This window comes from Dasypus novemcinctus, chromosome 23 (genome assembly GCF_030445035.2).
Source record: "Dasypus novemcinctus isolate mDasNov1 chromosome 23, mDasNov1.1.hap2, whole genome shotgun sequence".
Lineage (NCBI taxonomy): Eukaryota > Metazoa > Chordata > Mammalia > Cingulata > Dasypodidae > Dasypus > Dasypus novemcinctus.
In genome coordinates this window covers 42,211,324-42,282,815 of record NC_080695.1, presented here as the reverse complement: position 1 = coordinate 42,282,815, position 71,492 = coordinate 42,211,324, and the positions used below count along the sequence as shown (strand labels likewise).

Below are 71,492 nucleotides of genomic sequence, written 5' to 3'. Positions count from 1 at the left end.
TTCGGTCAATTGGCATTTACATACCTAGACTCCCATTTTCGGCCACATCCCCATTTATAAACTAGCTGTTACTATGTGCTACCATCCACTCTACACATTACCACACTTTTACAGTAGAGCTAATTAAAACTTTTACATACATTAAACATCAGTAGTCCATCTCAGTCCTCCTCTCAACTCCTTTAGGAATCCACCACCTTTCACCAGGTCTTGAAGCTATTTTCCTATACTTTCTTCCAGAAGCTTTATGGTTATCACGTTTAAGTTTAGATTTTTTGATCCATTTTGAGATAATTTTTGGATAAGGTGTGAGATAGGGGTCATCTTTGCTTCTTTTGACTGTGGATATCCAGGTCTTGCAGCACCAATTGTTGAATGGAGTGTTCTGCCCGAGCTGTGTGGGTTTGACCGGCTAGTCAAAATTCACTTGACCGTACATGTGAGGGTCTGTTTCTGAAACAACAATTTGTTTTCTTTGGTCTATGTGTCCGTCTTTATGCCAGTACCATGCTGTTTTTTACCACTATAGCTAGGTAATTTAAAATCTGGAGAGGAGAGGTTGCTTTCCATTTTATGATGTTTCTGGCTATTCAGGACCACTTACCCTTTCAAATAAATTTGATAATCATGTTTTCAATTATAAAAAATACTGGTGGAGTTTTTATTGGTATTGCACAGAATCTTTTTGTCATTTTGAGTAGAATGAATATCATCTTAATGATATTTAGTCTTCCTCTCCATGAACATGGAGTGTATTCTGGTTATTTAGGTCTTTTTGGATTGCTTTTCACATTGAGCTGTAGTTTTCTGAATACAAGTGCTTTACATCTTTGGTTAAGTTTTTCTTGACTGTTTGAGTTTTATCTGTCATAATTTATCTTCATCATTTTTGAACACCTTTAGTTACTTTTATTGATGTAATATTCATTTTCAGACTCTCTTCTAGACCTCTATCTCCTTCTTTTATTTTCAGACTCTAGTCCACCCTTTAGAATTTCCTGAAAATCTCATCTCTTGTTTAGAAATTCTCTCAGTTTCTGTATATCTGTGAATATTCGAAACTCGTCCTCATTTATAAAAGACCATCTTGCTGGATATAAGATACTTGACTGGCAGTTTTTCTCTTGTAGTTTCTTAAAAATATCACACATCGGTCTTGCATCCATAGTTTTTGGTGAGAAATCAGCATTTAGTCTTATTCGGTATCCCTTATACGTTATTCATTGCTTTTCTCTTGCTCTTCTCAGAATTCTCACTTTGCCTTTAGCATCTGATATTCTGATTAGTATGTGTCTTGGAGTTTGTCTATTCAGATTTCTCAGATGCAATTTCGCTGTGCTTCTTGGACATGGATATCTATGTCCTTCAATAGAGTTGGGAAATTTTCTACCATTAATTTTTCAAATATTCCTTCTGAACCTTTTCCCTTCTCTTCTCCTTCTGGGACACCCAGGACACCTATGTTTGCATGTCTGTTCCTGTCATTTAGTTCCCCGAGACCTTGTTCAATTTTTTTCCAATCTTTTCTTCATCTGTTCTTTTGTATGTTCACTTTCAGAGGTCATTTCTTCAAGCTCACCAATCATTTCTACTGCCTCTTCAAATTGGCTATTATAGGCATCCAATTTTTTTTAATTTCACTTATTGCATCTTTCATTCCCATAAGTTGTGCTATTTTTCTATGTATACTTTCAAATTCTTCTTTGTGCTCATCCAATGTCTTCTTAATATGTTTAATCTCTTTACCCATGTCATTGAATTTACTAAGGAGATTTGTGTGAACATCTGTAATTAGTTGTCTCAACTTCTTTTTGACATCTGGAGGCTTATCTTCTTTCTTTAACTGGGCCATATCTTCCCATTTCTTGGTGTGGCTTGTAATTTTTTGTTGGTGTCTTGGCATCTGGCTTATAAGAGTATTTATTCTGGGTGTAGTTTTGCCCTTTAGTTTAGGGCTTCCTGCCCTTTCTCCCTTGCTGGTTGTGTTGTAGGACCCAAGGCTGTAGTTGGTGCTACAAGCTCTGGAGGATCAAGCCATCCTCATTATCGCATGGGCCGATGAAGCTTCTCCCAACTCTCTACTCTGCCAGGGGTAGGGACAGAGTCACAGCTGTGTGGAATAATCAGAGTTGTGCAGGCCTGGACTCTAATTGCCCAGAGAGACTGATGAAGCTTCATTTCCCTTTCACCCCTACCTGGGGTGGGGATGGAGTTGCAGATGTGGGCAGCAATCTATGCAGTGCAGGTCACAGCTGATCACAGTTGCTCCAATAGACTTTTGATTATTCAGTCTTTGCCAGCCAAATATACCTGCAGTTAATCTGGATAGACTGGTGCAGGGCCCACCGTCCATCCCCCTGCCAGAGGTGGGGATGAGGCCTAGGCTGGGACTTCAGGCCAATCTGGGTGAATGAAAATGGTTCCTACCATCACTGTGATTTTTGGACAGCCTGGCTTCCCCTCAGCCTGGGGGCAGAGTCAAAACGACAGCCATGAGCCTCTTTCCCACTTGGACAGATTCACACCCCAGCTGTTCCCAGGGTCCTATCTTAGCCAGCCAAATCCTCCAATTAATAGCTGAAATTGGTGGGCAACTGTCCGCTCCTCCCCTGTTTTTGGGAAATGGAACTTCCAATTCCAGGCACAGACAGCTTCTGGGGCGGCTTACACTGCCACAGTAGAATGATCACCAGCCTCAATGGCTTGGCTGGTATTTTCCCAGAGAGGCTGGCACATGTTTCCCTAGCTTATTCCCTATGGGAGGTGGGGCTGGGGCTTAGGAAAGAGCTGCAATCTAATCTGGATGGAAAGAAACCTTTCCCTAAGAGCACTGGGATTTTCAGTGCGCCCCGTTTCCCCTCGTACCAGGTGCGGAGTTAAAATGGCAGCCACTGGCCTTTCTGACTTGGACAGGCTCAAACTTTAGCTGTTTTTAAGATTATACTCTGGCCCATCCGTCATTAGCTGAAGTTTTGACCAAGTGTCTCTTCCTCCTTTTGGGAGAAAGTGGAACTTCATCCTTTTTGGGAAGTGGAACTTTCAATTCCAGCCTCAGAACCCCTCCTGAGGCATCTCACGCCTCCAGTGGAGGATGGGCACCGGCCACCCTGGTGTGGATTGGTCTACTTTGAGTCTTCTCTGCAGATGGGCAGTCTCCTCCTTCCATTCCTTCAAGGATATGGCCTCCTGGAGCCCCCAAACAGGTGCATCAGCTAGCTCCAGAGAGCTCTGGGTGTTACTAAGTGCCCTGTGGCAGAAGGTGGCTCTAGGAGCACCTTACTCTGTCTTCATTTTGGTGGTTGTCCTCCAAGTCTTTCTTTTTTGAACATTATTTTTAGAGAATTTCAGATTCACATTTACAGAAAAATTACACTGAAAGTATAAGGTATTCCCGTATAATCCCCCATCCCACATCCACACACCTAATTATCTCTATTATTGACCTCCTATATTATTATGGTACATTTGTTACAATTGATGAACCAATATTGAAAAAGTTGCATTTATATTATGATTTACACTTTGTGCTTTACAGTTTCATAGGCCTTGACAAATGTATAATGTCTTCTGTCATTGCAGTATTATGCAAAACAGTCTCACTGCCCCAAATATGCCCTGTTCTACCTATTTATTCCCAGACTCCCTTCTGAACCCCTGAAACTCCTATCTTTACATATTACAAGTTCTTCCTCCCACAAAAAAGAAACAACCACAATAGCAACTTACCATCATTTTATAGGTTGCACCCCTTCAGTAAGCTCTATGTGGGAATATGTGAAAATCTATTTTCTAATATAACATAGTTGTACTAATTTATAATTCCTCTACTCATGATTCTTCTACTCCCTTCATTTCAACCTATAATTTTCAATGTGCCAGTTAAGTATATTTCACAGAGATTTAAATCTTTAGCTGTTCAAATGTAGATGGAAGCCTGAATCTCAGTAGAAGAGTGATCAACTCTTACTCTTACTCTTCTTCATGCTTGCCCTGAGTTTAACCCTTTATGCACAAGATCAGGTTACCTACTTGAAAAGTTGCTCTTTTTGCACACGATTTTAGTTTCTTAAGTTTCATTGACTTTTTAGTTCACAGGATAAACACTAACCAGAAGGGGTTTTTTTGTTTATTGTTTTTGTTGTTGTTGTTGTTACGTATGCATTGGTGTTTCAGTGGTAGAAAATGTCTAAAAAACATACCAAAAGAGAAAATTAACTTATGGCAACAGAGTCCATTAATCCAATCCTGGTCTTGAAATTTTAAAAAGTAGATCTGAAATCTGTAACGTTCCACATAGTTAAATCTTAATAGTGCTGTTTCATTTCTGCAAATGTCAAAGTGCTTCAATAATTGTAGATACTAAATTCACTGAAACCTAACACCTCTTGGAAGATTAGAAGCTGGTGCATACAGAAGAAATATTTTTGACAAATCTTTCTCTCTGTATTCTCAAAAGTAATACATATTTTCTAAGAAATATGGCTGGAGCAATAGACAATGAAAGAGAAAATAGACATAAATCTCACACCTTGTGCAAAAATCCACTCAAAATGGGTCATGGACCTAAGTACAAAAGATAAAATTATAAACCTTTTTAAAAAAACAGAAGAAAATATTTGGGATCTAGGACTTGGTAAATCATTTTTAGATATGATACATAAAATGAAATACTGACAAATTAGACTTCATAAAACTTTAAAACATTTGCTCTGCAGAAACTCTTTTAGGAGGGGAAAACACCAGTTATAAACTGGGGGAAAATATTTGTAAGTCAAATGTCTAATAAATAACTAATATCTCTGAGATATAAAGAACATGATTACTACTGTGAATAGATGCTTAGAAAATGATTTTGGGGGTTAAGGGTTCAAGTTTTTTTGTTTGATTTTGGTTTCAGGTATAATGAAATGAAAATTTCTTTTATTACCTGAGTCTAGTATCCTTCAGTTTCATGAGGATATACAAAACAAACTTTTGCAGTGCATTCAAAGTTTATATTAGATTAAACTTTGATTCTATTCAAGTGGTTTAAAAATAACTTTAAATAATATATCATTAAAATTTGAAGATCAAATACTGTTTTTATCCACAGATATATTTATTTGACATAATGAAAGGAAAATTACTTATTAGTACTTCTGTCTAAGAGCACTTGTATTTCCTTTATAAAAAAGGAAATTGTTAGTTCACAAAATAGTCTTAAGCTCTTAATTAAAATAAATCATTTAAGTATTTCTAAGAGTTTGATATTATTGATGAATTCCCAAAAGAAATAATGGATTATGTTTGTAAACTGGTCTTTTCCTTTGGGCATATGAGATTATATGGGATTCAGAGGTTTATTGATTAAGTAACTTAATCAAGCAAACCTCTTGTGTCAGTAGGGCATGGAGTCCTCATCCTTTGGTGGTTTTGGATTCACAGAAAAAAGGCATGGCAAAAGACAGAGGTGGGGGATTTTGATGTTGGAGTTTGATGCTGGAGCCTTAAGCTGGAGCCCAGGAAGTAAGGTCTTAAAAGAAAGAGAAGGGAGGAACTCTGAACCCAGAGAGAAGGAAGACCCTGGAAGGGAGGAACCCCGGAAGACTGAACCATCTTGCTCCAACAAGTGAAAATAGAGTTTGGTGAGGGAAGTAACTTATGTTTTATGGCCTGGTATCTGAAAGCTTGTACCCCAAATAAATACCATGTATAAAAACCAACCAATTTCTGGTATTTTGCATTAGGACCCCTTTGGCTGACTAATACAGTATGGTTGTGAATTAAGCTCTTATATTTTATGTATTTAATTTTTTTCCTAAGTGCGTTCTTTTATACAGTCTAACTTGAACTAAACAATACATATCTCTCAAAAATAGAGTTTCATACATAAAATAAAAATACCAAAATCTTTGTTTGCAAGAAATAGAAAAATAATTTGTCCTGTTGTTATTACCTAAGTTGGACATTTACTATAAATTGCCTTTATTTCCTTTCCAGAAATTGATTATGAGGCTCTTTCAATTACTTTGAGATATACAAGCATCCAATGCTTGTATATATAATTAAGCAAATTAGAACCCAACAATAAAACTTGAGTTAGCAGGAGAAAGATCACAAGTACAATTATTTTAAAAAGTAAGTGACACTTGAATTCAAGGATGAAAATTGGGGGTTGAGGGAGGTGATTTCTTGCCTAGTTTGATAGCTATTATGTCAATGGCAGTCCTTCAGTTATTATATTTTGATTACATTAGCATGAAACATTTTCCTAAAATTCAGGCTGGGTTTGGCTCATAATGAAATTCACATTCCCTTATTGTGTAAAATCAAAGTGATTGATTTATTTTTGTTGCATGTTGAAACTTTTAAAAATGAATGTGTAATTCAATTTAGACTTATAGTCCTACATTATGACATGCTTTCATAAATATTAAGTACTTATTAAATATAACCATAAAAGCAAATTTTCTGTTTTGAAATATTATTACAAAGAATTCTTGAGGGGCAGATCATAAAAGGTATTTCATGTTTTCTTATAATAATGTCAGTATTTCTGTTTACACATCTGTTTTAATACCTGCATAAACAAAATAAAATTTCGCATGTTTTCAAAGGTTTGACAAGTCTGTCCAGGGAATCCTTGTACTTCCATTGAAAAAAAAAAACACTCTCTTTTGGTCACAGTAACAGCATTAACAGAGCCTCCTGGGTGAATATTAACTGTTCTAACTGGAAAGGACTTAGGTTTTTTCGTCCAAGAGTAATGATCACTATGCACAGCGATAGGTGATGGTGACAGTGAATCATGTGGAACTTCCAATTTGCCAATATTTACCAAGAGTTTTACCATTGTGAAATCCATATCTCTTTTTGACATGAACATAGTGTACAAGCACAGGATTTCTCTGTTGATTCTTAAGGATTCTTTAATACCTTTGTCATTTTCAGCTAAGCATGTATATATACATACGTTCATATAGTGAAGAGAATTTTAGAGAAAATGGTATGCATTTATTATATATATTCAAGTGACTATTGCATTTCAATATATGTAATTTATTTAAATTAAATGTTTTAACTTGAGATAACATGCAGTTGTAAGAAATAATATAGAGAGATCCTCACCAGTGTTTGATATTGTTGATTTATTTTATAATTTTTGCTGTACTTATCTTTATATTGCAATTTCTCTGGAGTTTTAATTTGCATTTATTCAGTGGCTACTGATTGTGAACATGTTTTTATGTGCTTATTTGCCATCTGTATATTTTCTTCAGTGGAATGTTTCTTCATGCCTAGATAAGGAAAAGAAAAGCAATGGCATGGATACCTCAAAAGAGCAAAGAATGTCCAGAAAGTGAGGAAGTGGTGATGGAAAGACAAGGAGATGCAGTGAAAGATTGACATGTTAACATTTAAATGAGGGGAAGCATGACCCAAAGTATGTCTATGAAGCTGGTTGACAAGTAAAGTAGAAACGAATGGCTACAAAGCCAGTAAGTGAGAATCACAGAGTCAGCTGGGTCATCCACCTGAATGTAAAAGATTTTGGAAGAGTTTGCAGTGGAACTAGACCAAAGGCCTTAATATATGGGGTAGGTAATTAGGCAGACAATAAATAGCAGACAGAGAGAGATTGAGATCTTCTTAGGGAATGGCATAAGTTTTAAGGGAGCCCCAAGAAGTTAAACCCCCCAACCCATGCAAATCTGTGAGCATTCAGCATGTCAAACACATAGAGAGTCATCTTTGAGCCACTTCTCCTTTCAACATTCAGAGAAAGCCCTGACTGCCACGTGTTTGCTTAACTCTATTCCCAAAACACACTCTTCTGGGCTCAGATCCCTAAGAAAATTGATCCTGTGCTACATGTTTGAGATATTTGATAAATAAAGGTATTCATAATATTAGTCTGAAATCAACATTTCAATTTCTACTCGAGGTTAGCTTGGGTATATTTAATTAAACTGAACTAAGAAGGCCCTAGTGCTTTGCTGAACAAGTTTTCCTTAAGTTGCAAGCTCCTGTTTACACTTCCAGATCCAAAGTACAGATTCTTAAAGATGAGATTCTCACCCAAAGTTCTTTAGATGTTTTTCACAATGGAATGAGATGAAAGATCCATAACCTGAAAATGCCTCCAAAAATGGGGTCAATTTCATCACAAATAGGCTGAGTGTGGTTTCACTCAGATCTATTCTTGCAAGAGACCTGGAAGCACAGATGCCATTCTTCAGGCAGATAGCTTTCAGGGTCTGGTGAAAACCTTGGTTTCCTTTATTCCTTTACTTTTTTCAAATTTCCTCAGTGCTCAATAAAGAAGCAGTCAGTATTACTATGTGGTCTTCTTTTGCCTGGTCTAAAGTCACAGGTGTGAAAAAGAAAACACAGCTCATTAAATACCTGAGTTTGAAATAAGGGGAAGGGCATGAAAACTTTGGGTACATTTGTATAACAAAGCGAGTCTGGCCAGTTTTCCAAAAGAGTGAAGGGCCATAAAATTCAGATATATATACACAATTAAAAACAGAAAGAAGTTAATGCCAATCACAAGAATGTAATTACACTGTGGTTAACTTCACATTTCATACAATGGCATCTAAACCACGAAACAGGAACATCTTTCATTCTTCTTCACTGACCTTTTAGGTAAAATCTTAGGGACTTCAGGGTGACCGCCCACAGATACAGGTCAAGAGGCCATCTGGATTTCATCCCTCTACTGCCCAGTCTCTTAGAGCACAGCTGAACTGCCTCACTGACCCTGGCTCTTGGCCTAGAACTGTCACTACTATTCTATTTTACTGTCTAGGGGCTGGGTTCTTGGTCTACAGTTGTGGCAAGATGTCCTGAGCCTGACCGGTCATGGCTGCAATTATTCTGAGGCCAAATGAGCAGTCTCAGTGGCTTTGACACACTCAGTTGACAATTAAATAAAAAATTATCCCATTTTCTACTAGGAATCCACACATTAATAATTGAAATTGCACAGCCTTACTTCTTTTCCAGAAGCAGAGTCCCTGCTCTTTCCTCCCAGTTGCTCCTTTATGAGCTGCCACACAGCACTGAGAGTGGCATCTACACTGGTTTCACCAGTTCTGCCACCTACAAGGATACAAAGGGCTGTCGGGTGAACTGTGGGTGGCCATGTATGGATCCCACCTTCTGCATGTAGCCTATGGACACTACCCCAAAGACGCTGTACCTGCACATATTTATTTGTCAGCTTCACCTCATGTGCAGTGATCTCTGATAACACAAGTATATTCTAATAGACCATACATCCTCCTCAGAATGCCTTTGCACTATACTTTACACTTGGAAAACCCACTCCTCTTCTTCAGTTTTAATTAGTGTCAACAAGAACTTCCCATTCATCTGTAGATACCACCTACCAATAAGAATAATCCAAATGTTCACTGATCATAAATGTATACACATATAAACAAAAAGCTTATTATCAGTTAGGAAGATAGTAAATTTTTACATTCACGGTATCAAACAAGGAAAACAGAAGGTATTATTTCTATGAAACAGTGGGCAGAAAAGACTAGAAAAAGTGGAATATAAAATTGCATTTAAACCAAGAAAGGAGAAGGCAATTCAGGCCTTTTTTCCAGAAGTCATGGAAGTCACATTGGAGCACATTTAGGTAGAGGCTGGAGTCTGAAGGTAACCCAAACAGAGTTTCAGTGTAACCAATAGGCTATGTGGAGTCTCTTAGGATTTTGGAACAGAGTGAAATATAGAGTTTTGAAAGCAACAGAGTCCAGGGTGAATAGGAAGAGGATCTTTCAAAGGAAAGATCTTAAGCTACTGCATAAGTGATCATGAGGAGAGCAGAATAAGGACTTGAGATTCATCAGCTGTAGTATGATTGTAGAAGGACGGTTACAACAAATTGCTGAAAATGAGGGAACCTAAACAAAATTAAGAAACTTTCAATTTGTATATTCTGAGGAAAATGATTATAGCCAACCACTGAACAAATGGGTATGTTTTTACACTAAATGTCCTCTGGACATTATAAGACAGTTCATACCATATCTAGAATAGCAACATTTTAAAAACTGCACAAATGTCCACCAGATACTAAATTCAAAAGGAGATCATGAAGTCACTAAAAATGATGAAAATATTCATAGGATATAGAGTGGGGGGAATGGACTAGGATATAAAATAGTATGAAGTATGAAATATAATATATGTAAAATACATTTATTAAAATGCTTATCTGCTCTTAATAACTCCTCCAAATGCATCAACAAAAAAGTTCCTATCACCTGTTAATATAATTTCCATTGACTTACTTGGAATTTCTTTTTCCTATCATCATGTTTGGATATTTAGAAACTTGTCATATGTGTGCATGGTACGAAATGTTTAAAGTATAAGGGGCATATTGTAAAATATCTTTCTTCCTCCCTTCCTGGAACCCCAGCCACCAAATCCTCCCCCCCATGTTTTCATGTATCCTTTCAGTTACACACATGGGGTGTATTTTCTGTTTGCACAAATGAAAATATACTCTCTACAATACTCTGTTCCCTTCCCATACTCCCTGAACAATATACCTTAAAGATCTTCATGTATTACATATAAAACTCCTTCATTTTTAAAAACTGCTGTGGCCATCTCATTAGGCTCTCACTGGCTGCCACAGTAAACAATGCCTGAAGCAAGTGGGCTCCTGAGGGCTCTACAGACATCTAGACACCACAGGCAGGGCAGGCAATCTCAGCAACTCGGCACCTGTCAGTATGATTTACCTTGGAATATTTGCTTCCCAATGTAACAGAGTTAGGCTCAATAATAATTTCCCTACACATGACTCTTGCCCTTTTTATTATTATTATTATTATTTTTTAAAGATTTATTTATTTATTTAATTTCCCCCCTCCCCTGGTTGTCTGTTCTTGGTGTCTATTTGCTGCATCTTGTTTCTTTGTCCGCTTCTGTTGTCATCAGCGGCAAGGGAAGTGTGGGCGGCGCCATTCCTGGGCAGGCTGCACTTTCTTTTCACGCTGGGTGGCTTTCCTCACGGGTGCACTCCTTGCGCGTGGGGCTCCCCCACGCGGGGGACACCCTTGCGTGGCACGGCACTCCTTGTGCGCATCAGCACTGCACATGGCCAGCTCCACACGGGTCAAGGAGGCCCGGGGTTTGAACCGTGGACCTCCCATATGGTAGACGGGCGCCCTAACCACTGAGCCAAAGTCCATTTCCCTCTTGCCCTTTTTAGATGAACCAATGTTTAGCACTATACTCATTAAGTATATGTCCCAGAGACTTCAATTTTTGTTCTCTTCATATGCCGCTTGAACCCTGAATCTCAGCAGAGTTGCAACACCTACTCTCCAGTACTTTGGACTTGCCCAGGACAACTAACAAAAGAATATGATGGACAACATCCATTCCCAATAAACACAGAGTATCTACAATGGCAAGCAAGCCTGCTTCATCCCATCTGCACCATGTCTCTAAGCCCCTTCTTAATCAGAAACAGAGTGTCCATCACCATCCCAATATCCTCAAGATTGAGAATGAACAAACATAAGTGGGAGAAGCAATTTTGGACTAATGTAGAAATCATGTTTCCAGCAATGGAAGAACTTGTAACATTGTCATAAAGGCAGTGGCAACCAGAGATTCTAAGGCAAAGGATAGGGTGGAATTGGTGCAACACGGGCATTTCTGGGACAATGGAATTGTCCTGCATCGCATAGCAATGACAGACACAGATCATTTTATTTTCTGTCAAAACCTATAAAATTCTGCAGTGAAAAGTATCAACTATAATGTAAATTATACACTATGGCTAGTACAATGCCTCAATATGTGTTCATCAATTGTGACAAATATACTATAATAATGCAAGATGTTAATTGGGAAAAGTAAGGGAGGGATAGGGATGGACTTATGGAAATTGCCCCACATTTTTTTCTCTCTTTATTTTTCTTTTTAATGTTACATTAAAAAATATGAGATGTCCATATAATGCCCACCCCCCACACACACCACTCTTCCCATATCAATAACCTCTTCCATCATTGTGGGACATTCATTACATTTGGTGAATACATTTTGGAACACTGATGCACCACATGGATAGTGGTTTACACTGCAGTCTACACTCTCCTCCAGTCCACCCAGAGGGCCATGGCAGGACATACAATGTCCAGCATCTGTCCTTGCAGTACCACCCAGGACAACTTGCGCCGCCGGCACAGATGTTGGTTTCGCTTCTCCGCCGCCGTGGCTGCTGGAAGCCGTCCTTGCACCGCCTTCATGAGCCACGGGGGCTGTCGACACACCTCACCAGCCGTGCGCCGGGGCCTGCTGGCCGGGGCTGCTAGTCAGCGAAGGGGGACCGCGCTACAAACTCACTCAAGCCACTGGCCAGGAGAAGTAGACAGCTTTATGGGCAATAGTGGGGGAGCCAGGGCGTGCCGGCTTATGAGCGATCTGCGAGTAAGTCCGGGGAAGGGGTAGTAGATGGGAGTTATATAGGGTGAATGCAGAAACATTATCTGATTGGTTGGGACAACAATATGTCTATATATGGTAACTATAGATTTACTAAACCAAACGGTGGAAGGAGATGAAATGGCAGCACAGCGCATGCGCACTGTCCTCGCCCCCTAACTCAGCACTTTGAAGACCATCCCTGAGTTTACTCAAGGGCGTGTGGGGGCTAGAGTTTACTCATAGTCCTGTGTCTTGTAGCACAAGTCTCATGGCTTGGACGGCTGAACGGTTGGGCCTTCCCTCAAACTCGAAGTCCTGAAAATGCCCCCACATCATATCTCTTCTTCCCTCTCCCTACCCTCAGCAGCTACCATGGACACTTTCCGCACATCAATGCTACAATTTCTTCCATTACTAACCACAATAATTCCATAGTAGAAAAACATTAAGGGCACTCTAATCCATACTCTATTCCTCCATCCCGTGCACCCTGGGATGTTTATGTCCACTCCACCTCTATCTTGAGAGGGAGCTTAGATTCCACATGGATGATGGATGTAATTCTCCTGCTTGCACTTGTAGGCATTCATGGCTCCCTGGTGTGGTGGTTGACGTTCTTTACCTCCCTGTTGGCTGGCCAGGGTAAGAAAAGAAGCTCTGAATAGCTAAAGACATACTGAAAAAGAAAAATGAAATTGGAGGAATCACACTTCCTGACTTCCCCTACATTTTTGATGTAGCATTTATGTAATTTAAAGCTTCTTTCAAAATAAAATTTAAAAATAAAGATTGTGGCCCCTAAATGTTTGTGATTGTTTATATTACAAACATGGCTCAAGATGAATATCCTTGAATATATGACCCTTTGCCATCTATGAGACTATGTGCAGAAAATATTCATAGAATTGAATGGAACTAAGACAAAAATTATGTATACTCTTAATTTCAGTAGTTTCGAATCAACATCACAAAAATGCCCTGCAAACAGTGTAGTAATAATTTACATAAGCAATATAATAGAATACATATTTCCCCATTCTCACTAAAATAAAATAAAAAAATTCAGCCCTGTGCAGCTACTGTGGAAACCAGTTCTTCAAAACGTGACCTGGAAATTCCATTCCAGGTATATTCCAAAAGAACTGGAAACTGGGACTCAGATACCTGTACACCAATGTTTAGAGCAGCATTATTCACAATAGTTAAAAGACAGGGGTAAAACCCATGTGTTCTCCAATGGAAAATGGATAAGCAAAATGTGGTATATATATAACAGAATATTGTTACTCAGCCCTAAAAAGGAATGAAGTTCTAACACTTGCTACAATGTGGATGAATAGTGAACACATCATGTGGAGTGGAATAAGTGAGACAGAAAAGGACAAATGCTGTATGATTCTACTAAAGTGAAGTATCTAGATTAAGCAAATTCAGAGACAGAAAGTAGATCAGAGGTTGCCAGGATCTATGGGTAAGAAGAATGGGGAGTTAATGCTTTAATGGGTAGTTTCTGTTTTGGGAAATGGAAAAGCTTTGTAATGGATGGTGGTGATGGTAGTACATTGTACATGTAACTAATGCCACTGCATTGTATACTTTAAAATGGCAACTTTTGTTACATCTACGTTACCACAATAAAGGTAAACCACTCATTTATAGTAAATTAAGGATTACCCTAATTCAGTTTGGCCTCATTTTAACCAGTCACATCTTCAAAGACCCTATTTTCAAATAGATCCCACATTCAGAGACTAGGAGTTGTATATGAACCTGCCTTGTTAGGGTCATAATTCAGCCCATAATTTCTGTCATAAACAATCTTCAGAGTTCAAAGGCAAACTCTAATAAGAGCTCTTTAGAAAACTTCATCTTCATTGTTTAAAGTTTTCTAGTCCAACTGCCCATAAAAAGATAAAAATGTTTTGGAATTCTTCAGACCTGAAATAATAAAGAAAATATATTACAGCAACACACAGACTATGCTCAGAGAGTCTCAACTAGGGAGGCAGTGAAAGATGATCAAGTATGTCACTTCCACAATATAGCAGGCTAAGACCTCAACATAAAAGCAGCCTTCTGCTCCTGATCTACTTTAACACCTTCTCTAGTATCTTCTGAACTAATGCCCCTTAACCCAACTTTTATGTGAACATGTACCAAATCATGAAATATTCTAAAATAAACAAGATAAAGAAGTTCTTTCCACTGTAAGCAAGGGTTCAGCAAGATGTTTTTGTAAAGGATCATATTAGTAAATATTTTCAGTCCCATGGGCCACACTGTCTGTTGCAACTATTCAATTCTCTGTTTCATCATGAAAGAAACCAGACAACAAGCAGGCATGGCCATATTCCAAAAATCTCATGTACAAACAAGGGCAGTGGGCCAAATGCCGATCACTCAATTTTTATTAATTGACAAAACTATAATGTATTATTTTTCCAGAGCAGAAAAGATGCTTACTTAGAAAAATGAAAGAAATTGACCATTCCATAGAAATTAAAACCTGGGGATTCTGGAAGAAGGGATGTGTCTAAAGTTTTAGTTCCAAGAATTTTGACCCAGGTTTAGAGATGTACAAAATACACTGATAATTACCAAGTATTTATTACATGCTGTGACAATTTGAGATTATTTATGAACCCCAAAAAGAGAACGGTTATGTTTGTAAACTTATGTGTTCCTTGGGTGTGATACCTTTGATAAGATTACTACTTAAGATTGCTTTCAGGGCTTTCTTTGATTGGACCACTGTCAGTATGGTGTGACTTGGATTGAGTTCCCCCCTTGCTGGGTTTGATATAAAAGAAAACACACTTGGAAGACACACAAGAGAGAACTTTGTCATTTTGATCTTGCCATGTGACAGAAAGAAGTCTCAAAGTTAAAACTGGTTTTATAGACCAGCGATATTGACCAGACTTTGAATAAAGTTCCAATTGAGAGCTTTATTAGCCACATGGCAACTGCCTCATCCTACACAGAGGAGAGAGCAGCCCCGGGTTGCAGGGGAAGTTTGCTTATATAGGCCTTTAGGTTGGGGGGGGGCAATAGCTCAGCAAGCAAGCACATACAGAAGGAGATGTTTGCAGTTAATTAAGTGCTGGGGATTCTATCAGGTGAGACAAGCAGTTGGGGAGTTTTTGTTATTTAAAAGGGTCTGGGTCAGGTTGGTCTTTTGGCAGGGGCTGACAAGACTTTCTACAGGAGGAGGATTTGAGATAAGGTTTTAGAGTTGAGCAAGCTTGTTACAGAAGCAAGATATATGCGGTTAGGGGGCTGTGGAATTTTCCTCTTGGGTGGGGGTTGTCACAGGCTCCTACTTCTCCACACTGGGGGTAGACCATTTGCCTCATGGCTTACAGTTGACCATGGGAAGAGAGCCTGCTATTGGAAGCCCAGAGGGGAAGGCTGAACCCTCACAGAGATTGCCCACCATTTTGCCTCAACACCGTGGCAGCGAAGTTTGGTGAGGAAGCACCTCTTATGATACCTTGTGTTGGAGTTTCCACAGCCTTAGGACTATAAGCTTTTACCCCAATAAATGCTCTTTATGAAATCCAACAGTTTTCTGGTACTTTGCATCTGCACTCTTTTGACAAACTAATTCACAAGGTAACATATAATATTTTTCTCTGAACCTGTTTCTTATCTGTAAAATGGGGATGTGAAAAACAGGTTCAAGGAGGTTAGATTCTTCTCAGTTACAAATCCAGAGTGTGGGGAAGCTTAGCAGTTAAACACAGGCTGGGCTCTCTTCAAAGTTCACAGCCCATAGATTTTGCACTCCCTTGGGTTTCTCTTTACTGTTCTGACAGTGTTTGTTTATTTTTCTTCTATTGCCTGGACACAATGTAAAACACCAAATACAGATGATACAATAACTCTTTGTTTAGCTGTGATGCAGATTTCCCAACCCCCAAAGTTATACTTCACAGAGCAAATCTAAGATGTTAGAGTATTTTCATCCACTAATATATCCCATGCAACAAACTATTTTACATTAAATATTAATACAATTTTCTGTTTGAGATCCCTTAAATTAAACCACAGGACTATTCTATAAAAGAACAGTGTGACTGAAATTACACTTAGTCTTGAATTCTATTCTATTTTTACTTATCTCAGTTGACTCATAACAGATATTCATAATTTATCTATGCACACAACAAGGAGGATTGATGTTACCAACTTGTTATCAATTGTTTAGGAGACTAGCCGTTTTAATATGTTTACAAGGCATAAAAATTCAAGGACAGAATATTCTATAGTAATATTGATAGAAAGTTTAAATGAGGAAATTTAGGCAGAAATTTAACCTCTTTTAAGAATTTGGTGGGAATTCCCTTAGGGAAAATGAAACAAGAGTCTAAATTCTTTCTAGCTCACCTAGTCTCTGCACAGGAATAGCAGCAAACAGTTACATCTTATTTACTAGCTGACATGTCTGTACAGGTGTTAATCATTGCAACCCTAGAGAGGACTATTGCCAACCCCATTGTACTGATGAAGAGAGGCTGGCCCTGGGGGTTAGTAACTGGCTAGTGAATGAGGGTGGAGGCGCCTTAGGCTGCAAACCCAGGCAAACTGTATTGGGGTTAACGACTGTGCCTTGCAGGTGGCCCCAGCAAGCTGGGAGAAAGACAGATCCTCCACCTTTGCTCACCGTCATGGCTAAGGCAAATCAATTGACAATTCATCTGAGTTTGGGTTTAAATTCATTTCTTTTAAAGTTTAATCACAGAAAAGGGCTCCTGCTCATGCAAGATAAGCTTTTGGAAGGCGCTGTGCTGTGCCCCTTTTAAGAAACTACACGTTCTTATTTCAGGGCCAGATTCCAATTTGTCTGCTTTTCTCGAAGGAGCAAAGATCCCCGTGCCTTCAGGGGGGCCCTGGGCACATGGAGAGGCAGAGTACGAGCCCCAAGGGCCAGGCCTGGCCCAGGAGTTTGAGGGCCTTTGCCCCCCTGGCCTTGCACCACCACTCCCGCCTCGTGGGATGCCTGGCGTGGGGCCGGGGTCGGGGGTGCCCCCACCCAGCCCACCTGACTCCAGGTGAGGTCCCACCTGTGCGGGGCCTGGAAGGGAAGCCTCATGATCAGCCCGGGGTCTCCTCGCCTTACCCCATTCCCCACTCTGACCCTGCAGGAGTCTGGCCTTCCTGCCCCAGCCTGCCCCTTGCCTGTGGAGGAGAGGGGTGGTGGGGCAGGGGAAGGAGGGACTGGGCAGGGCTAGGGGCAGTGCCCTCTTCTTCCAGGGTCCCCTCTCCACACCCCTGCAGTTTGTCCTGGGTTTTTGGAACTGGCTCTATTTCACCACACACGCCCCTGTTGGAGTCCAGTAATTGGTTTCACTTTCTTTCAGTTCCTCCTCTCTATTTTATGCTCTTGTTCCCATGTGCCCCTTTCCAGCCATTGCTCATGCTTGGGCTTTCCCCACCTGTCCCCTGGCCCCGGCCTCCCAAACCTCTTTGGGGAGAAGACCTTACTTTGGGCCCTCAAGGTCTCTAGGACCTTCTTGAATGACATGTTAATTTCTCTTATTCCCTGGCAGGTATTCAGTCAAAAACCCACTTGCAAAGTACATAGGATATGCCACATAATCTGACAAGTGTTCATTTGTAGAATTACATTAGGAGTTCCTGTGTCCACGGCATCATCAGTCTGCAAAGTCTTTTACAGAGAGGACCTCATTCTCTGCAGAATCCTGAGGGGCTTCAGTGTTCCTCACTTACTGGGGTCCCTTTGTCACCCTAGGAGGGGCACTAGCATTGCTTTTGTACAGTCCTGTATTTTGTAAAACTGGCAAATCTAAAATAAAATTTTAAGCACACAGGTTAAGGCTGCTGTATCTTTCCAGTTTGATTTTTCTTCCTATGCTTGGAGAGGACTTGGGATTTTGCTTTGGTATTAATAAATTCTCTGTGGTGCTTAATGCATCCAAGAGCTCTGGCTAGAGATTTGTGGGGCCAGGGAGGTCCAGGAGTGGTGGTGGCTTGCAGGTCTTCTGAGGAAATGGCTCTAGAACCGAGTTTGAAAGATTTCTCAAGCAAATAAAGAGAAGTTCATTCCAGGCCTCCCAGCCCAAGGGAACAAAGTGGCCTTAACAAAGGGAGTGATGGAGGCAGAATGGGGTGAAGCCACCAGATCAATCCTGTGTGGCTGGAGCCCAGGGGTGAGGCTGACAGCACATGGCTCCTAATGCTTGTGTGGCCTGGGGAGACCCTCACGGCTTAGCTAGGCTGTCCTGGAGAAGCCCTCATTTCTGATACTGTAAGATCCCTTTGGGTTTTTTGATGCTGATGTAAAATCTAGCTGCTAGGGCAGCTGAGCCTAGAGAGAAACAAGCCCTGGGAGAGAGACAAGATGTCCCAGCCTATGGCTGAGATTGGAAGCAGCTGGGACCATGGAGCTTTGGGAGGAGGAAGACTGAGCCCTTGTGGACATCGTCCACCATCTTGAAATGACACATGGCAATAGATTCAGGCTGAGAACGTACCTCTTGTGGCACCTTGAGTTGGACACTTCAGGGCCTGGTCACTGTAAGCTTCTACCCCAAATAAATATGCTTTATAAAAACCAACCAATTTCTGGTATTTTGCATCACAAATCATTTGGCTGGTTAATACAGAGGATGGAAAAATCTTAACTATTACAGGACCACAGTATATAAACTGATAACAAGTATATCTGTGGTATTAAAGTGGACTTACCATGGTGAGCTGACAGGGAGGTGAAGAGGGTCAACCACCACACCAGGGAGCTAAGATTGCCTACAGCTGCAAACAGGAGAATCGCATCCATCATCCATGTGGAATCTAAGCCCCCTCTTGATATAGAGGGGAACTGGACATAACCATTCTAGGGTCCACAGGATGGAGGAATAGAGTATAGATTACACTGAACTTACCGGTGTTCTGATGGGGAACTATTGTGGTTAGTAAGAGAAGAAATTTTAGTAGTGAACTGGAGTGAGTGGCCACAGTGGCTGCTGATGGAAGGAAGATGGAAGAAGAGATATGGTGTGGGGGCATTTTCAGGATTTGGAGTTGTCCTAGGTGGTGCTGCAGGGATGGATGCTGGATGTTGTGTTTCCTGCCATGGCCCACTGGGTGGACTGGGGGAGAGTGTGTACTACAACATAGACCACTGTCCATATCATGCAGAGGTGCTCCAGAAGGTATTCGCCAGGTGCAGTGGATATTCCACAATGATGGCAGAAGTTGTTGATGTGGGAGGGTGGGGTGGATGTGGTGGGAGGTATATGGGATGGCATTTTTAAAAATGTATCATTTAAAAGAAAATAAACAAGAAAAATAAGTTTAATGAGGGAGAGGTTAATTAGGAAGAGAAATGTCTAAAAGGGCCCCTTATGGGAACAATAATGAAAAAGTTTGAAAAATGCTATACTAGAATAGTGCTGTCCAATAGAAATACAATGGGAGTCACATATATAATTTAAAATTTTCTAGGAGATGAATTAAAGTGAAAAGAACAGGTGAAAATGCAAAGAATATATTTTCTTTGATCCAAAATATCAAAAACATCCTTGCAACATGTAATAAACCTAAAATGATTAATAAATGTGGCATTGGTGTGGGAAGGGTGGCCATGGTGGCTGCTGGGTGCAGGGAATGGGAGGAAGAGATGAGATGGGGAAGCATTTTCGGGACTTGGAGTTGTCCTGGGTGGTGCTTCACAGACAACAACAGGACATTGTAGATCCCCCAAGGGCCCACTGGATGGGACGTGGGAGAGTGTGGGCTATGATGTGGACCATTGACTATGGGGTGCAGTGATGCCCAGAGATGCACTTACCAGGTGCAATGGATGTGTCATGATGATGGGAGAGAGTGTTGCTGTGGGGGGAGTGGGGGGTGAGGGTGGTGGGGTTGAATGGGACTTCATATTTTTTTAATGTAATATTTTTTTAAATGAATAAAAAATTAAAAAAAAAAGAAATTTTACCTTCTGTTTTTCCACTCTATTTGAATCAAGTGAGTATGCTACACTTACAGCACATCTCAATTAAAACTGGTCACATTTCAATTGGTCAATAGCCATAAGTAGCTAGTGGCTACTCTACTGGACAGCACAGTTCTTGACCTTCCTTGGAGTCGTCCAGTCATCCACTGAGTTTGGATTCTGAAGAGCAGCTAGAGAACAAGGACAGCCTTGGTTGGTTTATGGCCAAGCTTGGAAGTGCCAAACCTCACTTCCATCCATATTCCTTTGCCCAGAAACAAGTCATGTGGCCCTATCCTAATTGCACAGTGTTGGGTGTTGGAACTGGGAAATATAGTCTACCTCTGTGCCCGGCAAGAAGTAGGATTGGTTAGAATCAAGGCAATCTCTGCTGCAGCCCACCCCATGCTCTCCAAATATCCATAATAGAGCCCAGATTCAAGGGGAAGGGATATAGACCATACCTTTCAAAGGGAAGAAAGTCAAAGAATTTCAGGACTATGTATAAATGAGCCACAAGAAATTTAGGGACCATTGTTTAAAATAGCCTTCAGATATCTATTTTATTAGAGAAATTGGTCAGTTTTTCACAGATTGGAATGCCATTTCCCCACCTTTCTACTGTCAAAAGACTGCCCATTCTTTAAAGATTTTAAAGTGATTTTCCTTCTATTTCCTCTCAGTTACAATTAATCCTGGCCTCTTCTACTCTTCTGTAGCCTAGCTTACCTAGCCTTGCTTCCTCTGTTTCCACCATTGCACTGTAAACCACTGGACAGTAAAATTTAGAGTTAATCAATTTTCAGTCTTCATAGGGCCTGACAGATTGCACCATACATAGCAAGTGCTCAGTACATGAATGACAAATAAAGGATTGATAATTGGGCAGCTGGAAAGGGCAGAAAGAAGAGAAAGAGGGATCAGAGCAGGCAAGAGTCCCATTTTCTGTTTGAGGCCTCAGGCTATATGGTTGGACATTGCCTCCTCTTAAATAATAACCAGGTGAATTTATGATAACCAAACATCTAGAAAGAGGAAGTATTGTTAGAAAATGCATCACTTTCCCCTCTGTTGGGTCATAAGTATTTCTGTGGGTTCAAAGGTTCTAGCTCAGGGCAATAATGAATGATTTTTTATGTAATACAGCAAACAGATAACTCGACATATATTCCTTATGTGGGAGTCTTTCCTAAGAGAGGCATTTTTAATAATAATAATAATAATAATAATAATACCTCCAACCTCTTGTTATTTAAAAAGTCAAATAGTAGGTAGGCCCAGGTACTGTCTCACTCACATTTGATTATAAATTCTCTCCTAGCTTTATATTCCTAAACAGTTTGCAAGGCACAATTTACTAAGCACAGCCCAAAAATGTGGCAGCAGTTCCAAAAGTGAGATCTGAGTTTGATTCATTAATAAATGAGATCTGAGTTTGATTCATTAATAAATGTTGCCACTCCATCAGTCTCAGAAGACAAGCAGTGATCAAAGCTTCTTGAGAAGAGAGAGTGTTTTATTTTTCTGAATCTCCTTCAAAGCCTTATTTACAGCTGAATCCCTAACACAGACAGTGAAAAACTTTTATCCCCACTTAGGGCCAATCTTTTGTCTTGGGTGGACTTGTACCAGTTTAGCCTGGGACTAGATCATGATGTGTAATATGCTGTGACCCATTTCTCCAGAAATAGACATGGTCTGTTAAAATCACCTTGCCCAGGTTTTCTTGTGTTTCAGAGGGTAAAGACTTGATACTAAACCAAAGGGACAAAACCAAGAGTTCAACCTAATTCATATCAGCTAGACTAACAGCCACACACTGGTTATCCCCTCTTCTCCACCCCAACCATCACTGCCTTCATTATTTCTCACTTGGACTACAGCAGCAGTCTCCTTGCCCTTTGCCATGTCTCTAGTCTCTCTCTGCCGCCAATTCATGGTCTGCAGTCTGCCAGGATGTTATTTCTCTCTCTTTTTTTAAAGATTTATTTATATATTTATTTCTCTCCCTTTCCCGCCTCCACCCCAGTTGTCTGTTCTCTGTGTCTATTGGCTGCGCCTTCTTCTTTGTCCACCTCTGTTGTCAGCATCATGGGAATCTCTGTATCTTTTTGTCGTGTTGTCTCTCTGTGTCAGCTCTCTGTGTGTGCGGCACCATTCCTGGACAGGCTGCACTTTCTTTTGTGCTGGTCGGCTCTCCTTACAGGGCACACTCCTTGCATGTGGGGCTCCCCTATGTGGGGCATATCCCTGCATGGCAGGGCACTCCTTGCATGTATCAGTGCTGCACATGGGCCAGCTCTACGCAGGCCAATGAGGCCCAGGGTTTGAACCATGGACCTCCTATGTGGTAGACAGATGCCCTAACCACTGGGCCCAAGTCCGCCACCAGGATGTTATTTCTAAGGCTCACCTTCCTTTCCTTAAAACTTTGTAATAACTGCTCATTCTGAAATAACTTCAGAATAAAGTGGCAGAAGGTTAGGAAGAAGGTAAGAAATTGTTACTCAGTACTGAATGTGTGCCAAACACTTTTCCATCTGCTTAATCAGTACCACCATCCACCCAGTTGCTGAAGCCAAAATTCAACTTCTTTTTCCATCACCAACTCCTGACATTCCTCTGCAAGTTCTGATACTCTCACTCCAAAACATGTTAAACATCTATCAATGTTTTTTAAAATCTCCCCACAACCACACCCACCCTAGGTCCAGTAGCTTCCTAGAGCAGTGCATGCTGGGGTGGGCCCTCTGACTCCCCCTTCAGGATGGAACCACTCATTCATCCAGTTGCTGGGAAAGTTTGCTGCTGTTGTATCTTAGCTGAGAAACTCCATGGCTGAAAAGACCTGCCTTACCCAAGGTTATGTCCCCTCCCTGCGGTCAGCCCTCATGCAATGATTGCTTAATGTGGAGACACAAAGGACTGGTCTCTTTGCCCAAATTTGGGATAATTCTGAAGGGCCATCCCAGCTTCAAGAACCCCAGGTTTCAATGGAGTCCCTTGAAGCAACTGCGTCATGATTGAATTTCTCTGTCTGCCCAACCTTATTTTTCTCACTGCCCCATGGGTGTGTTGCCTAGAGGACATGCCAGTGAACTTCCTGTGGGCAAATATCCCTCTCAGAATCTCCTTCCCAAGGGGCTTGACCTATTACACCTATCTAGTGTCTATTCTACCCCCTGTGTTGTAGGGCAACCATACAATTTGGATGGGATCAACCACACTCTTGGCTCTGGGATGGAATCTTACTAGCTTACAGCTGTCAGCAGAACTCTTTCTCCCTTGCAGCAGTTATTGGCTCAGGATGTTGAGGAATAAAAAGCATAACCTTGCAAAATATCTAACAAGTCAGTCCTGCCCCCACTTCTGTGGATCAACCTGTGAGGGCATCACCTTGCAGGAGAGTATCAAATACACAACTTCTGCCCCTGTTTCTGTAGATCAGCCTGTGGAAACATGGTCTAGTAGAAAGATATCAAATGCGTGACTTCACCCCTTACTTCTGTAAATCAACCTGCAAAATTGCAGCTACATTCTGCCTCTGCAACCCCACTGCTTACAAAATTTCACCTAGTATTGCATTAGCCAATCAACAAAAGTTGTGTTGATCCCACCAGAAATCCTATAAAAACCTATGAGAACTGAAAAATTGGGCTCAGAATTTGGAGATTGACTCTCCTCTGGGCCCACACATAAGAAAATTATCCATCCACCTTTCTGGCATGCTGGTTGTGAGTTTCTATGGTTCAGAACTTCTGGCTTTGCTGTAACATTTGATTCCCTGACCAGGAAACCCAACAGAGTTGACCCTTTGAGCCTGCAGTTTGGGGCTGGTGGGCATGGCCTGTGGAGAGATCTCCACACGAACAAGGCAGCAACAACTGTCCTCTTAATGGGGCCTGATTCAGGGAAAGGATCCCTGTGGGCCGCCTCATCCATCCTGGTCTGACTCAGTGGAGAGGTAGATTGAACATCAGGAATCATCAGAAATGTAAAGCCCCTGGGTTCTGTGTCCCAGTCTGGCCCATCTCTAGACGGAAGTGGAGATTGATCACCTTCCAACATCTTGAGGTTTGAAATTCCAGATAGGACAGTCCCTTGGGTGGGACTGCATAACCTCTGAGTGATTGAGTGAATGAATGGGGACTGCAGAGGCTTGCCTCACTGATCCAGTTTGTGGCTCCACGGCATGCGCTACGGAGTGTGAGTGGCCCCAACCTGCATTCCGCGGCCATGTCATATGGTGTAACAGCTAATCCGGACTCTACAGAGACACCCTAGCTAAGATGAGCCACAGGTCTCATGAGAGATGTGGATAGGCAGGCATCTGAGTGGCCTCATGAAGGGCCCCCCTCCTTTGTCCTGTGACACCAGTTCAGGGATGGGATCATCACAGTCCAAACACACAGTCTTAGAGGATATGATATAAAAAAAAATTCAAGAAAGGTTTTCCCAGGGATTGTGGTATCCCTATGTCCCCCGGAACTCTCTGGACCTTGTGTGAGTTGGAGTGACCCACCTTTGGTGTAGACTGGCCCTCAGAAGGAGCCCTAGATGTAACCAAGGTTCATGCAGTTTGGCAGGCAGACACTGAAGCCCCTGGCCACCCTGATCAGTTTCCCTACATCAATTCCTGGTTAAAAATTGCCCAAACCCTGCCCCCTTAGGTTCAATTCTGTGTTGAAAGGAAGGGTCAGAGCAGGGTCTTAGTAGCTCAGGTGGCCCATCCTCAAAAGCCTATTATTCTACAAGGACCTCAGGAGGAAGACGCGTTACCCTGCCATATGTTTCAGTCATTCCAGGGCATCTCCCTGCCCTAGAGCCTCCAAGGCAGATCTCCCAGAGACTCCTCCACCTTCAGTCTTCCTGGGCCCATAGGCCTCCCAGAAGGGGGGATCCTGAGTCCTCTTTGGCAAGAAAACTTCAATCTGCACAGCCTGCCCTTCAGATGCCCCTACATGTGACACAGAGCTTAGCCCAGATCAGTGCAGATGTGACTGTCCAACCCGGGAGACCAATCCTGTTTTGTCAGCCTTTCACAACTATAGCTCTTTTAAACTGGAAGCACCACACCCCTTCATATTCAGAAAAGCCTCAGGCTCTTATCGACCTCATGGAGTTCATTTTCCAAACCCACCACCCCCCTTGGGATGATTGCCACCAACTCTTCCCAACTCTGGTCAATATGGAGGAGACACAGACACAGGATCCACGGGGACTAGAAAGTGGTTGGAGAACAGGCCCCGCAGGTGTCTTGGAGCCACAGGAATGGGCCCAAGAGGTGGCACCGGAAGCCCAACAGGCCTGGGACTTTCACACAGATAGGGGGGGCTGCCCTTCAGCGGGATCAAGAAGCCTCCACAGAGAGTTACGGGAAGGAGTGAGGCAGCCACAAACATGTCCAAGATGGCCTCTGTCACTCAAAAGCCTGAAGAACCTCCAGAAAGATTTTATAAGCTACTTTACAAAGCCTTCAAGACTTACACCCCCTTTGACGCAGAAGCCCCAGAAAGCCAGAGAATGGTCAACACAGCTTGTGTCAAACTGGCGGTACTGGACACCAAAAAAAAAAAAAAATTACAAAACTGCTGAGGGGAAAACAAAAAGCAAATGAAACAGGAGGTCTCCTTGTTAGTTGCAGCCTTAAAAATCCAGACCCAACAAATCGAAAAAGCCCACCAAAAAGGGGTGGGGAACACTCACCCCGAAACTCCCCACTGCTGCCAGTACCACCTGGGGCCACCAGGTTTATGTGTCCAGATTTAAAGGACTCAATTAACTTGGACTCAGGTCCCACAAAACTTAAAACAAACAAACAAAACTCCCCCACCACTTTTCCTATATCCTGACACTTTCCTGCTGATGGAAAGAGGAACTCCTGGGTGCAACTGTGCAAAAGTGACAAGAAGGTGTGTACCAGCCTCCCCAACCTCCAGCACAGGCCATTTCCTAGCCCAGATCAAACCCTGTTCACAAAGGGCAGTGGTTTTGTCAGAAATGAGGAGAGGCTTACTAAGGTGCAGTCGCCACAGCTAAGTAAGCAGTGAGGGCGGCTCCCCTGCCTGGGGGGTGGTCTGCACAGCAAGCGAACCCTGGGCACTGATTCAATCCCTACAACTGGCCACTGGGAAAACGGGGAACACTTGCACTAACTCTGAATATGCCTTCACCGCTGTACATGTCCATGGAGCAATTTACAAGGAGAAGGGACTTCTAACTGCAGGGGAGGAAAAAAAAAGGAAAATCCTTCAATTGATGAAGGTGGTCTGGGGGCCAGGCAATGTTGCTGTCATGCGTTGTCAGGAGCATCAGAGGAAAACAGATTCTGTTGCTGGGGAAAATGCACTGGCCAATGGGGTGGCTTGGCAAGCAACCAAGGCAGCCCTCAAGCTGCAACTCCACCACTGCTGCCCCACCTGTCCCGTTTAAAACAATGCATTGAAAGGCTGAAATGTCCCAGGGGAAGCAGTAGTGGGCAAGGAAGGCAGGGACACTTGTACAGCAAAGCCAGAAGTTCTGGACCATAGAAACTCACAACTGGCACTCCAGAAAGGTGGATGAACAGATGTATTATGTGCAGGCCCAGAGAAGTTAATCTCCAAATTCTGAGCCCTGTTTTTTAGTGGTCATAGGTTTATATAGGATTTCAGGTGGAATCAGCATAAGTTCTGTTCATTGGCTAACGCGTTGCTAGGTGAAATTTGCAAGCAGGGGTTATAGAGGCAGAATGCAGCTGCAAGTTTCCGGGCTGATTTACAGAAGCAGGTGGTGAAGTCACTCTTTTGATATCTTTCTCCTGGGCCATGTTTTCACAGGCTGATTTACAGAAACAGGGGTAGGAGTTATTTGATATTTTCCTGCAAGGCCATGCCCTCACAGGTGGATCCACAGAAGTGGGGGCAGGAGGGGCTTGTTAGATATTCTGCAAGGTTATGCTTTTTATTCCTCAACACCAGACCCCCGAGGGCGGCTGGCTACTCCCAGATGGCCAGGCCTTCATCCCAGAGTGGGCCGCCTACATCCTTGTTCAACAATACCACCAGCTCACCCACTTAAAATATAAAAACTGCTTTAAAGGCCCTGCTCAGAAAAGATTTCTACATTGCCAGGATGACCTAGCTCTGCACCACTGTTGGCAGCTGGTGCCAAACCTGCGCTGAGAGCAACCCCTCCCAGGTTCCCCAGCCCTGGCCAGCATCCAACACATGGAAACTGCCTCTTTTCAAAACTTAACAATGGACTTTGCAGAAGTAAAACCAGGTCAAAAGTATAGGTGCTTCTTAGTAATAATGTGCACCTCCTCTGGCTGGGTCAAGACTTTTACCACCATACTGAAAAACAAAATGTAGCTAAAGCTTTGCTCTGAGAAATAGTTTTCCAGCACAGGATACCTTTATCCATAAGCAGCAACAATGGCCCAGCTCTCCTGTCAGCTGTAGTTCAAGAGCTGGCAAAATGTTAGGAATTAAATAAAAACTCCACACAGCATATAGGCCCCACAGCTCAGGGAAAGTAAAACTCCTAAGTCAAACCCTCAAAACCACCCTACCCAAGGTCTATAAAAATAAAAGATAAATAAATTAAAAACTGGCTGCCCATGAGTAAATCTACTCCCATTAACCATCCTTAAAGTCAGACTACAACTCTGGACCCTCAGGCTTTTGAACTTTTGAAGTTCTGTTTAAATAACCACCTCCCAATTTTTCAAACCTTCAAGAAAAATCTCAGGCTCCTAGGAAAAACTGACCAGGATTCTATCCTCCAGCAGTTGAAAAAACCCTTGTCCAAATACACAAAACTGTCCCATCTTGGGATCCCATCCCATTAGGAAACCTAAATTGAGTTTAAAAAACAACAACAACAACAACAAAAAAAAAAAAAAACAGAATTAATAATAATAACAAAATTTAATTTTATAACAAGGAAGCTTTTTGGCAGCCCGCCTCCCCTGCCAACTTGTTTCTAAAAGACTGTTTCTAGTATTACATGACAATAGGTATTTAAAATAAAAAGTTTTATTTGCATATAACCTCACTGAATTATTATTTTGACAAGTTTAGTTAGTGTTGATTGTAATTGTATGTTGTAAGAGTTTTGTTTTGAGACAGTTTCCAAAATCATTTTGATAATTCATGTATGTAGGGTATATAGAATGTGTTTGTATTATTAGGGAAACAGAAAGTAATTTTGTCCTAAGATAAAATGATTTGTTATTAAGAAAGAGTAAAATGTGGAACAAAACCTGAATGAATTCAGAAAGTGCAGAAGGTTTGTAAAAAAGGAATTTTTATGTTTAAAGTTAAGTAAGATTTAATGGGCCTATCTAAAAAATTCTAAAATCTTTAGTATCAAATAGTTACTAATGCAAAGTTAAAATTTTGTTCTTTCTCTGTTAGTGTGACAAAGTTTCTCAAGTCATTAGTCTGTTTTAGTAAAAGTTAATGGAGTTTTTCTCCTGAATAATCAGTATACAAAAAGTGTCGGTTTTATCAAAATAGCTTCTTGTATTTTATCCTTATCATTTCCTTGGTTTTCTGAGAAGAAAAAAGTCTCTTCTCTTTTTAAGGAACAAAATGTTCAAACCTGCTTTCTCAAAATGAGATCCTGAAAAATATCTTTTTATTTCAAACTATTGCAAAAGATTTGTTTTTTTTTCCTTTAATATATTATAAATTGAATGGAAAGGAAATATATTTCCTTTAATATATTATAAATTGAATATAATATATTCAATTTATAATATATTATAAATTGAATGGAAATTTATAATATATTATAAATTGAATGGAAATTTTAATATATTATAAATTGAATGGAAAGACTCAAGAGTGTACTTGAGTCTTATAGGATGCTTTACTACCTGAAGTTGTTTTTCCATGTAGCAAAAGTGACGCCTTATAAAACAAATAAAGATTGTTTGGCACTCTGTTAATTAAGTTTGTATAAGTAGGGGGCTCCTATGAATACTTAAAGAGTATACAAAATTCCCAGAAATCTACCCGTGTGTCAGCATAGTGTTAGACAGAGGTACAATATTGTTCATCGTGGTTATAATTATTTAATAGTATATGTCACAAAACCTGAAAAAGAGCCCCTCCAACCTACCTGGATGAGCCCACATACTGTTATCCCTGTAACCCCTCTGCTCTCAGAGTTTCAAGTATTGGTCCTTGGGGTCATCATACTAGAGTTAGAAAGCCACACTCCAAGAAGAAACAAAACAATAGGACAACTCACCCTGTACCTGACTGTCCCTTGAAAATCAGAATTGCCTGGAGCCACCGAGAATCGCCATCACCTGACTAGATGGGCTCCTATTCTTTTGGTTCCTAGTCCTCTTAGGACTGCTCAGCTTGCTGTTTGGAACTGGACTGGTAGATACAGCTCTCAGAGACTGAAGTGTAGCTGAAAGGACACTAATCTTAAGAGTGTACTTGAGTCTTATAGGATGCTTTACTACCTGAAGTTGTTTTTCCATGTAGCAAAAGTGACGCCTTATAAAAAGTGATTAGGGGCATCAGAGGGGTGATTGTTGAGGAACAAAAAGCATAACCTTGCAAAATATCTAACAAGTCACTCCTGCTCCCACTTCTGTGGATGGGCCTGTGGGGGTATGACCTTGCAGGAGAGTATCAAATGTCTGAATTCATGCCCTAATTCTGTAAATCAGCCTGCAAACTTGCAGCTGCATTCTGCCTCTATAAACCCACATGTTTATAAAATTTTACCTAGCAACCCATCAGCCAATGAATAAAAATTATGCTGATGCCATCTGAAATCCTATATAAACCTAGGAAAACTGAAAAATGGGGCTCAGAATTTGAAGATTGACTCTCCTCTGGGCCCACGCATAATAAAACTGTTCATCCACCTTTCTGGGGTGCCAGTTGTGAGTTTCTATGGTTCAGAACTCCGGCTTTGCTGTAACAAGGAATGTCTTGTTGAAGCCAGCTAGTAAGATAGGGAATCAATAGATGGATCTGGAACCTGGCAGAGTCTATGTGGACTTCAAAAACCTCCAAAATGGCTACAGAAGAACCTCCCTAAGATTCTGCCACTGAGAAGATGACTTCCTCCAGAAGCCAGGAGAAGCCCTGGATATTCCCCAAGGACTTTATCTTTGGGCCCTCCTGGGAGATTGATGGGAGAAATAAGCAATCAAAACAGAGAACAGCTGGAACTCCTCCCCTGCCATTAGCAAAGGGGTGGAATAAGGAACAATTCAAAAGGCAGGCCCCAAGTCCAAGCTCTCCCTCATGTGCTCTCTTGTCTGTGGACCCCTGTCCTGCCCTCTGCACACTATTCTCACCATTTTTCCTGTGGCATGTGGCCACACAATTAAAACTTGGGTATTTATAACCTATAATGAGGACTTGTAGTCTGTAAATCAACCCTCTTTATCACTTTTCAGCCCCTTCCTCTCTACTTGGACCTCTGGCCTGTTATTTTCTCCCATTTTTCATACCTGAATAAATTAATGTCCTAACTCACCCAATGTGTTCCTGAAATTAATTTCTGCAGCATAGTCAAGAAACTAGACAAAATCTGGTAACTTCGTTATCACTACCCACAGCTAAGACAATTGTCAATGACATTCCCATGCCACAGTGATTGTTTTAAAGGTAAGAATGTGACCTAATTTGGACTAAGGAGAGTGTTCTATGGCTTGGCGAAGAGAGCAGTTTCTCTCCTGGAAGCCTATAGCCCTGGTTGCTCCTAGAAGCCACCCTGCAACGTAACAGAAATCCAAGTGAGGATGAAGCTGACGCAAGGTAGAGGGTAAGGGCTAAGAACATTTTAGAGAAATGTTGAGAGGGGCTGGGTGGTCCTTGGTTCGGTTCATTTGCTTGGTGTGGAAGAAGAGAAAGACACACAAAAGTAGGTTAGGAAGGAAAGGAGGGTTTATTAGGCCTCATCCATCTGCAGAAATTGCAGTATTTTATAATTGGGGTGCTAATGAGTAGTTGAGGCAGAGCTTGACAAAGGTTCCTTTGTTAATAAACATTAAGGAGCTGAACATGATGGGGTGGGTACCAAACCAGTGAGAGTTACAAAGTTACAACCATTATCAGAGATCAAGGTTCTGGGAGAGGAAATTACAGAATAGAGGTCAGGCACAAGGTTTTCCATGTGGCTGTGAAACAGGAGGGTGGAGGGTTACTAGCACAATGGCAAGTACACACAAAGTGAGCCTAGCGCTGAAATAACCACAAACAATGGTAAATTCATTCTTGAATTATCATCACAATAGTAAATATATACAGGGGAGAGGCTAAGTCTAGAGAACCAGCCACAGGAGTGGGATCTGTTTAGAATGACCATCGTAATAGCAGGATTAGGCTAAATCTGGCCAGTTTCAGCAATTTCAGATATTGACCTTTTGCTATTTTATATAATATAAATATAAACTTTGTTTCACAATTATTTCTTAATTCTTAACTCTCAGTTACAGTTTTATAAAAAGCATTTTTGAGATATATTCATATACCATATTATTATCGAAACTGTATAATCAATGGCTTTCATTATAATCACAGTGTTTTGCATTCATCACCACAAAAAATTTAGAACAATTTCATTACTCCAAAAAGAAAAACTCCACAACCCATAGTAGTCACCTCTTGATCCCTCTCTCTTTCCCCAGCCCTACATAACCACTAATGTAATTTCCTCTTTATAAATTGATTTATATTTACACTTTATATAAGTGGAATCATACAGTACATGGTCCTTTTGATTCAGGTTAGTATGGAGAAAGGGGGAGGCAGCTGAGGCCCTGCTGACCACATGGCCATGAGACCCCACCCAGAAACCTCCTGAGGGATACCTCAGACCCTGGCCATGAGAACCCCATTTGGAGTGAGAATCACATTTGGGGTCATGGGAGAGAACTGGATACCCTCAAAAGTACTCACCATTGGCCCCCTGGGAACTGACTGTGGGGGCAACCAATCAGAACAGGAAACACCTGGGGCACCCCCAACATTAAGAAGGGGGAGGAGGAAATGCTTTAAAAAGCCTGACCTGGGGCCACAGGTGCGCATCTCACTCTGCAGCACACCCGTGGCCCATGCCTCAGACTATGCACTTTCCCTCAAGCCCCTGCTGAAACAATGCCCTAGCACTAACTTCTTCCTTCCTGCGATTCCTTTACTTAGAGTCAACATGGTTTAGTTTCACCCTGAACACTTCAAGTCACGGGTGAATTTGCTAGGCCGTGGAGTGAGAATTAGACTTGACGTCAAACAGATTTGATTGACTCTGCGATCCCACAAGGCTAACTAGGAGCAGGACACTGCCGTGCACCCGCTCAGCCTTCCCCTTGACCCTGGGGCTAGGACCACCACATTGCCCAACGCCAGGGCCCCCATTCCCATTGTAGCCTATGTTTTGTGTTGTGAAACCTACTTGCCTAGTTGCTCTCCAACACCTAGCCCACCTCTGCAAAACCTCTGCAAACAGCTATGGAGGTTGCAAAGAATAAACCCCACTGGCCACGCTGCCTGGGCAGAAGGGACCCAGTCCCTTCATGAGTGTAAGTCTCTACAGGCATTGCGGGTATGCAGCCCCTCAGCTTGTAGCTGCCATTGAGCTGATGAACATTCTGGCATCTATGGGAGTTGTTTGAGAACAGAATCCCTCAAAGTGGTTATTATTATTTATGGAAGTTTGAGAGAATTTTCTGAATTCCAGAAAAAGGAAAGATTATGTTATTTTTAACAAATAAATTTTATTGATGCATTTTGAAAAGCATAAATCCACACCAAGTATACAATCAGTAATATCTGGTATGGTCACATAGTTGTGCATTCATCTCTTCATTCATTATTAGAGTATTTTCGTATTCCAATAAAAATAATAATAATAAAAAAATCAATCAGACAAACAAAAGCTCATCACTTCTCAATCTGTCAGTTCTTCCCCTGCCATACATAGCTGCTACTGTGTCCATCTCTCTAGCTTATTTGTGTTGATATTTTGTAAAACAGTCTGATATATGCAATATCACTCATATTTGTCAAAATAATTCCAATTATGTGCACTGCATTAATGAATGGATACTGAAATGAAAGGATTACAAGAGCCCTGTGCCCAAAGGCAATAGAAAACTCTCCTCTGGCACCAGCACACCCACTGAGACCTCAAGACAATTTGGGAGAATTGACTAAATTAGGATAGTTCCTGCTGAACATTGGTCTTTACCAAAGCTACCCCAAACGTTGCTTGGCCTCAGCCAGAGAGCGATGGTAGCAAGTGGCTCTGCCTGCTGAACATTGGCTTGTTTGTGGATGCCCTAATGCAGGGCATCCCTCCTCCAAGGAATGCCCCATCCCCCCAGGGCTGGAAGGCAGCCTCGAGCATCACATCATAGCCAGGGCCAGCCTCAGCTGCACCCATGGCTGAGATCCCAGCTATTCAGAGAAGGTCTTCCCAGGGCCACCTCAGCTACTGTGCTGAAAGTAGGGGTATGTGGCATGGTTTGCCCTGAGTTCTTCATTAGATCTGGGAATGAGACTCCCATGGTCAGGGAGACCCCAGCCTTGAGCCCAGGGAGCTGTCACACATAATCTAGAATCTCCATATCCATCCCTTTTTCAGTCCTGTCCAAGGGATTGAGAGTCTCTCCCTCCTCTTCATCCTCCCCTACTCATCTTCCCAATAATCATACATCAGCTGCCCTTGCCCACCATCCACCTTGGCTGGGCTAGAGAAGAGAGCTGGAGCCAGAAGGACACAAGGCCTTGCATGTCCTCAGGGAAGGCTTTCTGATTGGTCCCCTGGTGCACTAAACCATGTCCACAGGTCACCTGGAGAACCTGTGTAAAATGACAGGTGTCAGGGATCAAGCCCTCAAGAAGCTGCTTTGAGAAATATGGGGTGGAACCTGGGAATCTGTGGTTTTAATATAGGGACAAAAATCAAAATAGACAGGTTAGAAATCCATTTACCCAAAAAGCCTTGGGCAGGCTTCATGGTCACCTGAAGATAGTACAAGCCATTTTGTATAACTGCACTTTCCTGGTGCAAGCATCTGTTGGGCAATGAATCTCGGACTCCAGAAGAAATCAGCATTCCTATGGTGTGATCCCATTTACTAACAGGACATTTGAAGGTCCTAATATTATATAAGGTGTGGAATCATTTGTGAGTAGGATCTTGAAGACCTTACAAACAAAGGAACTTGGACATAGAGCCACAAGCCAAAAACCAGGAGAAGCCAGAGAGATGGGGGGGGGGAGATAAGGAGAAAGAGGGAGGGTGAAAGGGAGAGAGAGAGAGAGAAAGAGAGAGAGAGAGAGAGAAAGAGAGAGAGAGAGAGAGATTGTCATGTGATAGAGATAGAAATGCATCTACAAACCACAGCAGAATATTACAGACTCTCAGAGAAAACAAGCACAGCCAGTGCCTTGGTTTTGGACTTCTAGTCTCCAAAACTTTGAGCCAATAAATTTCTGTAATTTAAGCCAACAAGTGCTGTTGAGGCAGAATCCCAACTGGGACACCTCAGGCCTGCCCCAAGAACATGTCTGAAGGTTCTGTAAAGACCAGTGTCAGAAGAGATCAACATTTTATAGGCACTGAAGCTTTAACGTTTGAGAAGTACCACCTTAATGAATGACAGGTACAGATGTTCGCAGCCCCATGTGCCATGGGCCACTGCATCTTAATCTTCAGGTCCATCCTTAATGGTCAAGGCCTCCTTTCCTCACCTTACAGTCCAACTTCAGTCATGGTATGGCGGTTTGAAATTATTTTATGAATCCCAAAAGGAGAATGATTGTATTTTTAAACTAATGCATTCCCATGGGTGAAATTATTTTACGAATCCCAAAAGGAGAATGATTGTATTTTTAAACGAGTGTATTCCCATGGGTGTGGTGACTTTTGATTGCATTAAAAGCATTTGAGAGTCCTCTGATTAGATTAGTTGACAAGATTGCTTCAGGCCTTTGGTTTGGACTATGTCAGTGAGGCCTGACTCAGGTTGAACCTCTGCCCCTTGCTGGGTCAGATATAAATGGAAACACAGAGATACATAGAAAGACACAGGAAAATTATGCCACCATATTTGATACTGCAATGCCGGGACTGAGGAGGAGACCCAGTGAGAGACAAGCCCTGTGCCAGGTTTGCCTGCAGCTGCAGAAAGGCAGAGAAGTCAGCAGAGACATCTTGCTCCCCCTTGTGGCAGCTGATTTTGGTGAGAAAACACCTGTTCAGGTGCCTTGAGTTGGACTGTTTGTAGTGTTGTGAGCTTTTACCCCAAATAAGTCCCGTAAGAAATGCTAACCCATTTCTGGTTCTTGGCATCGGAAGGCCTTTGGCAAACTAGAACATGTGGCCTAAAGGGGCTGGCCCAGCACACCTGTGCTCACACTGCCCACTAGTCAGGCTGCTCTTTGCCCCATGCCTGTCCCACCACCTGAACAATGCCCAGGGTGTCACTGAGCTGCCAACTCCTCCAGGAAGCCTGCCTTGATGTGTCCCCTCTGGATTGGGTGACTTTCCTTGTTCCAGTCACACCTTCCTCTTGTCTCTGTGTTAGCATTTACCATATTGTTATGCCCAACTCTATCCTTCCCCAGTTGTCAGCAAAAACAGAGCAGTGACAGGGCCTGACACCCTGTGCCATGGTGCTGGACACCCAGAAGGCACTTCACAAAGGATTGTTGAGTGACTGCATGACTGAGGCAGTGGAAAGAAAACAGATTGAGAAGGCATTCCCAGAACCACCTCTGAGCTGTGTATCACCAGGCTGGTAGCCGCATGCTGGTGAGCTCCTGAGGAGGATTAAATAACATAAAGGCCAGAAGCCCTCTCTGGGACTGACCTGCCTGAGCAGCTGCTTGACTCTTCACACTGAGACTTGCAGCCAGCATGATCAAACCAGGGAGATCACTGAAGGACCCTCAGTGTTCAAAGCAGACACTGAGGCAGGCCTCCCATCCATGGCAGGTGCTCAGTGGCCCAGGCCTGGGTGAAGGGAGTTCTTGTGCCCCCTCAGCTCCCCAGCTCTTGCTATTCTGGGTGCTGTGGTCAAGGAACCCTCCCTGGTGTGCTCCCCCACTCTGCATTCCAGCTTCATGGGAGCCTCCTTCAGCCTTAACCTGGCCAAGGCCATGCCAACATCTGACCCCCTGCCTGCAAGGCTGTTCTTCCAACCCACCCACATCCTCGGGCTCTTCTGTAGAGCATGGATTGTGCAGTCGCGGTGACTGGGGTTGAAACCCACAGCAGGAGTAGGTCACAGCCTGTGTCAATAACCCTGAACCTCAGGTTTCTTGAACGCAAAAGGAAACCAGTGACTCCATCTCAGGAGCGTGTGTTGTATTGGGGGTTAAAGAAGGGGAGCTGAAGGCTCCTCAAGAGTTTCAGCGGGGAGCACCCCACAGAGCATGCCAGGGACAAGGCCCTGCTCAGGAACAGGAACGGGCGAGAGCAGTGCACGTGAGCCCATGTCGGAGGCTGGGCTTTCTCTCCTAGAGCTGGAGGACTTGATGCCAGGGCTGCCTGCTCACCCACCAATGGGGGACAAAGGCAGGGAGGGCTGGGAGGGCTCCTTATCTGCGTGAGTGTCCCCAACTCTCAGCGCTGGTGGTCTGCCTCCTCCACCCTTAGCTCCTCCTGCCCCTCTCACATCCCGCTGGCATTTGTGAGACACTGGGTGGAGTTCAGGTGCCCTGGGTCCTCTCCGTGAGGACACTTGGGAGGAAATAGGAGAAGCACTTGCAAGGCTCACCTGCTTTCTTTCCTGCTGAGACTCACAAGGCTGTGCCCACCTCCAGGTCTGTCCCTTGAGGGCACCTCTCTCCATGTCCTGCATGAACACACGCTTATGCACTTCCACTTGCAACCAGACAGGTGCCATGTGGAAACTGAGGCCAAGAGGCATGCAGGAATGGTCTAGGTGCTCTGAGGTACGCAGACCACCAAGGGTAATTTAGGGTGACTTACTTCTAGGAAGGGTTATACCCTTCCTCCTGGTTTGCTTTCTGAATGAGGGCTCCTTGAAGACTGGGTCCACTGTTCAGTAATTTCCCTTATGAGGCAGTTTTCCTTTTGACATCCCTGCATGGCCCAGTGCAAACATGCCATCATGGCCATGGACCATGGGGCTGGGGTTGGAGGAGGAGAGGACCCCAGGGGTGTGAGCAGGGGTAACTGAGGAAAACTGGAAGCAGCTCTGCTGCTGGCCAATGCTCCCACTCTTCTCACAATGCCCATGGACTCATCCATGGGGATGGGGAGAGATGCCAAGCTGATGGGCAAGAGGATCACCAAGGATCCAGGGGCCTGCATGACTGGTGCTATCCCCAGGACAGCCTTGAACTGGCAGGCCTGGTTCAGAGGGGCTCTGAGCTTCTGGAACCGGGATGAACCCCTCCCTAGAGAGGAAGTGGCTCCAGGAGGGAGGCCTCAGTCTCCTCCTCTGTCTATTGGGGTGTTTACAGTGGGTGACCCACTAGGGATCCACAGACCAGGGAGCTGTCCATTCACCCTGGCCCTCCTTCAATTTCCCACTGCTCTTCCAAGGGCCTAGGAGAGCTGCTGCCTTGAGGATATTCAAGCAAGCTGTGTGCTCACTCCTGTGGGTAGCCTCCTGGAGCTGCAGCGCTGATGCTGGGCAGCAGGGGGCAGGCAGCCACAGCTCCAGCTGTGCCCACTGTGCCTGCTGCAGCCTCTGGAAACTGGGAAGCATCATCCAGAGGCCTTTCTGGCTATCCACCTATTTCAGACACAACATGCACCTCCCATCATTTGCAGCCATCTCCACAATCTGAGCTGGGCTGAGGCTGGTAAAGGGCCTCTGAGAACATCTCAGTTATTCATACAGTGACTGTGCCAGGAGCACTCACCCTGCAGCAAGCTTTGTGTTCAGTCCTGGATGTGGAGTGAAAAGAATCCCTGTGGCCCCTGCCCAACAGGATCTCTGCATCTGGAAGGGGAGGTGGACCAAAGCATGAGGCAAACACAGGTTCAAGGAAAGAGCAAGTGGCATAGAGAAAGCTACACAGGGTGCTGGGAGGAGGGCTATGGCACCATCAAGTGGGGGGGGGGTGGCCCAAATGACATATTGAAGTGACATTTTCACTGTGAGTAGAAAGATGAGAGGAGCCAGCTCTGTAAATGTGTGGTAAGAGGGTGCCTGGGAGAATGCACAGCAGGGGAAGAAGCAGTGGCAGAGGGACGGTAGCACTTTGATATGGTCATGAATTCTGAAAATAGATATTGGATTATGTTTTTAATCTGGTCTGTCGCTGGGTATGATTGAGTTATGACTGGGGCTTTGATTGTGATTCATCCACATCATTAGGCCTTTGAGTCAGCACCACTTGGTGGATGGGGACTCACAGATAAAAGGCATGGCAAAGGTCAGATTTGAGGGGTTTTGATGTTTGAGTTTTGCTGTTGGAGTTTGATTTTGAAGCCTTAAGCTGGGGCCCCAGGAAGTAAGCTCACAGAGGAAAGAGGAGTAAGATGCTGGAGGGGAGGAACCCAGGAAGCCCAAACCCTCACAGACATCAGCAGCAATCTTGCTCCAACGTGAGAGAATAGACTTTGGTAAGGGAAGTAACTTATGCTTTATGGCCTCGTACCTGTAAGCTCCTACCCAAAATAAATACCCTTTATAAAAAGCAACCAATTTCTGGTATTTTGCATCAACAATCCTTTGGCTGACTAATATAGGGACCTTGGCCAGAGGAGGCTAAGAAGGCCAATGCTGAAGGCAGAGCCTCACCTGAGGCTTACCTGGGGGAGCAAGTGCTTCCCAGCTCTGCTGTGTTGATCAGCAAGATTCACATTGGGATGGTGTCCAGAGAGGGAGACTTCACTCACAAGGGAGAGTGGTGAAGACAGAAAAGCACTTTGTGTAAGTCATAGCGGGACATCCACATTTAGCCATTTTGTTGAGAAGTGTGTCCCGAGGCCAGGACTGTCTCCAAGGGGGGTTCATGGGGCTGCTTGTACCTGGAGGTAAAGATGTCAGGGAAGGAGGGCACAGGCAGAACAGCACAGAAGTTGAGAGGACGCACTTGCCTCTGACCCTCAATATAGTGGGAAGCCTCTGGAAGGATTTCTGGCCCAGCAGCAATATCTGACTTTCATCTCATTTCAACCACATCAAGATACAGACTGAGACAGCAATCCAGGAGTGGGAGTGAGTTTATGAAGATCCCACAGCCCTGCCCAGGGCTGATTTGAGTTATATTCAATGTTCCCTCCATCACCTTCCTGTTTATTCCATGTCTATATCTGTGAATTCAATCTGTTACACAAGACTATGCGGTTTGCAGTGTTTGCCCCACATTGACTTCATCATGTGCCCAGGAAGCAGATGCTAGAATGATTCCCAGTGTATTGGGCAGGAGAGTTGGGAAGCCTCAGAAACTAGTGTGGTATCACAAAACTGAAAAGAAAAGGGAGCCAGGTCTGCACCCAGGTGCATCTCCTCCCAGCTGGGGCCCGAGCTGAACACAGGCCTTCCAGGAAGCTGTGGGGAGGGACGTGTGGGCAGAACTTTGACCAGTTAACAAGATGATCTGGGTGAGGGGATAGACAGACAGACATGCAGAGGGAGTTTTGTGGAGTTTTTAGTCCTGAGAGGGCACTGGGAAAGGGACTGAAGGAGGTGACCTCACTGCCTTTGTCACAGACCCAACAGAACTTGGAACCCTGGTAACCAGGCCCCCAGATGCCAGAGGCAGCCCCTTCCCAGCTCACTTGGCAGGAGACACTCGAGAGAGCAGGATGTTCTCCTGCTGCGTTCGCAGACCCCGAGGCTCAGGCCTCAACCAAAGTAGGAATGAGTCCTCTTCCGGTGGCTTTCGAAATTGGCTCAGGCCTCAGCCACAAAGCCCCAGGTCACTGACCAGGAGGTCCCCAAAGGTAACATGGGGTGACCTAGGAACAGCCAACTGAGCACCTGCCACTACTGAGCTCCTGCCTTGGCAGCCCCATGTCCCATCCACACCCAGTGTGGGGAGGCATAAGCAGGGGCCACGCTGGGAAGCAGCAGGCTGTCAGGGATGGGAACCCAGTAGGTCCTTCCCTGTCACCTGCCAGGCCATGGCTGGAAGGGTGGGAAGGTGTGTCTTGGGGGTGGCTCTCATGTGGACCAGTGTTAATCCTGAGCCCTGAACTGTCATCTCCTCTCCAATGGGGCTGCAGGGAAAGGGTGACCTCCATTTGGGCCTGACCTGGATCTTGGCTCCAAAGAAGTGCTGCATCCCCTGTGGTTTGGGGAAGGCCTCTCACTGACCCTCTTGTCCCACCTGCTGGGCACTGTGTTTGCAGAACTCCATGCAGATGGTAGGGGAACAGCTGGAGGAGGGGCTCGTGTACGCCGTCTACATAGAGAAGGTGCAGGTCCGTCGAGGCCCTGGCCAGGGCCAGCGCTGGTACCAGGTGGGAGTAGGGATCAATGGGGTATGAAACAGCAGGGTGGGGGGGTTCCCCAGAGCCTATCTCCCATCTGGCATTCCCCACTTTCTCTCCCAGGGCTTTCTCCCCTGATGTGCCCAATAGCCCACTTCCCAAGGAACCTGGGGCCCCCCAACCCTCCACCACACTGCCACTCCATGGACCAGGGGGAGGTTACCTCAAAAGTTTAAGAACCTCAGAAAGGAGGCCTTAGCAGGGATTTCCCTTCAGGGTGGGATGAGGGTGGGCCCACATGAGATCTGTGTGCATTCGGCTGCTGTATTTCTGTTTCCACTCCTTGGCCCCATGTCCCCGGGCAGCAGTCTTCATGACTGTCCTCCCACACCTGCCCCAAGCCACACAGCTCCTCTCCTTAGGAGGGTTCTTGCCATCTCCCATGACCATCCTCTTGCCCTTCTCAGGTCAGGAGCTGAGGCCTGACTTGGCTGCCAATATTCCAGAAGCGAGGAGGCTTAGAGCAGCAGTTTGGCCTTCAGTGCTGCTGGAACTGGAACATTCCTTTCCTTTTCCCCTTTCAGCACTGGTGCCCTGTGCACCAACCATGGGTCCTAAGCAATATTCCCTCCCCCCACCCTGGTAGAGGCTCTTTGGAATGGGGGGCGGGGTGGGTAGAGGACACACAGACAGCCCTTTCACCAGCGAGGGACACGGGAACTGCCTAAGGCTGGAGCAGCTCCATCACCATTGGCTGTCTCTGTGGGTGGCAGCATCCCTGCAGCCCATATGGAATTGTCTCTTTGCATTTTCCTTTAGTTTCCTGGTCTTAGTTCTGGGTGGCAAATGGCATCATGTTGTGGCTTTGGCCCCATGAGCAGTGGAGGAAGTCGTTTACTGACCAGGTGGGTCTGCCAGACCCTGAGGTGTCAGTTCAGCTCCTCGGCCCTGCAGTGGGGTTCCTCCCCCCAGGGACACCCAGGCCCTTGTCCTTTGCCAGGTCTGGAGTCTCACCTTTCAATTACCTCCTCACCTCCAAATCAAAAGGAGGCTGAGGACCTTTCTCTGCTGGAGGCACGCACGTGACCCTGGCCTCAAGGCGCTGAGGGCTTGGATACAGCAGGACTGCCCAGAGCCCCAGCCCCACCCGGGGGTCCCCAGCTCTGCCCCTCAGCACATGTGACTCTTCTTCCCACCCTAGAGGATGAATGTCTGGGCCCGCTCGAGGGAGGAGCACCGCATGGTGCGCATGGTCAAGGCAGGCCCGTGGGAGAACCTGGCCGAGCACCTGGTGCCCGCCTTCCAGGAGGGGGACCTTGTCTTTGTAAAGACCTTCCTGGGGACATACCGTGTGTTCACCACCACCGAGCAGGTCCTGCACCTGTTGTTCAGAAGGTGAGTGCCCGCCCCGTCCCTGCTGACTTGACTGCTCCACCCCCAACTTGTGTCTCAGAAGTGTCATTTCACCCACCGGCCTCAGTTTCCTCCTTGGGCAGGAGGGGGGTCAGGGTACCTATCTGCAGGGTTGATTGTAAGGACTAAGAGGGAGGATGCATGGAAAGTGCTTCCCTGAGCCTGGCTCCCTGGGCAGGGAGGCTGGCGGGGCAGGGGTGTTCCTTAACAGGATTTTCCTTCTCCCAGTGAAGAGGCTCCCGGGCTCCCCCCCTTACTGACCCCGAGTTTCCTCTTTACTCAGGGAGTTTGAGGTCCCTTTTGGGCCTCTGACTTTGGTGGGTAAGAGGAAGGACCAGTGTAGCCTGTCAGAGGGGTCCACGCCCACCCTATGTCTGAGAAGGTGCCACTTAGGGCACTTCTTCATCAAGTATATACATCAAGCGTCTACTAGGTACAGGCACTTCCTTAGGCAGCTTCACGCAGTGAACAAAGCCAGTCAAAGTCCCTGCCCTTCTGGGTTCCATTGGAGTTGGGGCTGCAGGCTGTAACAGGTGTCACCTTAAGCAGGGGTACTCTCAAAGAGAGTCAGCCGTGACATGCCCACGTCTCCCCTAGATATGGACGGAGCCTCCGTGGCAGAGACAGGCAAGGAGGAGGCCTGGAAATGAGGAAGTGAGTGCACTTGGGGGAGGGGGAGGGGCTCTCCTCTCCAGAGACCAGTGTTGGAGTTTGGGGGACAGGTGGCAGGGAAGGACTGGGCAGAGCACAAAGCCCCGCCCATCTTATGAGCTCCCTTGAGAGTAGAGTCCAGAGGGCTTTCCCCTCCACTTGGAAAGGCGTCAAGGGAAGCTGTGGGTGGGGTCCTGGGGTACTGGCTGCAGAGGACACTTGGCCAGCACAGCCCAATCACACCCCAGGAGCCCAAACACCACCTTGTGCAGACCCACAACAGGAGGTGGTGAGCAGCCAGCTCCAAAGCTGCCCTGACCTCACTCCTGTCTGCCTGCATGGATGGTAGGGTGGCTGCACTGCTGACGTTTGGGAGGGCAGTGTCAGTGGGAAGAAGAGACACACACGGTGCATGGCAGAGGATGAGGCAGCTGTGCAGGGCAGAAGTTGCTTGGGGGGAGGGCCACGAGGGCCCGGGGTAGGAGGACAGATCTTCTTCCCTTATCCCTGACATACTGAAGAAGCTCCCACTGTGTGTCCATGCCCGGCTATGGAGAGAGCAGTCAAAACCTCTCCTGTCCTTATGGACCTGATTTTCCAATGGGAGGGTCCCTGGGGCAGCGTGGAAGGAAAGGCCCGTGTCTGACTCTGCTGCCCCCTCCTGTCCTCAGCACCGTCTCCTCACTCCTGGGCACCTGGATGGACCAGTATGCTGAGGATTTCACAGAACCTCCAGGCTTGCCCTGCCTCAAGCTGCTGGTGGGCTACATCCAGGTGTATCTTCCTGGCTCTACCCTGGAGTGCCGAGCCATAGCTCTACTGTCATGGAGGAACCATCTGGAGTCCATTGAGGCAGAGCCAAAGGGTGAGGGCGCCTCAGGATGGGAGCATGTGAGCTTGTGGGGTGAGGACCAGGACTGGACCCATAGGCAGGGACTACCAGGGGTTGCCACCAGGTCAGGAACAAAGAGGAGCCCCAGAGAAGTCACCTGGAGACTGATGTCTGGGAAGAGTTTTGGGGGCTGGATCTTCCCCAGAAGGTAGTGGGAGCTTCAAGTGGGAGCTTAAAGACACTTATCTTGGTTTGGAACTTACCTCTTCTGCAGCTCATTTGTCAGCCCCAGAGCAGCAAATGCCTCCAGGACAACATCCACTGCCAGTTCCACCACCTGTGGCAGTCACAGGGGAACTTCCAGAGCCTGAAGAAGCTCCATCTCCACCTCTGCTGCCAGCTCCTGAGTTTGTCCCAGTGCTTGGACAACAAATAGAGCCTGAAGCATTAGGTGATGTAGCACCAGCTCCGGAGCTGAAGGTGGCTCTAGTACCACCACCACTTCTACCCACAGTGCTAGGGCCTGTGACACCTGTGGAGGTACCATCAATGCCGACTCTGATGGTAGAGACAGCTCCATCCTCAGATGTTCCCCCTGCAGCCATGCTGGAAGAAGTCACATCACCATCTCTATCACCAGTTCCTGAACTGGAGGCACTCCCACCGCCACCTCCAGTGTCACCTACACATTTCAAGTCAGTGCCCTTTATGGAACCACAGCCTCTTAACTTGCCTTCAGCAGCAATGGCTCTTGAGGGGGAGGCAAGTCTGGCACCACCACCAGAGCCAGTGCCAAGGCTCGACCCAGCACTGGGGCAGGCCACAACCCCAGAACCTTCCTGCACTTGTACTTTGCCTTTGGAAATCAGGCTGAGTGAGGAGAATGCTAACCTCCTGGCTTTCCCTCCGGAGCTGGTGGCGCAGCAGCTGACCCGAATGGATGTGGTGAGCAGCTGGACATGATAGGGTGGGGCTGGGAGGCTCTTCCTTCTGGGAACTGCTGCTCACCTTACCACCCCCTGAATCAGAATCTTAGGATCTGGGTTCAAACACTGGCTCCACTCCCAGAATTTCAACCTGGGCAAGTTTACTACTCCCTAAGCCCATGCTTCACTCCTCTGGAGAGTAGATATTGGGCAGTAACCATCTCTGCCTCATGCACTGACTGGGAACATGACATGAGAGCAAAGAAATAGAAAGCCTGAGGGGGCTTCATCATGGAGGCCTGAAGGAGCTCACTGTGGTGCAGCCAACCCCATGGTGTCCCACACAGTGCTGGTGCTCTCCATCACATTGACACGAGATAGGCCCTTATGTGTACTGGGTCCTTAGGCAGGGACCCAGAGGCTTGGGTCCCCACAGGGACCATGCACCTGACCACATGGCATCCGAGGATGCATTATAATGAGGGTTGATGGTGCTACCTGGGCCTGTGGAAGTCTGAGGCACCTTGGGGGCTGGGGGCTGTGAGATGGACTTGAAAATGGAGCTCTCTCCCCTGCAGGCCTTGGGGCTGAGGACTCTAGAGTGCTAGGTCCCGTCAGGGAACAATGAACACACCCTGTCCTCAGCCTGCCAAGCCCCACCTGAGACCCCTGGACCCTGGCTTAGGTCAGGAGGGCCTAGGGCATCTGAGCTTGGCATGGTTCCTGACATCCCCTCCTCCCCAGGATCTCTTCAAGAAGGTGGTGCCCTATCACTGCCTGGGCTCCATCTGGTCCCAGCGTAACAAAAAATGCAAAGAAGAAATGGCGCCCACCGTCCATGCCACCATCACCCATTTCAACCGGGTGATAAACTGCGTCTTGTCCACCTGCGTTGGGAACCAGAGCATGAAGGACCCAGCCAGAGCCAGGGTGGTGGAGCACTGGATCGAGGTGGCCAGGGTATGTTCAGGGGGCTCTCTCTGGTGTCCTGAAACCCCACTTTATACTTATTGGCTCTCAGGACCACAGGCCCTCCCGGCCTGTAGCACAGTCCTGCACTATCCTCCCTTCCCAACAAGGCTACCTCTTCAGGACGGCTGTGGGTGTCACTCTGTGTCCATGACGTGCCTCAGGGCCTCTGTCAGTGTCTATCTCATCCTGGGAGTGGATATCAGCTGTGGGAGCTGAAGCTGGAGCAGGGGGACACTCACACCCACTCTCATGGTGTATCTTTCTCCCTCCCAGGAGTGCCGAATCCTCCATAACCAATCGTCCTTCTATGCCGTCATCTCTGGTCTCCAGAGCTATCCACTCCTCTGTCTATTGAAGACATGGGAGGAAGTTTCCAGGTGGGCAGGCCTCTCTCTAGGGGACATAAGATTGGGCCAGGGACCTGGGGAAATCGCCACTTAGGGAGTCTGGGAGGCAGCAGCTCCTGGGTAGGGCCAGGCAGATTGTAGCTCTGGGTCTCCATATCACCTGAGGTGAGCTGTTTTGCCTCAACACCGCTTCCCTCCTCCATCCCTTATGGAGTGGAGCCAAATGGGAGCATGTTAAGTGTTAGCTTCTCAGCAACACACTCTGTCCAAATGAAAAAAGCATGTGCAAAAAGAGCTGCTCATGGAAAGGGATGGGAGTCCCTGCTGTGCACACATGAGAGCTCAGCTCACTAGTCCACACTGTCCTGCAGTGCTCAGATTTACCCAGTTTCAACACCACCCACCCAGGCAGTCCGAGTCCCGAGCAGCTAAAAGAAGGTGGTTCAGCCCTTACTACCCCCCCCACTCCAACCTTTTCCTTCCTTCTTGCCCTCCCCCAGGGACAGCTTCTGCCTCTTTCTGACTCTGTCAGAGATTTACTGGAAGGAGCACAACCTCTCCCATGGCAGTGAGCTGATCATCAAGGTAAAGAGGAGGCTGGGGTCAGGGCTCAGGAGGTGGGGTGGTTAGTTTTTCACTGAAAGTTTCTGTGAAAACATCCAGCCTGGCCTACTCTGGAAGAAGATGAAGAAGGATGTTTGGCTCATGGGCAGGGGGAGGGGATCATTGTAGGGCTCAGTGCTGTGTCCTCACAGCATGGATGAAAAAACGGGCTCAAGAGAGCAGTCCGCATGCACAAGGTCATGCTGGGGACATTGTGCACGTGGTGGCAGCAGATTTCCCGCAGTCCACTATTCCCAGGTGCTCAAGACCCACGGGACAATGGGTGAGGGGGAGGGCCTCACTGACCTCATTCTCCACCCTGGCAGAGGTCCATCTCTAAATTCTCCACCCTGGAGGCAAATCCCCAAATAGTCCAGAGGCAGCACCAGCAGCAAGAGAGGAGGGTGAGTGTGCCTGAGGCCAAAGGAGTTGGGGTGAGGTGGCCTCCAAATCAGGATGGGGGCCCTTCTCAAGCCTGTCCCTCCAGTCCACTGAGCCTGGAAAGCCTCCCTTCAATGTCCCTTCTCCTGGCCTTAGGATGGTGAGCTGTGGGAATCCTGGGGTTCTCCTTGCAGCCAGTCAGAGCAAGAGCCTTGAGGAGCTGGCTCAGGGTGGCTGGAGTAGGGGAGGGGTACACATGGTTACTGAAGAAAAGTCAGTCCTGGGAGGTGGCTGCAGAGAAATTTGGGGTCTTTGGAGGCTTTAAGGGGAACTTAAGGGTTACAGCAAAGTGTCCTAGAGGAAGGCTGGGTGGTCCCTGGAGTCTGAGACTGAGGAAGTCTTGGGGTCTTGGGGGCACCTGAGAGCCTGTGCTCATCCCCACCCTATCCAATGCCACAGGGTGACATCCAAGGTGTGGTCCCATGCCTGAGAACTTTCCTCACACAATTTTTGCTTTTGGAGTATGCCATGCCAGAGTATCTGGATGTGAGTTGTTCGGGGGCCAGGGTAGGGTGGGAAAGGGGCCCTGAGGCTTGGGTGGACAGGTCCTTCTGTGAGCCCTGAGCTCTCAGCAGTGAGCACATCATGTCTCCTGGGAGCCTCACAGATGCCCTGGGAGCTGGGGTGCCATGAACTTCTTACAGAAGAGTAGATGGAGGCTGGTCCAAGGGGCCTTCTCTCCATTGGTTCATCACAACTTGGACTGGAAGGTCTCTGTCACCACTCCCAGTCCCCACTAAAGGAAGCGAGGGGCTTGCCTGAGTCCATCTGTGGTCTGGGCTGCCCAGTGCATGTTGAACCTGCAGTAGTAAAGCATGACAGGGGCAGAGGGGCAATGGGCTTGGCAATGGCTAGGAGCCCCTTTATGATGAATGCAAATTCTCTGCCTTCCAGGGAAGGAAGATCAATTTTGAAAAAAAAAGGAAGGTGAGTAGCTGTGGCCATCACTACAGGGGTGGGGCTGGGGTGGGGTCAGGGTGATAAACAGAGACCCTCCTGGGCAGGACCCCCCAGGGCTGCTCATAGCTTCCTCTGAAATTGAGGGGGATAGTGGGTGGGGTTGTGCATGGGATGAAGAACAGCTTCTAGGAGGATGAGCTGTGTGAAGTCAGCCCTGAGGGCAGGCAGAGCCTGGAAGGGAGTGAAGAGGTGGGGGATCCACAGGATTAAAACCAGCCCCTGGACCCCATCCCACCCAGCAAGCCCACCCAGGTTTTGATGATACATCTTCCTTTCCTTGGCCCCAGGAATACCAGATGGTGGAGGAGCTCCAGCAGCTCCAGGCGGGCTGCTGCTATGAGGCCCTTGTGCCGCATGAATCATTTGGAGCCTGGTTTGCGGCCATGGAGCAGCTCAGTGAGAAGGACCAGTGAGGTCAGGACAGAATCAGGCCATAGTAGGAGCGGGATGGTCCTGGTGGCTCCTGGGTCACCATAAGACCCTGCAGTTGGCTCCTTTCATGTTTGAAAACCTGTCCTGTGGGTTTGGGTCCATTCCTTGCTCTCCAGGATGCAAGAATTGTCAGGGACCTCTCGTGCACTTCCTGTCCAAGACCTGGACTCACACAACCTCCCAGGTGCCCTCTTCTCTTTCCATGTAAAATAGCATTTAGAGACCAAAATCTACACATGAGAGGAGGATTTTGCTACCAGATTTTCTTTACTTACAGGCCTGTTCAATAAAGAGAGCTAGAAGCTCTTTTTTATTTATCGAGAAAGTGGGTTATTTCAGATATAGATCAGGGACATATCAGGGAAGTGCCTGCCTGGCCTGGCCCACTGAGGTTGGGGTGAGCAAAACTAATTGGCCAGGCAGACCTGGGAAGGGGGACCCTGAGCTGGCAGGCATCAGGGCCATTTAGAATTTCCCCTTTTGGAACTTGGGTCCCTTCTGCATACTCCCCAGAAGGGCTGAGATAGCTCTGTTCTTCACCTTGGCATCCACAGGTGTGTTTTGCTTCAGGAGAAGAAGATGGTGATGGGCTGAGGGTCCATAGTGTAGTAAACTTTTGCACTGTGTGGGATCTGCAGCACTGGGGGGTGGGACAGAAGGGGGGTCAGCTGTGCCCTGGAGGACCCCAGGACACCCCAACACTTGTGCCCACATGAGAGAAGGCCCCAGCCAGGGACCTCAATTCCCTATTCCAACTCCAGGACCATAAAGGAGCCCTGGGAGTGACACCTGCCTGAAGGAAAGACTCTGCAGAGGTGCAGCTAACAATGAAGGACACTTATTTAAAGAGTGACTCTGACTCCTAACTGCCATCCTCAGAATGGAGCTGCCATGAGATCATGTACTCTCACCACCATGCCCTGCCAGCTGCACTGCTCAGGATCTAGGGGCTGAAATTGACTTTCTAGAACCCAGTGCACATACACCAAATCCAGCACTACCCAGGACAAGACCACTAAGGCCCAGCAAAGACCACCTGAGCCAGGCCTTCCGAGCGGGATCCTAAAGTATTTACACTTTGACCCTATTTTCCAACTGTCTTTGTGGCCTAGAACAAGCTAGAGAGAAACACCAGGCTGGAGTGACTGCTCTGGCTTCAGTGACATGGCTACTCATCTCCTTTCTTAATTGCTCCAGTCCTCAGTCTTCCTGTTCTGTAGGACAGGTCCTTCTGCCCTATTTCACACCTCCCAGCTGCAATTTCTCATTTCAAAGATGGGAGAGGATTTCGAACCTCCTCCTAGGAAAGGTGGGAGTTATTTTACTTTGCCTGGGTTAATGGCTGGGAGAGGAGGATCAGCTCACTGAGAATAAGTTACCCTCACTGTGCACAGGCATGCTATGTGTGCATTCGATGCTGAATTTTCTCTCCCCTACGGGGATAAGGAGCAGGCCCAGGAGTGTGATTAACTGATCTAAGAGCTCAGAGTCAGGAAGTCTGGCTCTGGGTCAGTGCTATTCTGGATTCTTTCACTTCCCCACTTCCTAGAATACTGAGGGGGCTCCCTCGAGCCTCCAAAGGGGATCGAGGAGACTTTGTCTAGTTTTCACTATCATAACAAGATGGTCTGTGCATATTTGGCACTTGTGTCCATCAGTCATGGTGCTTTTGGAGGTGCAGTATCACAGAACACCCTTCAAGTTGAGCCCCTCTTCTTCACCATCTTGTGAAAAGCCCTTTCTTTGGGAACCTCAATGGTGTTAGCTTTGATCTAGGTTCCCAATGCCTGGGTCTCATCCAGGGAAGGGTACACAAGGGAGATAGAGCAGATAGGGAGAAGGTGCTGTGGGCCCTGTGGGCTGCCATCGGCACCTTGTTTTTGGACAGGGTGCCTTCTCACCCTGCTGTCAGGTATACTGGAACCAGTGGGCCTCGGATCTTTAGGCTGTGGACAGGGCTCATGCCTACCCCCTCCAACACCACCCTCTCCAACACTCCTCCTGATTTACTTCGATTGTCTGATATAATTTGCACCAGCTTGTAGTCTTCTGGCTTGTCTTGATGCAGGCTGTGTTCTTCCAGGGCCTTGCTGATCCCGGCTAGAGCCCTATCTTGGCTGGTCACCTGTGGTGGATCAGGGACAGACTCTCAGGGCCTGAGTCCTAGAGCCTGATCCCTCACAGTGCAGCTGCCAGAAATCCTATGAGCCAAGTCTATTCAGGGTGGGGTCTATAGGGGCCACATGCTCTTCCCTTGGACCCACAAGAGATCATGGAATGAGGCCAAGAACTCAGGGGCCAAAGAGTGACCATGCAACAGACTGTGGGAACTGAGGAGTGAAATCTGACCCTCACGCTCTCACTTCCTGCCTCCCAGTCATGGGAGATGGTGTTCCCCTGCCCTGCCCCTGACCCTCCAGGACCCCTCCAGATAGCAGTGAACACCCAGGAAATAGCACACATCCAGTGTGAACCCAAATGTCAGAGAGGAGGTGGGGCTGAAAGATATGCTACAGGTCAGCAGGACTGCCCTGGGCTCCAGGATGCAATTGTGGTCAGCAAGGTCTAGAATGCAGTTACCTTGACATGAGGGCCAATCTGGAGACAGGATCAGGACATGGGTCAGACAAGTGAGAGCTTAGTGAAACTACCCCTGCTCCTGACCACAAGAGAGGAGCACCCAGGGTGGTTATGGAACAAGGTTCCTAGGCCCAGTCTCTGTGCAGGGGGCCAGGCGTGGCTCCATATGCACATCCCATCCAGCATCTACCCCTGCTCACACCTTCATGGCCACTGTCCTGGGGCAGACGCGGTTGTCCATGCTGGTCACAGCAGCAGCCCTAACTGGCTGGTATCTGCATGCATCAGCTCAACCTCCACTTTGAGGCCAAAAGTCACCTGCTATCCCTGTTCTCCTCTGACCCTTCAGTGGCTCTGTCTCCCCCCATGAGAAAGTCAAGCTCTGTCTAGCAGTCACAGGGCCTGATGTGACCCACACCTCTTTGGACCCACCTCTTCCCCTTGTTTCCTGTTCCTTCAGGCCCTGGGCTCCTGGCTGATCCAGGGGCTGTCCAGCACATGTCTTCCTTGGGCCTGGTGGGCTGTCCCCTCCCTGATCCTCTCTGGGCCACCTCAGCAAGCTCTTCCCAGGCTGTGCTCACTCCACGTGCCAGCCTCAGCCCCTATGTCCACTATCCTTAGCCCTGACTGCCATTGAACTCACACTCTTCCTGCCTCTGCAGGTGGTTGTCTGTCTTTCACCATCCACCAGGAAGTCTGCTCCATGAAGGCAGGGAGGGAACATGTCCTTCCTTATGTGTCAACTGCCTGAACCACTGAGGGGCCCCAGGGGATTTCCACATGCCCAGCTCACCAGGATATTCTTGTACTTGACGTTGTCCTCATACAGGTTGATATGGACAATGCAGCAGGGCCCCCCTTGCCATTTATAGAGCACACGTGAGTAACCATGCATGTGGTTGGTCTGCATGGCCCTGGATTGGATGGAGGGAGATGAAGAAGGCATTCCTCCAGATGCTGATGTGACTACGGACGAGTTCTGTGATGGGGAATACAAAGATAAGCAGAAGGTCTGGGAGCTCAGGGCAGCCCTGGGCTGCTCTAGAAGCTCCTATCAGTTCTAGAAGTTCTTTAGCAGTCAACAATCATCAAGACCTTTGTGGATGGGGGTGGCAAACAGGTACAGGGAAGGGAGGGTGAGGGGACGGCCAACAGGGAGAGGAGGTGGGCATTCACTTTAAATTCCTGGCCATCTTTGGAATCTGAGACATGGTCCAGGTGGATTTTACCTTAGAACTGGAGGCATCAGCTGTATGTATAGGACATGAGTCAGCTGCATCCCTGCTGCTGAAGCCTTGGCTCCACCTGTGCTGGATACTGGAGTGGATGGTGCTGACACCACTGGATTCAGGGACATGGTGGCTGGAAATGAGGGTCAGCTTACTTTGGGGGCTTCCCCCAGGATGCAAACAAATCCCTACACAGCTCCCACTGCACCCTGCTAAATGCTCTGACTACCTCAGAGATCATGCAGCATCATCCCATTTCACAGAATAGGAAACAGGCCCAGGGATGGGGCAACTTGCCCCAGTCACAGGGTTGTTTTGGTATAGAGCTGAGATCCTGTGGCTAAATCATCAGTCTTCCCAAGCCCATGCTTAGCCTGATGGTTCCCTGAGTTGAAAGACAACCCACCCTTAATGTCCAGGACAGGGAAATCACTTTTTTCTCTAAAGCTTGATGCTTTCCGGTAGGTGTTTGGCTTTGAATCTCTTACTGGCCAACTGGGATGGGGGCTCTAGCTCCTGAGACAGGTGCTAGCTACAGCACAGAGTGGCAGCTGTGAGCTTCCCAGAGCCACACCTCATGTATCCCTCCCGGTGCCCACACAGCAACTGTCATTTACATGCCCCAGATGTCTTCAGGTAAAGGTCTTATGGTCAAATCTGGAACATTTGGTATCATCATAGCCAGAAAATACCAACAACTCCAATGGCCATAAATGATGAAGGCTTACAGAGAATGTAGTTTATGCATCAAATGGGATATTCTCAGCCATACGACATAATGAAGTAGAGATACATGCTGGAACAGAAGGGGCCTGAAGAACATAATGGTAAGTGAAAGAAGCTGGACACTAGTGGCCACTTACAGGATTCCTTTGGTATGAAGGTTCCACACTGGGCAAATCCACACAGAGAAGATAGATTAGAGGTTGCTAGGGGCTGGGTTGAGGGTCATAGGGGGGGAGTTAGTACTATTGGATCCAGGATTTCATTTGGAATTATTGAAACTTTTCTGCGATTAGGTAGTCGTTATGGTTTTACAACCTTCTGAATACACTAAATACTCTGACAATGGCCCTTTAAAAGGCTAAAGTTATGTTAATTTTTTTTTAAAGATTTATTTTATTACTCTCCCCTTTCATCCTCCCCTCCCTCTGTGTCCATTCGTGTGTGTTCTGAGGCTGCTTGCATTCTCCGCGGCACTGGGAATCTGTCTCTTTTTTTTAAATTAATCACAGATAATTTTATTTTTTTAAGATTTATTTATTTCTCTCCCCTTCTCCCCCCTCACCCCAGTTGTTTGTTCTCTGTGTCTATTTGCTGCGTGTTGTTTGTCCACATCTGTTGTTGTCAATGGCATGGGAATCTGTCTTTTTGTTGTGTCATCTTGCTACATCTGCTCTCCTTGTGGGTGGCCCCACTCGTGGGTGGGCTGCACTTTCTTCATGTGGGGCAGCTCAATATGGGGTGCACTCCTTGATCGTGGGGTTCCCTATGTGGGGGACACCCCTGCATGGCATGGCACTCCTTGTAGCAGTGCTGCATGTGGTCCCGCTCACCACATGGCCAGGAGGCCCTGGGTTGGAACCATGGACCTCCCATGTAGTAGGCAGGCACTCTATCAGTTGAGCCATGTCCATTTCCCTGGTGTGTTAATTATATCTCAGTAAGACCGAGGTGAAGTCCATACTGGAAGTCCATAATATAGTTTGCACTGAGTGGGCCTGGACAGCTTGTGAAATAGACAAACACCTGCACATTCACTGCTGGGCTTAAGAAAGCCTCAGGGGCTTTCAGAGACTAGAGGATTGGGGAGTGGCCAGGTGAGTGGCTCTGACCCTGGCTCTGATCTTTGCCCTGGATTGCATCTGTCCCCACCCCCTCCCCACCCTGGCTGGCCTCCTGGGAATGGCATCTCCCCTCATTTATTTTGTGTGGAGCTCAAAGAGTAACTTCTCCTTACCCTGAGCTTCTGTGCAAGCTGTTTGATTCTGTGAGTCTGCCACAGGGAAGAAAATGTCTTTGTGGGAATTTGTGAAACAGCAGGTGGTGACAGTTGTCAGGCACTACTGTACTGGTTGGTAAACTACCATGGCCTTGAGTCCCCCAAGCACCAGCCTAGACTCCCTGCCCCTTTTTTGGGACCCCAGGACCTCCCTATGATCTGTCACCTAAAGGGTTCATGCTTCATGGCAGGGGCCTCAGGACCCCGACCAGGACTGGTTTTCTTTGTCTTGACCAAGCTGCCTGCGTAGCTCCTTGTGTGCCTCTGCCCACTCTCAGCCTTGTCCTGACTACCTCAAAACTAAATCTGTAGCTGTGGGACTACAGAGAAAATCCATCCACAATTCAGAAAAACAAAGGAGAGAAGGTACTCTCAGGCCCTAACATTTCTTAATCTCACACTGGTCCCTGATCTTCTCCTTCCTGCTCCCCCTTGCTCAGGCCTTTAGGCTCTCCTTGGGCTGAGAGGCCACTGACCAGGCAGTTCCTTCCCTGCCTCTTCCTCTCCTCCAGCCTCCAGAACCCCAGGAGGCCACATCACTGCTGAGGAAATCCCTCCACACTGGGGTACTCTTGGCAGCAGCCTCAGTCAATCCCTCACCCCAGGTGTGACCCCTGATCCAGTCTTCCTGGGGTTTCTGCTCACCCACCCCCAGCCTCACAGAGCAGGCTGGCCTGTGCTTCAGTGGAATTTGTTCTGTCTCTCCCCAAACAGGGTGGTAATGATGAATTCATCCTTGCCTGTTGCACAAATCTGGGGCAAGTTTTGTTTTGACAACACCCAGTGTGTCTAGGGTCTTTGTCTATTCTGATAGGCTAGGATGAAATATGCTGATTACCACCCCAATACAAGAAAGTTTACACACACACTCACATAGGACCATGGGGAACGGACAGAGAAAGGAGCCAGCCTTGCCAAGAGTTCATTTTAAAGAAACCTCTGTCCTCTCAAGAAAACATTGCACTGTTGCTATCTTAATTTTCAAGCTACTGTAAACCTTTTCTTTCATTTGACCCATGAACCCTGTGAAAAATATTTGGATAGACCTTCACATTGACACATTGCTTTTTTTAAAAGCTGTTTCCAGAGAGCCCACTTATTCCTAGCAAATACCAAGGTCTACATTTTCTTTCCCATCTTACATGTGAAGAAATGTGAGGCCCAGGGAATGAAAGAGACACATCAGAGTCTCAGCAGAGAGAAGAGGAGCTGCCTTGGGAACGTGGGCTTCTAAGCCCCAAGCTCCATTTTCCTTTTCCACCATAGAAATAGATGAGTGTGGCTCCCAGGCAAGTGTGGCTAAAAGAACCCAAATTTAATGTAGATGATTTCTGTTTTTACCATGCCTTCTTCTATCCTATGTTTAAAAAAGCAAAGCCATTTCAGTCATTGTGAGGCCAGGAAAAATGAAAGAACCTAGTGGCCACATCAGGAAGTCACAGTTGCCAGGAAATAACAGGTGGGGGCATCAGGGAGCTAATTGGAAGCAGGAGCCCCACCAAGGTTGCCCTTTGGCCTACAGGTTAAAAAACAAGATGGTGTGGCCCTAGTGCTCACTCTGCTGGCCAAAGCCTATCCAAACTTTAACTGCTCATGTCTAGGAGGCACCAAGGCCTCCTGGGGGTGATGGGTGGTTGTTTGCAGAAGGGCCCCAGAAAGACCCTGTGTCCCCAAGAAGGGGAGGGAGGGTAACTTAGAAAGGAGTTTTCCATGGTCAGTGGAAGAAAGAGTAGTTGCATGTGTGCTGGAGGTGGATTCAGTGGTCTATGTGGGTGGGGGTCAGTCCCCAATGCCCCCAGATGTTTCAAGGGTTGTGGGAAAAACAATGACCACTTTCACTATACAAACATTGAAAGGTAACATTTTTAAGCACCTAAAGGAAGGGTGTGGCTAATAAACATGGCTTGCAAGCTGAAGAGATGAAGGAGTTGAGCCAAGAAGTAAGGTGAGAAATTCAGTTAAGAAAGATAGAAAAGGTACAGTGAGGCAGGGAGGAGAAGGTGGGGCATGAGAGGAGCTGAGCTCGTGTCCATGGGAGACAGAGAAAAAGAGAACAGCCAGGCACCAGTCTCCTTGTCCCACTGTCATCTGCCCTATTCTTACCCCAGGGCTACAAGAACTAGTTTGCCTGGGCTTCTGCTTCTTGAACCAAATTACTGGGCAACGTAGAATTTAACCAAGAGTGGGTGCCCAGGGACTTTTGAACCCGTGCTCATAGGTGCATGGGTTTTCCAAGTGATCCTATCTGTGCATCTCCCTAAAACCATTGCTGACAATAAGAAAAAGGTGGCTTCTGAGGATCAGGAGTTGTGATTCAAGGGATGCCTGCATCCTGGAGGTTCCCAAGGTCTCTGCAACATCCCTAGTGTCATGTATGATCCTGGACACAGGAGGAGTCAGCTTGGGACACAGAAGAACAGCTACTACTGGCTCTCCACCTCCTGAGATTTGATCAGTTCCTTGAAATGTCATCACACTTGTCCTCATCCACTATGTCTGCCCTTGTCTGGAACCCTGGATGAAAGAGGAGTTGATAGCACTGAGATGAGCTTCCTCCTTTGTACTTATCTTGCTTAATAAGACCTCACACTTCCAGACTGAATGTCAGTGCTGAAGGATCTCCTTGTCCTCCATTCATCAGGCATAAGGAATGCCCTCTGGCACATTCGGTGGAACAAAGCTCATTTGTCACCTCTTCTAGGAAGATTTCCCTGGCATTCCACAGGCAGCATGAACAGTTTCCTCCTCCAAGTTCCATAGAACATTTCAGGTCCATTTATTAGAATACTCATGCCCTTGAATCACGGACAGTTGTTTTCCTCTTGTTGTTCCTTCCTGTGGACTTCCAAGAGGTAGTCATGCTTTATCCATTCAAACCCCTCCTAGCCCTGGTGTACACAGGCACCTGCTGGGCACTGGGATTCAGTGCTGAGTGGGACTGGATCCTGTCCTTGGGGAGCTCAGAAGCCATTGGGGAGGGATGTTTAGATTCCCTGCAGCAAGAACACCGAGTGAGGCCTCTGCTGATGGCAGGACCGGGTCCTGGGAGCCATCCTGCATCCATGCAGAGGAGCCTACATGGAGCTGGAGCTTGGTCAGCCCTGGCTGATGGCAAATGTGGAGGCTTGGTGGCAGTGGTAGCCTTAGATCTTGTTTAGGTTAACTCAATCCAAGACAGTGGTAGGGAAGGGACTACAACGAGTACTCCTGACCTCAGGTCTATTGGCCACTCCAGCATGATTGTTACCAGTAAGTGAAGTTATAGCTAAGCAATTCATCCATCATTTGCCTCATTTCTCTAGTCCTGCCAGGGGCCCACCATGTTACAGCCCAGAATCGGGGAAAAAATTGGAAAGGATTCTTTCTCCATGGAGCTGACAGCTTAGAGATGGGCAGGCAGACCCTGCACAAGACATCACAAAATATCACAATATAGATACCAATCACTGATACTTACTGGGAGTTTAGGATATATCAGGCACTAACTTTAAAGTGCTTGAACTTCATCATCAAAACAATTTGGAAGTCAGAGTGTACTGCCCTCTTTTAATATAAATAAGGAAGCTGAAGTACAGAGAGGTAAAGGAACTTGATCAAGTTCTCAGCACTGAGAAGTGGTACACCGAGGGTTTGAACACTCTGAGCCCCAGTTTTCTAACTCTATAAAGGTAGGATTACAATGGTTAACAACAGGATTGGTTTAGCATCAGTGCTCTATAGCGATGCTGGAATTTCAATGCTCTGCGATGGCTGAAGTGGGCAGAGTCTTACCTCTGTCCTCTTCTTGGCATCCTGGGCCCTTTCATGTTATGCTCAAGGGATTTTAAATAGTCAGACATTGAGTGAGTATAACTCAGTGGGTGACCACCTGTTTCCCATGAAGAATTCCTGGGTTTAATCCCAGGAACCTGACAAAAATAAAAATAAAAAAAAAGCATTTGGTAAGCTTTGGGCTCTAAATAAAAGGGAAATCCTAGGCCTCAGGGCATGGCATCTGGGTCCTCCTGACCACCCTAAGGCCCTGTAGCCCTGCACCAGATGGCTCTCACCCCTCAATCCTCTCCTGTGCCTCCCTGTTCCCATGACTGTGCTCCTGTGTTTCCCACCTGGAATCTGTTCCTACCCCTGCCACCCTCCTTCTGGAGGCCACGATCCCGCTGAGCCCACCTTATCCCCGAGACCCTGTGCTGCTTCTTCATGCTAACACCCAGCCCAGTCTGACCACTGGCCATGGTAAGAGATGTCTCAGTTCATGCCTTCTTGTCCTCCTAAGTTGGTGGCCAGGATCACTGAGTACTCCTCTCCCACCAGCCCTGAGACTCTGAAAGAAACAATAAGGAGGACCTTGTCAACGGAAGGCCACACTTGCTTTCAGGGGAAAATCTGGCCTTTCAATTAACATCTCAGGTATTACAATTTTCCAACCTTCCTCAGTGACAGAAAGCTCTATGTGGTAGCCAGATTAAGCGCTTCTTAACATTTCGGTCCCCAAGGCTGCCTTCATACCATGGAGAGTACAGGACATTTCTTGTGTTTATTTTCTTTTCCCCAAGGCTATGAAATCACCCTGACACTCCACCAGGTAAGCTGTTTCCTGAAGGACTGGTGCTGCCTGTCACTTGAACCTCCAGTGCTCCTTCCCCCACATGGCAGGGAAAGCTGCTCTTGAGCCTGGTCCTTCTCTTAGGGCAGACAGCCTGGCCTGGTCAAGGAGCCATTCTCATGGGTCAGAGTCAGGTCTCCAGGCTCATCAGCAATCCCAGGAAGATTTGGACCTGTGACCCTCTGTGGATGTGCTGGGCTCGATGAGTCTGGGTTGTTGATTAGGCTCTGCAGTGAAAACCACCTCATCCTGGGCCTCGCTGAGACAAGGGGTCCCAGGATGTTTCAGCACAGAGAGACCAGGGTAACTCAGTGAGCCTCTGCCCAATCAAAGAGGCTGTGGGCAGAGCTACCCGGAAAGACTTTGGTGTGGCAAGAAGACCTGGACAGGGTTGTCTGTGGACATGAAGTGGTCTGGAGGGATGTGAGATTGTCCCACAGAGCTGGGCACCTGCAGTGTTCCAGGACAGTGAAGACAGCCCAGATTATTGGTGTGCCCACACTGACAACAGGCTACTGGGTGGGCTTCCAGAGAAGACGGTGCCTACCCATGCAGTGTGGGCTGGGAATGGACATTCTGGAGCTCCAAGGAAGCTAGACATGATGCCCCTGAGAGCTTGTGCTGAGCTCCACTAGGAGGATGGGAGTGACCAGTTAGCAAGACAAGGACACATGGTTGGAGGCTCCCATGGCCAGCCTTCCTGGGAGCCCATTCTCCTGAACTTGTGGGGAGAAGGGCTCTCCAGCACAGGAGTGGGGGAGCAGGGGGGGAAAGATGTTGTGCTTGGGCCATCTCTGGGTTCCCAGGGAGGCCTTTAAGGGATCCATTTCTTGCTGTCCATCCCCAGTGTAGTATTTACCTGCTGATTAATTTAGGTGCCGGTATGTGATGTCCTACTCAGGTTCTTCTCTCTGTGGCCTGATATCAAGATGTGACAAAAGCTGACTAGCACAGGGTTTGTGTAATAATGGCCCACAGACAGCATGCCAAACCATGCACTGAATCCCCAAATCCAGAGAATACGCCAGGCCAGGCTATACCTCCCCAGGATTGCTCCAGGGTTGCTTCATCTCACATGACTGCTGTGCCAGTTGTTGCCACATGGAACCCTTGTCTTTACTGAAATATTTTAAACTGACTTATAAAGAGTTGCAAAGACCAAAATATCCAAAGAACCATTAAAACTCAATAATAGGAAAACAATGACATTAGAAAAAGACCCTTCAACAAAGATTGCATAGAGATGGTAAGTGTGTAAGAAAAGATGTTCAACATCATGTGTCACTAAGGGAATGCAGATTAAACAATTCCATTCCACTATACTCCAGTCAATGGGCTGAAATCCAGAACTCTGGCAACAAACACTGGTGAAGATGTGGTGCAAAAGGAGCACTCATTCATTGCTGATGGGGCTGCAAAATAATTCAGTCACTTTGGAACCCAGTTTGGCATTTTCTTACAAAGCTGAATAGAGGCTTACCATAGGACCCAGCATTCATACTCGTTATAATTTCCTCAAAGATTTGAAAATCATATCCATGCTAAAACCTGCACAGGAATGTTTACAGAGGTATTATTAATAACTGCTAAAAATTGGTAGTGACCAAGATGCCCAATAATAATAGATAAACAAAATGCACAGCCCTACAATGGGGTATATTTCTGCATTAAAAAGAAATGTGTTGTGAAGCCACAAAAATCATGGAGGAACCTTCAAGGCCTGTTGCTAAATGAAAGTAGTCAGTCTGCAAAGGGTCAAAGCTCTGCAATTCCAACTATATGACCCTGTGGAAAAAGCAGAACTATAGCGACAGTAAAGAGATCAGTGGTTCCTGTGGTTTTGGGGGGCTGGGTGGGTGGATGACTGGGGGGAGCACAGTGCATTATTAGGGTAGTGCAATTAATCTGTAAGCTCATGGATTGCTGGAGACATGGCATGATGCATTTGTCAAAACCCGTGTAACTATTCACACAAAAAGTGAACCCTCATGTGAACGATGGGCTTTGGTTACAAAAATTTTATCAATATTGGTTTATTTCCTGCAAGTTAATATTAAGAGAAACCGCATGTGTAGGGGTTGTATAGAGGAATTCTGCTTTCTCTGTATTTTTCCTGCAAAGCTGAAAAATCTATTATGTTTAAAAGAAGATGTAGATGTAGGCACTCTTGGTTCCCTGGTGACTGGCCATCTTTACTCCCTGTTAGCTGACCTGGGTAAGTCCAATGAACCAGAGAGTAGTAGTTCCAACTCTGCTGAGGCTCAGGACTCAGCTGTCACATGGATAGTCCAGAGATTCAAGTCTCCTGAGTATGCATCAACCCTAGCACCAACCACAGGTTCAGTAAAAGTGAAAGAAGAGGCATGTATAGTAAGGTCACATCTGAGTCCAACTCCAATCACACTCAGAAATACAAATGCCAAAGTAGAGTTCACTTAAATGGCACTGAACTCCAGAGCCATGTGCCATGCCCTGTGGGTCTCTGTAGCCCTCAGGAGAACCAGTACCTGGGGTTGTACTTACTTTGGCTGTCTCTGGGTTCTCACTGAGGCGTGAGTAACCCCGACCCCTCTGATGACTTCCCAACTCTTTTTTGGAGACTTTTAGTAATACCAACTCTTTCGTCTTTGCCATTTTCCACTTTTAATTCAAGGTCAAAAAGAAGTTGTTGTTTTTTCTTTATTTTTTTTTAAATATTACATTTAAAAAATATAAGAGGTCCCCATATACCCTCATCCCCATCACATCACCCCACTCCTCCCACATAAACAACCTCTTTCATTATTGTGGCACATTCATTGCATTTAATGAATACATTTTGGACACTGATGCACCACATGGATAATGGTTTACACTGTAGTTTATACTCTCCCCCAGGCCACACAGTGGGCCATGGCAGGACATACAATGTCCAGCAACTGTCCTTTTAGTACCACCCCGCAAAACTCCAAGCCCTAAAAATGTCCCCACATCATATTTCTTCTTCCCTCTGCCTACCCTCAGCAGCTACCATGAACACTTTCTCCACATCAGTGCTACAATTTCTTCCATTACTAATCACACTAGTTCCATAGTACAATATCAATAAGTCCACTCTAGTCCATACTCTATTCCTCCATCCTGTGGAACCTGGGATGGTTATGTGCACTCCATACCTGTATCGAGAGGAGGCTTAGATTCCACATGGATGATGCATGTAATTCTCCTGCTTGCAGTTGTAGGCACTCTTGGCTCCATATTAACTTCAAAAAAGATATTAAGGAAATAAAATAAAATTAAAAAAAAAAAAGAAGCGGTAGAAAGTTCCCTAGAGATATATTCCTTCCTAACTATTTTATGGGGAATAGGACCTCAGTGCCTGGGAGCCACTGTAGCTTGGAGCATGTTCAGGCCCTGGCTGTGGATAACAGGCTGTACCATGCTGTCCATGAGCACCAAGGCAAGGAGGCTCTGCAGCATGAGGATGAGGAGGGAGCCTGTGGGCAGTGGGAGCCAGTGTTCCCTAAGGCCCTTAGTGATCCAGCCCTGCATGTCCCTCACTACACACCACCTTCTAACCTCCCCCCACACCACACAAAGGACCTGCAGTCTTCTACCTGGCTCATTTGCTCAGGCCATTTCTCCCCCATAGTGTGACTTTCCTTCCTTTCTGCTGACCTCCTCCTCACCCTCCCTGGTCCAGTTTAAATGTCAACACTGTAAATCACTCACACGTACCCTGGGCATGGAGAGTCACTTGCAACTCTGAGACAGTGCTGCTCCTAGCATGTCCAGCGCCATGTTTCAGGAAAGAAGTAATGATTCCCTATTTTGGTTGGGATTCTCCCTCCAACCTGGATGTCCCTGGACAGAGGGCTGCACCTCACTCACCTCTCCTCCGTTCCTCCCCAATGACATGTCAATTACTTGAAAACCAACTTTCTCTAATCCTTGATGGTGAGTAGAATGCTCCACTAACTGTTCAGTCAAGAAATATTCCTCAGACCATCTCTGTGCCAGATGTGGGGCCAAGTGCTGAGAGCACAGAGCTAAACATGAATGTGAAGAAGGATGGTCCAGGACAGTTGAGCATATATGTATCCGTAGACCACGAGAGAAAATGGTCACAGAGAGACTCACAACATAGAGAAAAAAAGCAAGTGCACCTGCTCCATGAGTCTCAGACTCGAATCTCCAGTATTCTCTGGCTCAGGTTGGGGATGTAATAGAGTGATTGTTGATGAAGTGGGAGGAAGGAGGAATGTGGAAATCTCATATGTCTGGAGGATAGCATGGGTGATGGGTGGGTAAAGACCACGAGGATACTGGAGGACATTCTACAGCTCATGGACAGGAATGTCCATGGGCTCCTGAGGGAAAAATGGACAGTGTTGAGAAGAAGCATCCAGATCAGACTTCTGCCTCCCCCATTGGACTCTTGACAGTTGACAAAAATGATTTTTTTCTAATTCCCCAACTTCTTGGAAGAGTTAAACCATGAGCAGCCTGCTGTGAAGCAGTCAGAATGCTGGTCAAACCCTCTGAAGCCAAAAGTGTAATCCCAAGAAAGGAACCACTGTGCATCTTGGAAAAGTCCCTCCTTCCCACCATGGGCCTCAGCCTCCCCTTCTGTGCATAGCTGCCTGTGGTGGTTCAGCTCATGTGAGGACTTGGCTAGCTTATGCTGTGCTGTTGTGCAGTCAAGCAAGCACTGGCCTGTTAGAGTATTTTGAAGATTGAAGGTATCAGTTAATTGCATCTAGGGGTGATTATATTTACAATTAACAGTGGAGATTGCCTTCAACCATGAGAGGAGTCTCATTGAATAAAGTGAACACAGGGGAAGGAGCAGGTGAACTGCAGATTTGCAGGTCTCTGGTTAAACTACAATGTTGGAAATGTTCTTCTGGCAAATATGCAGGGGAGGATTACTGGTATAGGGTGTTGGATGTGGGGGGTATAAAAGATACAGTGCACCTGCAGGAGGGCGTCTGTGGAATATGTAAATGTTCATCTTGTCATATTGTGTTACATCAGTGGGCAGTGCCTCACACAATAAACAGGAAAATATTGAACTCCCATCCTGAGAGTCATGAAATGTTCTTTTAATCATCAAATGGAGATGCTGAAATTCCCAGCTGCAACGTGAGTCTGGCTAACTTTACATTTAGTTCTAGCAATGTTTGCTTCATGTATTTTGAAACATTGTTATTTGGTATGTAACTATTTAGGATTAAGTCCTCTTGATGATATAACCACTTTTTCACTATAAAATGGTCTTCTTTACTCCTAGTAAATCTTCTTATTCTGAAACTTATTTCATGTGATATTTTTAAAAATATATTTATTTTTTAAAAGATACTTAGATTTTATAAACCTTACATTAAAAATTAAGGGGATTCCTATATGTGCTGCTAACCACAACTCCCTCAACTGATATTAATTACTCTTTTCAGATTAATATTCCAAAGTGTATTTATATATATGTTTCTATTCTTTGGCTTTTACTCTAGCCACATCTTTTTACTTAAAGTGGGTTTCTTATAGATAACATATAATAAAAGGGACTTGCTTTTTTATCTAACCTGATCATCTCTGCCTTTTAGTTGGTGTCTTTAGAATTTAGATCATCTGGCTGTTTTCTAATTGTACTTTTAGGTTTTCATTACTTTTGTCCTCTTTTGATGACTTTTTGGGGAATTGAGTATTTTTCTAATATTGCATCTCCTCTCCTTCATTGACTTGTTAGACATATCATTTGATATTTTAATGATAGCGCTAGGGCTTATAATATACATCTTTAACTTATCAGTCTATTCGAGTAATATTAACTCACTTTATAACTGGTATAAAGTATCAACTATTGAACCCTTACAAGAATATATTTCCTTTTCTCCCCTCCTGGTCTGTGTTCTACTGTCGCCAAATGTTTTAAACCTCACTAGGTGGGTCAACAATGGCCTTACATCTAGAGCTATTTTGGCTCCTCTACTGAGGCCCTCTCCTTGATGTTGTGTGTGTAAAGAGGCCTTTGTGTGGGCTGCTCTGAGCTGTGTGGTTCCACATGAGCTGTGTGGACTGCTCTGCCTGCTCCTTTGGGTGGTTCATTCCCCATCCATGGTTGTTTCCTCTCATGCATGTACTTATCAAACACTCAAGGGGGACTCCTTCATATCTCTGGAGCTTTCACTCTGTCCAGCTCTCTCCTCAATGGCACACTATCCTGTGAATTCTAATCGCCTTGGCTCCCCAAAATTTTGAATTCTGCTCATCTCAGGGAGAGCACCAGGCTCTATTTGGTTCCCCTCTCCCAGTGCTATGGCCTAGAAAATCTCTCTAGGGCTCATCTTGTTTGTCTATCTTCTTTCAGTGTCCTGTGCTATTAGCCAATGTAGGAAAACTGCTGTTCCATAACTTGTGTCCATTTGTAGTTGTTTAAGGCAACTGGACCTTGTGACTGTATTATGGCTGATAGAATCCTCCACATCCCTAACTTGTATAGGAAAAGCAAAACCATGCCAACAGCAATAGAACTGTATTTGTTTCTAAGTTTAAAATGAAAAGGAATAAAATACCTAGATCCACCTCCATGGCTGAATCCATTTTTAGTTTACTTAGATAAAGATATTAAAACAAAGAGGAAAGGGTTTATAATCTTATTTGTTTAAAGGGGTCAAAACTTTTGAAATAATCCAGTTCATCTCCCTCATTTGAATATGAGGAATCAAATCTTAGAGAAGTTAAGGAATTGTCAAGGGTCACCTTAATTCTGGGCCTAACAGGGAGTAGAATATAAGTCCCCCAACAAACAAGCCATTAAACCATGTTACTTCTGTCGTGCCCAGAAATATTATTATAATTACCATTTTCTTTAGTACTTTAAAATATTACTTAAACATCCTGGCAACCTTAGTAGCATCAGGGTATGTAGAACTATTACCACCTCTTTTCAGTTAAATAACCTGATTAATGACTTGTCTAAGACAGCAGTGCTCAAATTTTAGGCTCTGAAGCTCCTTTAGGGAATCTGCTAGTTCAAAACAATTTTTAGAAGAGTAAGTTATCATTTTACTTTTTTTTTTTTAATCATGTTGACATTGGCACTAATAGTGTAAAAACAAAGATGGGTGAAACCCCTTGCATCTTAGCATGAATCAAGCCAATTAAAACTAGGAAGTCTCTTTGGTCTTGCCCAGTGTTAACTTCCTACATCTCTGTGGTTTAAGATAGATTGCACATGGTCAGTATAGTAATTGTTTTTTCAAGGAATTGTTTTCTTGGGCACCTGAAGTTCCGATTTTATGTACTACAATGGAACCGACCACTGTGGTGTTAAGCCTATTTTCTGCATGTACTTGTGGATTGTGGTAATTAGGTAAATGACTGCTACTGGGAAATGAAGTAACTCTTTGCTTCCTCCAAGGGAAATTACATGCTTCGTATTAAGGAAAAGTATGTTTTTCAAAGTTGCAGTGGTGGGAGTAGGGGAAGGGATTGGGCAGAGGCAGATTTGGGATGCTACTGGATGCTGATTCAGAGGTATTCTAAACTAACGGCAAGTCAGGCTCCTTGAGTGTTTGGGAGAGAAGAGATGGTCACCTCAGCCTGGTCTGAGCAGACAAATTTGGAGACTCACGTCAACAGTAGCTTCGACTCTGACAAGGAATTTATATTTATATCATTTGGGGGATGGGCAGGCAAGCCCCAAGATCCTGAGCTGAGTCAAGATGGTCCAAACATACCTGACAGAAGTATTAGTTCAGAGGAAGCTGTTAGAAAGTGTCTCCTGAAGCAGACAAAATGAATTCTAAGTTGATACACCATCACTGATTGACCTATACTCATTTACTGACATTTACTGAATGACTAAAATTTTGTCGATAAGGGATTTCCTGCTTTAAAAAAATTGGTCTTGAGATTTTGGTTATACTTGGGACCCAGAAGCCAGGTCACTTGGTCCCAAATCCTAGCTCAGCCATTAGCTGCAGGACCTGTGGATACACCACTCTGTGCCCTAGTTTCCTTATCCATGAAATGCGAACAGTAATATTACCCACATCTCAGAGCTGCTGGGGGCCGAGATGAACTAGCTGATTAAGAGATTTCCAGTCCTAGACACAGGACCAGGTGTCACCAGGATTGTAATGTGGATGACTCATTAGACAGGAAGGGCAAAGGAGACACGGAGAGACTGTGTTTCTGAAGCCACAGCCCCGGAAGAGAGCCCGACTCCAGCACACACTGCAGTGATGCAAGAATGGCAAGCGCTGGCAGGCCTCCTCTCCTGCCCCCTGGGCATGTCAGGCCCACTTGGCAGAAGTCATCCAGCTCTATGTGGACCCACATAATGACTGTTTCTTCCAGCTTCTGTCCCTGCTTCTTCCACACCATAGTGCACCCCCTAGTTTTGGATGCAGGTTACCTTCAGGAGCTGAAATTGGAGTTGTATCTGCTTTTGAGCCCTTTCAAACATGCCCTCAGTCACCTGCTGGTCCACCCCTCTTATGATGGCATTGTTCATTCTCTCACAGGCCTTTGTGCAAGTGATCTGAGCTGCCTCTGCAAAAATGAAAGTCACAGTCACACTACAGCAAAGACCTAGGTATCTTTAGCATCAGGGAAAAAAATATGTGTGCATACATGTACATATATGTACCTATATACATACATATATATACCATTTCCACAGTGATAGAAATAGTTTAAAAATACAATGGCACAAGCAAATAACTCTCTCAATATTGAGATAATTACTATCATTCAGCAAATCTGTGCGAACTAAGCAGAAGTTCACAAAATCCAATCCCTCTCTCCTCTTTAACAATGGGGCCACCAAAAGAAAAAAAGGCTCTGGAAAGTGAATTTACATGTACTTAAAGAATGTAAGAATGAAGCATAGACTACAGAATTTGGAGTCTAAGTAGCTGAGATTCAGCATGGAGAGGAAAAGCAAGGAATCCAGATAAAGAAAGCAAGTAAAAGTGTTTGTTAATGGCCTTTCCCCAGGCCCTTGCAATTATTTTGAACTAAGACATGGGAGGACAAAGACTTTGAGGAATGAGGGCAGTAAAGGATGCTGACAGGCTGAACAGATAGCCCCTGAGGAAGCAGGGACGCTGTTCTCTTGAGGCTGCACCTTCACAGCAGGACTTCAGTTCCTTCTGAACAGAGGTGCTGGGAAACTAAGGATGTTGCCTCCCAGCCTCCCAGGATGGCACTTACCTGGGAAGCCAGGGTAAAAAAGGCCCTTTGCTGCAATTCCTTCCAGAGCAGCAGGTGGGTGTTCCTGTGTGTGGCAGGAATTCCTCTGCCTTACATCATGGTTGATTGCCTCCAGGCTGTCTCCACTACTGGGCTGCAAGCTTTTCAGACCAGAAATCTGTCATAAGACTCTATTAAACAAAAGTTCATCCTATAGCACCTCGCACTGAGGAAGCATTTGGTAAATATTTGCTGAGTTGAACTCAAGCATGTGCTTTGAGTGGGATGGTCCAGGAACAGGCCCTTTTGGGTGGGGACACAGGCTATTTCTCTAAAGCTGCCATGTAAGTCAGGCTGGGCCTGGAAGAAAGTAAGCCACGGACAAGAATTTTAGGGACTCAAAACTTAAACATGATACTTTAACTTCTTTCAGCTACTCTACTTTGGATGATATTGTATATCACTGGCAAAACTGATGGAGACAATAATGAAAATGTTAAATGATTTAAATTTTTAAAAACTAAGGGTTCTCTGAGGATTCCAGCCTCAGGATTTACTGACAGTTGCTTTCCAGTGGAACAAACTTGGCCTGGGTGTCCCACTTCTCTGTAGCAACCTCCCCTCTCCCCTACCCCTTATGGCTTGTATTTCCTTATTTATTTATTTGATTGTTTGTTTGTTTATATATCCCCACCCAACCCCCCATTGTTTACACTCACTGTTCTGTGCTCTGTGTCCATTCACTGTGTGTTCTTCTGTATCCACTTGTCTTCTCTTTAGGTAGCTCAGGAAACTGATCCAGGGACCTTCTGGACTGGGAGAGAGGTGCTCAATCACATGCACCACCTCAGCTCCCTGGTTTGCTTCATCTCTTATTGTTGCTCCTCTATATCTCCTTTTGTTGCACCATCTTGTTGCATGACCTCTCCGCATGGGCCAGCATGCCTGCATGAGCCAGCACTCTGTGTGGGCCAGCTCATGGTGTGGGCCAATTTTCCATCACCAGGAAGCTCCAATATTGTAGATAGGAGCCCAATCACTTGAGCCACATTGGCTTCCTGTATGGCTCGTATTTCATAACTTCTCCTAGGAGAACTTTCAGACCCTGGAAACTCCTGGGGAATAAGCAGGAAGATAAATGGGCAAACTCCAAAATCCTTCTGGAGAGAAAGCCACTACTCAGCCTTGCTACCTTCTTCATTCTATAAAGAACTTATCTCCTGGATTGGGAAACTGTTTTCCACTATCATATTTTCAACCATTTCTTCTCCCAATTTCCATCATTTACTCTTGCAGTGAGTGCTTAAAATCAACTATGCAAGGCATCAGACCTGAACTAGAAGGGTTCCCAGACTTACAGAAGAAAACAGAGCAATATCTTAAGAGACATTAGTGGCTACTGTGGAGTAAAACAAACAAAAACTATCTTGTGGCCTTGAATATATTTCTAAGCAAATAGAAGGTAGATGAAACCTAACTGTTATCAAATGTTAATAATGTGCCAGGCAGTGTGACTGTCCTAAGCCCTTGACTTAAAAAAAGCTATGAAGTTGATGTAATAATTATCATTTTATAGATGAGAAAAGTGAGGTTCAGAGAGGATTACTGATGTGTCGAAGGACACACAGCTAATAAGTGACAGAGCCATATTTTGCCTATAAAATTCATCAACTTTGAACTACCCAGTTGTTTCTACCTGAAAGGGTAGAACTTGATCTATACTTTAAAAGACAGGTGACATTTAGGGAAGTGAACAGAAGGAAGAGTTATTCACTATAGGGATAATATAGTGAACAAAGTTTCAGAGTATCCCAGGAGCAAGATGTAGCATGTTGCAGAAAAGAGAGTATAGGTTTTAAAATCTAGCTCTCTACTTATGGCCTAGGTGACATTGCAAATTTTGTGTAATTCCTCCCAATTTCAGGTTTTTCTATATAAAAAGACAGAAGCCACTTAATTGGGTTATTGGGAGGTTTTGAGGATGTAATTCTTATAAAGTGCTCAACAGAGAGCCTGACACATCACAGTAACTCTTTCTTTCCTGGCAGGCTGGTCACAGGGCAGGAAAGACAGGAAAAGGCAGCTGGAGAGAGGCAGAAACATCTTGAATGACACTCTAAGGATTTTGGAATTTATCCCACAGACTTCTAAACAGAGTTTGGGTGGCTATAGATAGAATGGCCAGGATGCATATAAAGAAACTGTCAGAAGAGCAGGGGTGGAAAATGTGGGTGCTGAGTAAGACACAAGTAAAGGTCGGAGAATGGATGAAGCAGCAGCAGTGGACTGATCATATGAAATCCCAGAGGTGAAGGAGAAAGGACATTGGGGACAGGAACTATACTTAGAGATTAAGAGATTCTGCTTCTGTTAATGGAGAAAGAGACTGGAAGTCAGTGGAGGAGGGAAAGAGCGAAAACACAAGATGTTAAACCCTCCAACTCATGCCACCTATGTGAGCATTCACTGTGTCAAACACATACAGTGTCATCGTTGGGCCACTTTTCCTTTTCACATTCAGAGAAGGTCCTGACTGCTATGTGTTGCTTAACTCCACTCCCTCCAACCAAAATACCCTGACCTGGGCTCAGATCCCTAAAAATTTGATCCCCTGCTACATGTTTGAGATATTTGATAAATAATGGGAATCATAATATTAAGCAACATCTCGATCTCTACTCTAGGTCAGCATGGGAAATATTTAAATAAACCAAACTAAGAAGGCCTTTGTGCTTTGCCAAACACCAAGCTTTCCTCAAGTTGCAAGCTCCTCTTTATACTTCTAGATCCAAACTACAAATTCTTAAAGATGAGATTCTTGCCCAACATTCTTCAGATGTTTGCTCACAAGGGAATGAGATGAGAGATCCTTTGCTTGAAAATGCCTCCAAATTGGAATCATTTGGTCATAAATACACTGAGTGTGGCTTCACTCAGATCTATTCTTGCAAGAGACCTGGAGGCACAGATGCCATTCTTCAGGCAGACAGTGTTCAGAGTCTGGTGAAGACCTTGGTTTCCTTTATTCCTTTACTTTTTTTCAAATTTCTTCAGTGCTCAGTAAAGAAGCAGTCAGTATTACTTTGTGGTTTTCTCCTGCCTGGGTTAAAGGCCACAGGTGTGAAAAACAAAATACAACTCATTAAATGACTGAGTTTGAAATAAAAGGGACGAGCATGAAAACTTTGGGTAAGTATGTACAATGAAGCTAGTCTGACCAATTTCCCAAAAGAGTAAAGGGCCATAAAATAAAGATTCATATACAAAATTAATTACAGAAAGAAATTAATGCCAATCATGAAAATGTAATTACACTGTGGTTAACTTCACATTTCATACAAGGGCATCTCAATTAGTAATCCATAAAACAGGAACATCTTTCACTTCCTCTTCTTCACTGTCTTTTTAGGTAAAATCTTCAGGACTTTGGGCTGACCACCCACAGATACAGGTCAAGAGGTCAATCTGGATTTCATCCCTCTCCTGCCCAAAGTCTCTTAGAGCACAGCTGAACTGCCCCACTGAC

At 45.6% G+C, this 71,492-nt stretch overlaps 2 protein-coding genes across 2 annotated transcripts; one reads left to right on the top strand and one right to left on the bottom strand.

Moving 5' to 3' along the window:
• Positions 1-33,129: 33,129 nt before the first annotated feature.
• LOC131275525 (ral guanine nucleotide dissociation stimulator-like) lies at positions 33,130-52,359 on the bottom strand. The gene is made up of 5 exons (XM_071211293.1): positions 52,182-52,359; positions 51,746-51,931; positions 50,383-50,497; positions 39,170-39,388; positions 33,130-38,354 (listed from the first exon to the last, which is right to left on the bottom strand). The coding sequence occupies exons 2-4, from the start codon at positions 51,896-51,898 to the stop codon at positions 39,249-39,251; spliced, it is 408 nt and encodes a 135-aa protein (XP_071067394.1). The 5' UTR covers positions 51,899-51,931; positions 52,182-52,359; the 3' UTR covers positions 33,130-38,354; positions 39,170-39,248.
• On the top strand, positions 40,181-48,689 carry LOC131275526 (ral guanine nucleotide dissociation stimulator-like). Its single transcript, XM_058286207.1, has 13 exons — positions 40,181-40,306; positions 40,715-40,825; positions 41,997-42,190; positions 42,806-42,862; positions 43,531-43,724; positions 43,966-44,636; positions 45,362-45,577; positions 45,863-45,966; positions 46,437-46,521; positions 46,866-46,943; positions 47,380-47,466; positions 47,875-47,907; positions 48,228-48,689. The coding sequence occupies exons 2-13, from the start codon at positions 40,721-40,723 to the stop codon at positions 48,351-48,353; spliced, it is 1,950 nt and encodes a 649-aa protein (XP_058142190.1). The 5' UTR covers positions 40,181-40,306; positions 40,715-40,720; the 3' UTR covers positions 48,354-48,689.
• Positions 52,360-71,492: the final 19,133 nt, after the last annotated feature.

Coding starts and splice junctions, on each gene's coding strand:
- LOC131275526 (XM_058286207.1), top strand. CDS start 40,721: ATGCAGATGGTAGGGGAACAGCTGGAGGAGGGGCTCGTGTACGCCGTC. Junction 40,826..41,996: donor AGGGCCAGCGCTGGTACCAG/GTGGGAGTAGGG, acceptor TTCCCACCCTAG/AGGATGAATGTCTGGGCCCG. Junction 45,578..45,862: donor ACTGGATCGAGGTGGCCAGG/GTATGTTCAGGG, acceptor TCTCCCTCCCAG/GAGTGCCGAATCCTCCATAA.
- LOC131275525 (XM_071211293.1), bottom strand. CDS start 51,898: ATGCCTTCTTCATCTCCCTCCATCCAATCCAGGGCCATGCAGACCAAC. Junction 50,498..51,745: donor TCAAGTACAAGAATATCCTG/GTGAGCTGGGCA, acceptor GATCCACCACAG/GTGACCAGCCAAGATAGGGC. Junction 39,389..50,382: donor AATTATATCAGACAATCGAA/GTAAATCAGGAG, acceptor CTTTACCTCCAG/GTACAAGCAGCCCCATGAAC.